A 60948-nucleotide genomic window follows, 5' to 3' on the forward strand; every position below is an offset into this window, starting at 1 on the left:
AAGAATTAAACAAGAGAAATCTGAAATACACTCTTAAAAATGATAAAAACGCCGCCGCCCGCGCCCCTCACCATTGTTACAAGGCTCGGAACGCGCTCGCAACAGAGCTGTGTTTCTAAAAAACTACGAATTGCATCATAATAATGAATAAAAATTGCAATTTAAATTTATTTAAATCTCATAAATACCTTTTTTTTTATCATGAACGTGTTCTAGTCATTGGATACATGAGCTGGGCTGCTTTTGTAAGACGACTAAAAAATCACGGTGTATATGTAGATGTGTGTCCCTCTATCACGCAATAACCACTGAATGGATTTAGTCAAAACTTTATATCCCGATTTTATGTTCCCGTGGGATCATTTTCGAGATCGTTTCCATTTTGGAAGGCCGCAACATCATTTGAATTATTTCTTGATGTGTTGTATATATCATTGCACCCACTTTTAACAAAGTCGGGTAAAAGAAGCCTGCCTATGTGTAAATTGACTGCATCATAGACGAGTGGTATAGGTCACCACGGCCGACCCACTGTGTCGTTCGTGTCCCCTCGTAGTACAAGCATTTGTGTGACCCACGAATGCTTGTTCTAAGTCTAGATGCTGTGCGCAAGTGATTTGAATGTTTGAAGGATTCAACTCCTTTGTGCGGCAGTCGTAAAAAATAAATAAATGTATTTTAAAAATTAAAAAGTAAGATGTCAGCTACCTTTCATTTCATAGACGTCGGTTGGGAGTGAAGAGATAACAAACATACACACATATACAAATACACTCAAATACTTTTGTATTTATAATATTTAAGTGATTCACGAATTCTTTACTTTGAGCGGTTTTAAATTATTACAATGTCTCCATCCATTTCAGTTAGATTATTAAATAAAGGTAAATAATCTTGGTGTGTCCTTTTCTCTCACGGTCTCTAACGAGACCACAGAGCACATGTAAAACGACAACAGTTACCAAATGAGGGCCCCAATTCTGTTATTTAAAATGATGCATTAGTGGAAATTGGATTAAATTTGACACTAACATTTGAAAAATGCTAAGGAGAATACGAATATTGTCATTTAAATCCACTTTCCTTTCATTCATCGGCCATCGTCAAAAACAGAATTATGGCCAAGATACACTTACTTATTACGACAGTTGCCTATTTGCTTTTAAGTGATTGTATGAAAATTTATAAAAGATTGCTTATCTTTCTATATTTCTATGCCCGATAGGTACAATCAGAACCCTAATTCTAATGCTCTACTGTCTGTTCGTATACCAGGGCACCGATTCCGATATTTACAATAGCTGGAGAATAAATGGCAATGCCGATACAATAATTGAACATACACCGTATTGACCGTGAGTTTTCCGCCCCATACCTACTTAATTTCCCTGAATGTATCTCGTAAGCCCTAAAGCTAGACGGCCGATATTTTCACAGATGTGTTTCGGTAGCCGCCATTACAACAATTGATAATGAAAATAAAAATTAAGCTAAAGTGACAGTATGAGGGCTCATAATCATAATAGTTGATTGTATTTGCTAGGTACGTACACTACGTACTTCAAACCGATTTGTTTTTCTTTAACTCCTTTAAATGGAATCTTCGGTGTCGCATGTTAGAAAGTAATAGAAAGTTTTAAATTTAAGTCGTCTCCAGGTATCGGTGGAGTATCTTGTAAAATAAAAAGTATAATAACCAAAAATGTTTAAAACTACCCCTAGTATTGCAATTTTATTCATGACGTAACGAATAATTTGTCCAAACGGTTTTCTAGTAAACGTTAATGGTAGAAAATTCTAGTCGAAGCCGTAGAAAGAACATTCTTCATCACAATGAGCCAGGGGTCACAGCTCACACACATACAGAAAAATTAAGTTCAGAGACAAAGACAGAATGTTATTGCTATCTCGCCTACGCCGGGCGATCGAAACACCTGGAGCGTGGAGACAGGATCAGAATGCTGTTGCCATCTCCCTCACGCTTAGCGGTCAACATGAGATAACCGAACTTGCTAGAAGCGTCGGGCATGCTCTAGATAAAACGATTGTTTTCGAAAATGTTGCCAGTGTACGTTTAAAATTTTCCCATGTTTACTACATTTCCTATTCACCCTTATAATATTTTCATGTACTATTTTATATTAGTTGTTTTTATGACATGTTCATATCTTACGAGATCCATGGGATATTACAATATTTGACACTATATAATTATATTTAATTATTAAATCTCTATGGGTTTAGAGTTATCTGTTCTCTAATAATTTACTATTTATTTAATTAGGAACTCATTCAGTATTAATTATTTTACGCGTAATGAGTCTTCACCGTACTTCATTGCTATATTAGAACGGTCCAGGATTCAAAATGCGGTCCGCTTAGGAAAGCTCAACAAATTAAGAAAGAACCGATAAAAAGTGTGCAAGTGAGCGCTTGATACCTGTCACTGAGAATAGACTGCCACATACTATTGAATATTATCATCATGGCATCATGTTGAAGCCATTTTTCACTATTGTTGTTATAGCTATCGCAATAATATATATGGGGCATATTATAGCAAAATATTCTTATTCATTCATGAAAAATAATGTAAAAAGATATAAAAAAACTATACTATAATTTTATTAATTTTACATTAGGCTCATTCGTGTACTAAAACTATTGAGTTTAAATACCCTTGTTTATATATTTTTTTATTTCGTTTTATGACTTGAGTGCATAGTGTGCATACTGACAGTGTTATTATTTATTATTCATCAGACTCCCTACAACTTCCGAGAGTCCCCACTTCACGGGAGAATCCCTAAAGCGACATCCCCAAAGTACGAAAAGAGACGGAATTATATGTCTCTCCCTTTTTTCAAGTGGTGCGCTCTCATTGGCTGTCCATACTTGACATTCTCGAAACTTCCATGGGTTATGGTCGCTGATTGGCTGTTTCGAAAGGTCCAGAAAATTCTCGAATCCAGTTGGTTCAATATATAAGCGGCGTCCGCTCGGCGCGAAAGCATAACAATTTGAAAAGCGATACAAAGCAGACGAAGTATTCGGAGCAATCCGGAGTTTACAAACTAACTAACAGCGAGTTAACGCAACTATCTGTGTTATTACAAGTTCTACGAGTGAATACAGTATTGAGAGAAGACAAAATGCCAGCTGTAGGAATTGATTTGGGAACGACGTACTCGTGCGTCGGCGTGTGGCAGCACGGGAATGTGGAGATCATCGCCAACGACCAGGGCAACCGCACCACGCCGTCGTATGTGGCGTTCACAGACACGGAGCGGCTCATCGGCGACGCGGCCAAGAACCAGGTGGCCCTGAACCCCAACAACACGGTGTTCGACGCCAAGCGACTGATCGGCAGGAAGTTCGACGACCACAAGATCCAGCAGGACATGAAGCACTGGCCTTTCAAAGTGATCAACGACTGCGGCAAGCCAAAGATCCAAGTGGAGTTCAAGGGAGAGACGAAGCGGTTCGCACCCGAGGAGATCAGCAGCATGGTGCTGACGAAGATGAAGGAGACGGCGGAAGCGTACCTCGGGGCGAGCGTGCGGGACGCGGTGATCACAGTGCCGGCGTACTTCAACGACTCGCAGCGGCAGGCCACCAAGGACGCGGGCGCCATCGCCGGGCTGAACGTGCTGCGCATCATCAACGAGCCCACAGCCGCCGCGCTCGCCTACGGGCTCGACAAGAACCTCAAGGGCGAGCGCAACGTGCTCATCTTCGACCTCGGCGGCGGCACTTTCGACGTGTCCATCCTTACCATCGACGAGGGCTCGCTGTTCGAGGTGCGCGCGACAGCCGGCGACACACACCTCGGCGGCGAGGACTTCGACAACCGGCTGGTGAACCACCTCACGGAGGAGTTCAAGCGCAAGTACAAGAAGGACTTGCGCGGCAACTCGCGCGCACTGCGCCGGCTGCGCACCGCCGCCGAGCGCGCCAAGCGCACGCTCTCGTCCAGCACCGAGGCCACCATCGAGATCGACGCGCTCTACGAGGGCATCGACTTCTACACGCGGGTGTCGCGCGCGCGCTTCGAGGAGCTGTGCGCCGACCTGTTCCGCGGCACGCTCGACCCCGTCGAGAAGGCTCTCAAGGACGCCAAGATGGACAAGAGCCAGATCCACGACGTGGTGCTCGTCGGCGGCTCCACCAGGATCCCCAAGGTGCAGGCGCTCCTGCAGAACCTGTTCTGCGGCAAGAAGCTGAACCTGTCCATCAACCCCGACGAGGCGGTGGCGTACGGCGCGGCCGTGCAAGCCGCCATCCTGAGCGGCGAGCAGGACGCCAAGATCCAGGACGTGCTGCTGGTGGACGTGTCCCCGCTGTCGCTCGGCATCGAGACCGCCGGCGGCGTCATGACCAAGATCATCGAGCGCAACTCCAAGATCCCCTGCAAGCAGTCGCAGACGTTCACCACGTACTCGGACAACCAGCCGGCGGTCACGATCCAGGTGTACGAGGGCGAGCGCGCCATGACCAAGGACAACAACCTGCTGGGCACGTTCGACCTGACCGGCATCCCGCCAGCGCCGCGCGGCGTGCCCAAGATCGACGTCACCTTCGACATGGACGCTAACGGCATTCTGAACGTGTCCGCCAAGGAGAACAGCACCGGGCGCAGCAAGAACATCGTGATCAAGAACGACCGCGGCCGGCTGTCGCAGAGCGAGATCGAGCGCATGCTGGCCGAGGCGGAGCGCTACAAGGACGAGGACGAGAAGCAGAGGAAGCGCGTGGCGGCGCGCAACCAGCTGGAGGCGTACGTGTTCAGCGTGAAGCAGGCGCTGGACGAGGCGGGCGACAAGCTGTCCGAGCAGGCCAAGGGCGCGGCGCGGGCCGCCTGCGAGGACGCGCTGCGCTGGCTGGACAACAACTCGCTGGCCGACACGGACGAGTACGAGCACAAGCTGCGTGAGCTCACGCAGCTCTGCTCGCCCATCATGACCAAGATTCACACGGGTGGAGCGGGCGCCGCGCCGGGAGGCGGTATGCCTGGGGGCTATCCGGGAGGAATGCCCGGAGGCATGCCCGGAGGAATGCCCGGAGGGATGCCCGGCGGCTACCAGCAGGGCGGCTACGGCGGACCCACCGTCGAGGAGGTCGACTGAACAGTCCCAGGTTCATGCACCGCTGAACCAAAGAGACCTGATTGTGATATTATTTCCTAACGATTAAGACTGATTCGATTTATGTTTCTAGATAGTAGATATTTGCTTTAAGTTTGTCCTCAGTAAGTGATCTTCTAGTTGGTTGTAAATAAAATCAATAATTTATTTCAAATATCTTGTTTCATTTAATGACCTAACTCAGATCATAATATTTTACCTATTCTATTATGGAATAAGTGAGTCAAGTCGATCACACCGATGTACTTAACATTATGTGCTATTTATTAATTCTGTTAACACAAATACAAGTCCAGTCATAAAATTTCTTATTTTACTAGGTGAGTAGCATTCTTTTGGAAAACCCGGTCCAAAAGCATTATCCAAATTTAGGGTTCTAATAAACGAAATAAATATGTTGTGATGGCTCAATACAAATGCACCGTAAAAAAAACATCTATCTTTTTATACGATTAATGCCTAAATTCAACCTCAAGTGGAAATTGCATGCAAGTGCCTGACAAAAATATAAGAGACGTTAGTCGTAATTCATCGTTTTATTATAACAGTCAGGCAATTCCACAAAAAACCATTGTGTACAATTTATGAATGAAGTTTATTATGGAACTTTGGTATTAGCTTTATAGATTTCAATGGCAGTATTTTTAATATAGTTAGTGAAACAGAAACGTGACGATGTCTGATACCTATAAGATTTCAAACTAACGGTGTTCCCGTACTTACCCTTTCGTTTTAAAAGGATCACCTCTTTCTCATGACGTTTTGAATTACCATTTAAAAGGCCTGTTAATGATCTTGATAACCCGATAACAGTTTATCTAAGTCTGGGGAGAACCAATAACGTGTTGAACATACGTTGGCGTGTATAATAATTAATAAAGATACTGACTATCGTACTTAGCAACAGATTTGCAAATATTTGCAATTCACGTTGTTTGACGTAGAAACCGATGAACCTTTACCTGTTAGCCTGACTTATGTATCATATGTATGTTGTTTACGATAGTAAAGATACTTTTGTAAGACTAAAGTCCTTTATTAGTAAGGCTAAGCAACTGAAAATTTTATTCAAAATGTACTTCTGGACTTCCTCTTATAAATGTGGAATTACGATCAATACAATACTTAAGAGTTAGTCTAACGATTCTTTATTGCATGAGACTTTAATGGCGAGTTAAGTAAATAATTTGGTGATAAAAAATCTGAGTCCACGCTCCTAACGCCTGCACATTGCCTGTAAAACACATTTATTTTAATAATCGCTTTAAGATCTAAACTTCTTGTTTTTAACTAAAAGATAGCATAATCCTCGCCCGGACCGCACCTCCTATATATTTATGACATTGAATCCCACAAATACACAAAATCTAGTGCTTAAGTATACTCGACAACACATGTTAAACAACTCAAAACATTCACAAGATCTTTATACCGTAGGTAATAAAGTTGGTTTTTGCTTATCTTTCGCACTGTAGGTCTTATCAGCAGCTTCTGTTCATATCTTTGGCTGATTTGATACACGTTTTCTGATAATAATTATTGTTGCATATTTAAATTTGAGGATTAGTAAGATTTTAATGTTATATCTAGTATTTCGAATGATGGTATCGTCTTTGTAAGGTGATTAAACCTTATTGCTTTTCTATTATTAATATATTCTATTATAATAGTTATTTATTATTCTAAGATTTGTCGAAACCCGAACGATAAAGTCCTTTCATTAATAACAGATGTATTTCTTAAATTGAATATTATTGAATACATATTATGAATCTAGGGTATACAATTTTACAGAGTTAAATATTTACAGTACAATCATTTGCTATATACAAAAAAAATAAAAACAAACAGTTAATAACAGATTGGATATATTCAATTTATTAAAACTAAGGTTTCTAAAGCCGGTACTTGCAAAACGTGGTGGAAAGACTTTATCCCTTCTAAAAAGATTGGAATGACATGTATCGGGCCAAGATACATCGGGGTAAAATAAAAGCCTACCTCACTAAAAAAATTGAGTATTGTGTCCCGTTGTGTTCCAGAAACATTCAAGTTACATGTACAAAGACAACAGGGAGAGTTTCAAGATTTCCCACAAGGGGATCGAACCCGCGACACATCGTGTACAGCATCCGATAGTTAAAACAACTTCACTTAGAACTCTGATTAATTGTTCTTATTAGTTTTATTATTTTACGAATTATACAATAAGTATGGGGTACCTACAACCTACATACCTAGAGCCTATGATGTCTGATTTAGGTTTACTATGACGGCTTCGTTAACGTACTTTCGAGAACTTGCAGACAAATGCATCGATGGTTGACGTGGATTGTTGTCAAGCCGATTTAACTTATCTTTTTTTTAAAGCTTAAGGATTTTAATAGTCGCTGTAAAATACTTCGATTGAATAAATTGATTAATTTTGTTGTGAACATGCTGTAATTTATAATCTTGTTATAAATGTGTCGTTAGCACTCGAGATTGTGTGCGGAATTCCCGAAACAGATGAATGAATAATGACACACAAGGCTATATACAGGTTTTGTCACCGTTTTCATATAAAATGGGTGGAAATAATTGTTTCTTTAGGACAGAAATCCTCTATTATGATAAGAAACCGTTTCGTCCAGACAGATTTTGATCAGCTGATGTCATTTTTGAATGACGACTCCAATTTAATTTGGAATATCGACTCATTTTTTTGAAAAAAATAAAGTTATTAAAGTACCTATGTGGTGTACTTGAATACTTACAGCTAAATATTTGCAAGAACGACCCTTAGCCAAGTAACGTTTAAAATGTCCGTTTGTCACCACAATCATCATGACTCATTTTTTTCTGATGGGAAATCTTCAAAACACTCCTCTACTGCTATGGGTTATGCGAAAGGGAGTGTCAGACATTAACTGACAAAATCTCATCCATTTCCTTCCTGTGTGTCCTTTGTGACTCTTCAAGACGATCCCGATGGACAGCATGATCCCCAAGGCTTTTCAAACATTTCTGTATGCGTTGATGTTAAATATAACTGTTACTATCTTCACTTTGCATAACTTCTTCCTAAAGTAACATTCTTTAATGAAACTCTCACGCCTTATAACTTTTTGTCAGTGCCCGGTAATGATTGTGACGTATTGTATGTATTCAATTAATGTTGTCATGGAACAAAACTGTAGTGTCCGCATAATCAATTCCAGTCACGATCTTTCATAGTCATTATAAATGCTGGACATCTAGTTTGTGATATTCCACACCGAAATAGCCTATGGAGCTCTGAACTGTTTGGAAGACGTAAAACCTTGGTCTTTTACTTAACATGAGGTACCCAGCATCTGACTGAGATAGTTAAAATACTCTACATATTATGAAATATGGCCGCATCTGGTAAAACTAAGAGCCAAATGCAGCATAGCTTTGAAATGCGTGGAAAATTCATTTCCGGCCTAGCCTTGTCTCGGTTCCAATTGAGTGTATCTACAAATAACAACAGCATTAACTGCTTTCCTGACCTCCAAAACCTTACTGGGATAACCAGCAGAGCTCTATCTTCCTAAAGACTTGGTTGACGACTGCCACTCAACGCATGGCACTAGGACTCTTAACCTCATTATCCTGAAAGGTTTATGTTGTACGTTTTACGAGAACATAGCACCTGTCTAATTACCTATCCAGCTCGATGTCACTCATGTGACAGCTAACGAGGATATTTAATCAGTTTAATCGTTTACGACACGAGAGTTATTTTTACGAGACACTCGGTCTTATCTGATGGGCCTTGATTATGTGAACAATATAACGTGTTGAGTGTCTATGAGTCAGAATCGCGAAAACAAAGGGTTGCATGAGTATTTTTTTCTCGACTTTTCCGTCTTTTTTCTCATATGAAAATCGTCAGTCATTCGTTTGTTTTTCAGACAAGTATGTTTGGACAACTAATTTGAATGTCAAAGTTTCTCAAGTCTCCAAAGGTATGAAAGAAATAGCCATTGGACGTTGGACGTGTAGGACGGATAGACGGACAGTGGTAGGAAGTCAGTCAACGGCTTACAGCACAGACGCATGTAGCAGTCTTGTTGATTATTTGATTTCTTCTAAGGCCGGCTGGAATTAATAGTTAAAAACTGTACAATGCAAGTTAATGCCTGGCATAAAAAATGAAATCATGTAGGTAGGTAGAATTTAATTAATGGCATGTGTATGCCATTAATTAAATTCTACCTACCTATCTACCTACCTATTGAAAATAGTGAATAATGAACGTGTAATGAATAAAGAACAATCGACAAGCGATCGAATTGATAGAAATATGATTGAACCGCTGAAAAGACAAACATGGCAAAAAAAAACATTCAATTTAATGACATTATGTAAATATACCCACTTTTTCACGCAGTCATTTCAAGAGACCTGTTCTCAGCAGGCTGATACAATAACATATATTCAGAACAATCAAAATATCTATTTATACTATCGATTACCTGTAACAAACTCCCAAACATCTATCACACTTAGGTACAAATAAATCCATACTTAGTAAGTGCCAGCTCACAGATGTATCGATAAAGTAGGTAGTAGGTACAACTCGTTTGACACCGCACAGAGAAATTAGTGCCTATCAGATCGCTAAGCACACCGGCCAAGTCAAGTGCTGCAAAACAATATATGTCGATTTAATCTACAAATATACTTATAGTGAACAATTAATCTAATCTGGGCCGAAAGATACCCACAGGCCTTAGTCAAACGGTTGTGGAGTGTCGCGAACGTGTCAACATGTACGGAGTGTATTAAATAGTTTTGTAAAGTTCTTAATTGTTATTAAAAATGGGTGAATTACAGAAGAGCGGGAAGAAGGGCTCGCCGTTTTTGAGACAGGTATGAGGTGTGATTCATTGTTTTCAGGTAGATATTAAAATATTTAAACTGTCTGTTGGAAATCCGGATTTTTTTATAATTTACCTTATATCATTTTTTCTTTTTTGAAACAATTTTAACTATATCTCTATTATTCTCTTTAATAAAATGTTTAATTGTTAGAACTTTTATTATTTAACGTCTTAAGAAAATTAATGTAATCTATAGGGTAGGTCTTCTGTAAAATTAAATACGATAAAAGTAATTTTAGATTGTCGTTTCAAATAAGTAAATTGTGGAAATATAAGAATCATCTGAGTATACAAGAGGCAATTAGCGGATAAGTGATAATTTAACTTTGAAGTACTAACTTTGAGGACGATTTGTGTAACACGTGTTAGCATGTAATCGTAATAATTACCCTAGGGACTGTAATAGTATCTACAATATTACTGTGGTATAGGGGTATGGTCTTTTCGCATTATTTTCTTATATACCCACATACCTTAAACCTTACTTTATTTTAAAGCTATTACTGCACATTATCTCAATCGCTTAATTAGGTAAGATTACGAATTAACGTCATTAGCGTGATGAAAACATCTTCAATCATTTAATCATTCGCAAACTCGCAGCTGAAAATAGATTTTGCTTTGTTAGTACCGTTATTAGGCAAAATTTGAACATCAGCAAAATATGGACATTTACTTATACTTTCAAGCGGATAATATAATTCGTATTACGGACAGCAAGAACTTTATACATATTAGTGAATAGAAAGGCAAAACTGACAAAATGATGGCTGTCATTTGTTATTGTTACTAGCGAGATATTAACATAATGAATACTATTACATTTTGTCTGAAAGAGTAGAAATACAGCAGCAAAAAATGCCATATCATCTATATTTATGGGTCCGTTCAAAATCTGAGTATCTAAGTCATGACACTCAGATTTTGAACTTACTGACTGATGGGTGTCTTTTTTTCAAAGACTCTTTGGGGATGTAACTTGAATGTTTGTGTAATCCTTCGCGACACAAGGATTAATTTGTTACATGCGGGAGTCGCTTATAAAAAAATACAACTCTTTAAGATCAGGATGATGATCTCTCCTGACTGCACTCATAGCTGAGTAGTTCAGGTCCCCGCGCCAAACCCACTGTGCATGACGTATTGCGGGTTCGATCGACGCATAGGACAAGCGTTTCGGAGCCATGAATGCTTGATCCGAGTCCGGGTGTCTTTGTGCGTGTGACGAGTCGTTTTGAAAAAAATAGATTGCAGATATACGCAGCCTACATATAAGGCAGTGGGATTTCTCTTGGACTCTGCAGAAATAATGTTGAAGATGGACCAAAACTTCAAAATGCAAATCATGGCTTATGACATGCGGATAGAGTTTGTTTCCTATTAGACACCTGTAGTGACGACTTATATTTTTATGCACAAGGAAATATTTGTGCAAAACCTAATTAGCATTTCTTTTGTAACAGCCAGACAAGATTCTTAAGTATAATGTTTAGCTTTGTGTTAAATATGCATAAGCATTACCGACAATAGATCTATTATGCGTCTAGTTGCAGACAAGTCACAGACAAAAACTAAGAAATATTGAACTCAATTCAAAAATAAAATTAGCAACAGCGCAGACTCTGTTAATGTTTCAAACAGATTTTCCATTGAAAAATATACTTTTAAAGACTAGATATTTAGTATTTTAAACTAAACAAAATCAATATACATATGTTAATTTATGTAACCAATCAGGTATTGTCTTTAAGTGATGTTTAGCAGATTTTGTAGCTCATTGTTAGACTGGAGATTAATGGGTAATCTGTATACAATATACATACGTGGGTACTTAGTTCTTGAGACAATGTCAATGTTTGTATATTATGTGTAGATGGATGTGTTTGCTGACGAATTGTTTACAATAACAATGGGGAAATTACCTGCATATCGATCTAGTGACATATTTAATTTGGAACTATGTATATGTACGTACAGTACTATTTCATATTCTGTGCTACGTGGTATTTTTATTTAACTTGTTTATTGAACCAATTTTTTGACTATGCAAAAATCCTAGTCAATATCCAGTCGGATCCGAGACACTGGTGGTTGGTAATAAGCTGAAAAAATACCCTTTTTTAATTTCAATGGTCACCTATCTTTGAGGCCATACCAACATTACCAACCGTAGCTAAGTTCTGATTTTGTTTCAACTGTCTTGCTATAACTTTTCACGAGATACAGCCTGGTAACAAAGAGACGGATAAACAGCGGAGCTTTAGTAATATAGGATTCTGTTTTATTGATTTTAACAGATTATTTCTTTGATTGTGCAGTTTGCATCCATGGATAGAAGACATTTTCAAAATATTTTGGGGGTCCATTGATACGCGGTGTTTGTATTTCCACGTGTAGTTTCAAAGTTTTAGATAACGTACTTATTTACTTTTCAGTTTGTTGCTGTTAGACCTTTAACTTTCTAACGAGCGATAATTATCTGATATCAATTAGTCTAGACCTCTGTAGACTGGATTATTATCTATAACGTAAACTACTAAGTATACATTTGACTCCGAGGTTAATTATAATGACCAGAAGCCATAAAGGCAGTTAAATTGAACCGTTTGAAAGTACATTGAAGCAGTTAACTCTGATCAACTTTTACGGAAGTGACGGAAGTACTTACTTTTAACGGTTTAGAATGTCCAACCATTTTAAATATGGTTCGGTAAATGTAGGTTTGTCAGGTGAAACCAGTTTGAACCTTGGTTTTTCTTTAGAAATAACACAATGCTAAATAACGATGATGTTAGATTGGTCATCATCAGTCTTGAAGTTTAATTGAGCGGAGATCTAAGTCTTCTGTATGAAGGCTTGCAACGCATTGCCCTACACTGACATAAAAGCGCCGATGACATAGCATTGCGGTTCAGGTTTAGTCAGTAAGAGTCGGACACTACAAGTTCCCCCCCCGAGGAAGCGGGTGTCCATGAGGATGAAAAGGGATCTAAGTCTTCGAATTCAGTAAGACTGTCTATTGGATATTTTGTCTATGGACTACTTTCCACAAGCATAAAACTCAGTGACAAAAATATTATTGATGTCAAAATTTCTTACCAGATACTCTCATAAACCTCAAAAGTAGTAGCAAGTACAAGCAAGTGTAGCCGTTACCACTACTTGAATAACGTGAAAAACACAGCTGTGAATACGATTCCTTAATTAAGAAATCTCATACATCACTCACTATCTCTGGGATAAGATAAAGAAATTTAATCGAAGTATTGCCATGCGGCTTATCTGGTACACTCAACCTTACAATAGCAACAAACACTTACCAAAATGAACCTTAAGTCATTGTAATAAGAGTGCTCTTTGTCTTGGTTGGCGTTTAACAGTATGTGACCAAGGTACAGGGTAAAGCGTAATTGTTTTAAATATCAAAGGTTACCAGCTGTCGCAGGGAAACGTGTTCATTATGATTATTGATTGATAAGTCTGCATTTATGTTTAGAGAGTTAAAGACCTACAATATTTTATGCAAAAATATTGTTTTTTAAATTCAAGAAAAGATACTAGTCTGAGAGTGTTGAGACGTCCATTGGTGGTCAAAGTTAAAGATCCAGTCCAGGCCAGACACCACATCTTTGCCCTTTTAACTTCGGACTGCCTTATGGAAGACAAAGTCTTATTACTTAATGCCAGGATTTAATTTTAAAAATACTTACGGTTTTAATTTATAAAAGTCACAACATTTGATTTTATATCATTGTAGCCTAGTCTGATGAAGTTAATAATTAATGGGGAGACCATTGTAGTTTTAACTGTCAATGAGATTATTATTTTTAAATTGAAACTGTCTGATGACTGTCTTAAATCCATTCTTTTTTCTGTCGCTGAAATAATTCCGGATGAGGCGCCATAATACATTGTAAATGCGTATATTATATTGCGGGTTGTAACGTTATCTTGTGTAAGGACAGGGAAACTAAGTCAAGGTGGAGTTTGTTCTAATCCTTATTGTGTTGTGGTAGGACAGGTTTCAGACTGCGTCGGACGAAAACTAGATCATAGATTTATTTTAAACGACTCCCGAATTAAGGAATTCAATTCATGTGTCGTGGGGTTTTCACTAACATTCAAGTCACATGCACCAAGACACCCAGGCTCAGGAAAAGCATTGGTACATCCCACAAAAGCTTGCCCTGTGTGGGAATCGATCTCGCGACACGTCGCGCACAGTGGGTGGTGTGGTGACTTCAGCTGGTCGGTTACCCTTGCAGTCTGTTGTGTACTAGGTTAACTTAACTATAGATACGTCAATCTAAATTAATGGACGACTTAATGTTGTAAAAAGGGACTTATTATCAGGGGATTATTTGAGGAAGGAGAGGAATAGAGCATAAACAAAGGAAGGTCTATATATAAAGTGATGATGATGATTAATAGGACAGAATAGAAGTTGTAGGTGGTAATTTAAAGCTAATAAGATATTTTTATTTATTCTAATTGGTTTTTTATCCTAAAACCATTAGATTGAAGGCTGCAATATATTTCCAAGAACCTGTTCGAGAGTTTTATGTTTACTTATCATTAGAAACCTTCGAATTCACGATAAGGATCGTCGACATTGCACAATAAACTGCAATAAACTCCAATACAGACGAGACTTGACGGTTATCGGTCACCAATCCTGATTCAATAAGTGGTTAGAAAGACAAAGAATGTTTATCTGTATCTTTGTTAGTCTTGCCGGGGATTGAACCCGTTTTGAGTGGACTTATTCGTTCGGTAGACAATTGTTTCTGATAATCTTGGAATGTAGGCTCAGGCTTAGTGACATCTACCTTTAGGCGTGTTTTTTTTTCTTTTTAATCTTGCCCACTGTTTCTCACTAATGGGTAAAGGCCTCCCACAAATCCTTCCACGATTGTCTATCCTGAGCTACATGTAAACAGCCCGTGGTGACCTTTGTCCGATTGAAATATGCCGGCTGATTTTATATACAATCTATGACGAGGGTTTCTGTCTAATTTGATGATTCATTTAGACAGCTAAAGAGATCGGAGGTGAGGTAACTTTAGCTCAGGATATTCGGATTTAACTCTTTCCCTTTTGTCTCCATTGTTACAAGTCCCGCCTTGTGCAGCTGATATTTTTCGGCATGTTGAATGTGATGTTTTTCACCGCGACACGATGGGTGGATTATCTTATAAAGAATATGATTTTGAGAAATGAGGAACGAAATATGAATTGCATATGTACATATATTCTGTAGTAAGTGTGTAGAACTCTGTAAGTTCCTTAATTGTTTTTAGTTTGCCAAAGCTGCGCCTCGAATACCTACGTCTGTCGTCCTAGGTCTTGAAAATACCGCATTACTAAAGTAATTATGCGTTAATTGTTTTAAGTTAAGCAGATTAAATATCTAATCGAAGTAATTATCATGTATCTATCTACGATCAATATGACGCCTTTGGATTTATTAATAATCCTATTTTAAAGTTAAGGTCGTACACGTTCCTGCGATGCGCATTGATGAATGTGTTGTGTCCCATTGATAGCATGCAGAAAGTTACCTGTGTATGGCACCAATTGGGGTGTTGATATTTGTTCAATGTCCATCATATACTCAGTTTAATGAATAATAATTGATAAGTGTTTTTCCTTCGTGAATGAAAAGGAAAGAAGTGAAAGTGAATTAAACCTTTACCTACATATGTTTTTTATTCTACATTGTTACGTCACAAAAAGCTCATAAAAATACGACTTGCTAATTGCTTTAATTATACAGACTAAAAATAGTTTTATTTTTCCCTATTGCAATTTTGCAACGATTTCCGTTTGTTGACAATGATTTCGTACAAATATTTTTCTTAATTCATTTCTTTTTGGTAGATCTTCTTGCCTGCAGCCTTTCTACCTATTAAAAACCTATCTTCTGATTGAACTTTAATTTTGCGATTGCTTTTTAAAATTAATATTATCCACAAAACACAAACCAAAAAGCAGGGTAATATGGCAGATGATTAATTTTTATTTTTCTGTATTAACGACTTATCACTTGTATTAATCCGTATACTTCCACGACTTATCAAATACGTTATAGCAGCACTTCACCTTTAGAAAGTCGGTTAAGGTTAATTAGATTTGATTTTCTACGATTGATCAATGTGAGGTAAAACATGATAAATATAAGTGGCGTATGTTATGTTATTTACGTACTACGCATGTGTATGATAAGTGTATGGAAACACTTATTTACAGTGGCTACGGTTATAAACTAGCCAAGACTGAATGAATAGTAACGTCACTCTACCTATTAGTAAAAACGTAACCCTGTTACTGAGGCTTGGCTTTCTGTCCATCCGTCTGTCCTCCCTTCCGTCTGCCCGTCACCAGGTTGTACAACATAAACCGTGATAGCTAAGCAGCAGTTTAATGTTTCACAAATGATGTATTTCTGTTGCTGATCTTACAATAATTTGTTTATCCATTTGTTCTTGGGCCACAAATAAATTTTAGGGTACTCAAAAATGCGGATAATAATCATTGTTCTTGCCTTTGCTGAGGATGAATCTTTAGTTTGTATATTTTGTGTGTCGTACTCTCTTACTGTTAGGCTATTTATGATGCAATTCTTTGTCCTCTTAAGCGTCGGTTTTTCATTCCTCTTCATATTATTATACGTATTTTTTTTACAATTTCCAGTTCTTCGTGACGGCGAGTGTGTCGACCAACATCATCGCTCACGGTTGCGTCATCGGGTTCTCCGCCATCCTACTGCCGAGCCTCCGCCTGCCGGAGTCACACATCAAGGCCACCGCCAGCGAGGAGTCATGGATCGGTAAGGTCTAAGCTACTAGTAGAATATACGTCTTCAAGAGGTTGACTTTTAGAGCTTGACCGCATTGTGTAGTGTAGTCTGACTGCATGGATAGCAGAGTGGTTGAGGTAACCACGCCTAAAACACGCTGTGTTTGATACACACCCAAATGCTTGTCCTACTCTAGAATTTGTGTGATCCACGAATGCTTGTTCTAAGTCTGGGTGTCTTCGTGCACGTGATTTGTATGTTTGTGATCTGCGACACCAGGGTTAGTTTATTACGGCGGGAGTCGTTTTATGTAATAAAAAGCTTCCTCTGATTATTATCATAATAACAAGCTTGAAAGTTTATAGAGGAATTATTTACATTAAATACTTCACTTAAAGTCCTGGCACTATTGAGTGTGCAGATCCGATTATACTGTGTGTATGGCGCTCAGTAAGCATATTAGAGTCAATATTAATTAATAATACAGATAGGATCATTGAAGTCTTTCACAACTATATAATCATATTTGATTGTGCGTGATTATTTGATTATATTAGACAAATCTAAAATAAGTTATTTGCTAATTTCAGTATCGATCGTGGGCTTCGCGCTTATCACCGGCAACATCATCATCACACCGCTCATGGACAGCATCGGGAGGAAGAGGTCTCACCTGATGACCATCCTGCCGGTGCTGGTGGGCTGGTTCCTGCTGCTGATGGTCAACAACGTGGCCGGGCTCATCGCGGCCCGGTACCTGCAGGGTATCGCCATGGGCATGCTCGGACCTCTAGGATCCATCATCATCGGTGAAATGACAGACCCCAGGAACAGAGGAGCCTTCCTAACCTGCGTGTCCCTATCATTAACCATTGGAGTCATGTTCTGCCATTCCTTGGGTTCGTTCTTCAGCTGGCAACAGAGCGCACTGATCTGCTCATTCATCACCTTCTTGAGTCTCCTCCTCATTATTTACAATCCCGAGTCACCGCCCTGGCTGCTTTCCAAAGGAAGAGTAGACGAAGCAAGAGAAATCTTCATCTGGCTCAGAGGAGACGATGACCAGCAACTAGATGAACTAGAAAAAATGATAGCTGCACAGAGAATGATTCGAAAGTCCAGCGTCGTCGATGAGAATATGTCTTTGGGTGCAAAAATATCAAGATTCTTTAGCTATCTGGGGAAGACTATAAAGAAGCCGGAATTTTACAAGCCCATCACGATCATGGTGTTCCTGTACGTGATGTTCCAGTTTGCTGGTATCAATGTGATCAGTTCTTACACCACCGATATCATCCACCAGGTGGTCGGTCCTGATGCTAATGCTAACGCCATCATGGTGGCTCTAGATATAGAACGATTAGTTTGCAACATTCTCGCCGTGTTCCTGATGAAGACCATGAAGAGAAGAACCTTATTGTTTAGCACCGGCTTAATCTGTATTCTATCGTACATCGGGAAAGGAGCATACGTGTACGCAAAACAGAACGATAAGTTACCATTCGACAACCAGTGGGTCCCAATAGGTCTGATAGGTATATACATGTTCTCATTAACTGTTGGTATATCTTCCATTCCGTTCGCGGTTTCCGGAGAGATCTTCCCGCTGGAGTACCGCGGGTTAGGCAGTGGTATTAGTATCCTAGGGTTATCTCTGAACTTCTTTGTGGCACTCAAGTGTTTCCCGGTGCTGACCGGTGCTATAGGACTATCAAATACGTACTACTTGTACGCGGGTGTTGTCACATTGTGTATGGCTGTTGTCTGGGTGATGTTGCCAGAGACGAAGGGCAAGACTCTTCAGGAGATCGAAGACAGCTTCCGAGGAATATCGCCAGCAGACAGCAAGAGCGCAGAGCCCTTAAACGGGAGGGCTAACGGAGAGATGATGCGTAGATGTAGTTCTGTTATTATTTATTAAATGTTATTGAAAATTTTAATTCATAGGTTGTATGAAGGAAGACATTGTATACTTAAGCTGCTCGATTTTTGTCGATGATTTCAGAGCAAATTTATATGAAAGCCTACACGGGGCTAATTGTGATACATAGTTATTTGGAATAACCATCTGTGTACTAAAAATGTATTAGATTTTTATATATGAGGTATATAATGTAAAGTCTTAATATCTACCAGACTAAATGTAAGTTATAAGATCAACAGTTTTCTGCCATCACCATGATGTTACGAAAATATACTTGATAAGATGAAGACCTGCTAAGTACTTAAGTTTCGTATCGTCCAAGCCGATCTATTGAGAAGCTGCAAACAAATACTATCAGAGTATCTTCACTCATTATCACTTGTTAAGACAACTTTAGTTAAGTTAACTATGTTTACGTAATTTATGAATTCTATTATTAAATCTCAGTTAAGTTCAAAATAAAACAATTTTTTATTCACATTTATTTATTTCTCTCTTAAATGTCTTTTAACATTTTCAGTGCCCCAGTTAAACTTTCGGTTCAAACTTAACTCTTCAGGTTTGCATTATCACTCTCATGTGTCCTTCAGTACGGACCTACTAAAAAGAACATTTTTTAACGAATTGGTATAAATTATAACTTCAGCACTCAGTGCTAGAGCACTGAATGTATTAAAAAATGCTACTCCCCTCAACTGCATCATAGCAGTAAAGCACATCCTGTAATCTCCCGTCCTTCTTCAACCACACTCCACTTTCTCGAACTCCAACATTTTCTCCCCCTCACGTAGCTCGATCTGTCCCGCGTCGTCCTTGATCCCCTTAAAGTGACACTCAATTTCATATAACGTCTTCCCCTTAGTTTCTGGTAGTAAGAAGTACAAGAACACGCCGCACACAGTCACACAAAATGCGTAAACGAGGAAGGTGCCGCTAACACCTATCTTATCGAAGGAGAATGGGGCAGTCTTGACAACAACGAAGAACATGATGGAAAGGAACATCCCAGAAATTCCACTTCCCAAGCTACGGAAAGCAAGGGGAAAGATTTCCCCAGCTATAGCCCACGGTATAGGTAAGATGCCCAGTGTTTTCCCAAAAATGTAAACAAGGGTAGGAATGACAGGTATCCATTTTAATTCTTCTGGTATGTAGTTGTAATCTCTTAAATAGAGTAGTGCGGAGGTGATGACAAGAGACACGACGCTGACAATGATTCCGATGAAAAGAACGGTTCGTCTGTTGAGTTTATTGACGACGAAGCAGGAGAGGACAGCTGTCACGAACCTCACCACGTCAACCATCAGCATGCTGACGTTGGCATCGATGGCTCCGGCGCTGACCTCCTCCATCATCGGCACCGTGTAGGACGGCACCACCGTCATCCCGGACACTTGGAACAGAACGAACATGAACATCATGATGATCGTTGGCTTGTAGAACTCCGGTAGTCTCACGATCTTCCTATACTCCTGCCATCTCGACCCTCTTCTAGTTCCCGTTACTTTCTTTTGACTGTTCAGTAGAATCTCTAGTTCCTTTTCAGCATTGGTATCGTGGCCTCTGAACCAGTGGAACGATTTTCTACACTGTTCGTTAAGTCCTCTTGAGGCAAGATATGGCGGTGTTTCTGGGGATAGTGTCACTAATATGAGAGACAAGGCGTATACACTTCCGCAGGCCAGTCCTGCTGACCTCCAGTAGAGGACTGTCCCGAAGATGTGCGCGATCAGCATCCCGGTGGCGAAGGAGAAGGCGATGGTGGCCAGGAAGGCGCCGCGGTGCTTGGGAGCCGAGTACTCGGCGATGGAGACTGGCGCGGCGGCGGCCTGGATGCCCATACCGAATCCCTGGAAATTTATAACAGAAAGTTATACTAGCTGTCTCATATTAATTATATTCGTTTTGAATTATCTATTATCCGCTTCCACGACCTCATGTGCTTACCAGAAGAGATCTGCTGACTAGTAGAGCGGTGGGTCCCTTGGCTGTGACGAGCAGCGCCCAGCCCCCCAGCGCGGGCAGTGAGCTCAGCTGATTGGTCAGCTTACGGCCCAGCTTCTGCAGGCTGAAGGGCGCCACGATGATGCCCGAGATCAACGCTAGGCCCAGGATTGATGCTGTAAAGTAAAAAAAATATAGTGAACGTGTGTATTTGAACCATTCCCAGGCCATGGGAATGTATTATAGTATGTAGTCTGGAGTGACATGGCTGCTACTGCTAAGAGCCCAAGGATAATACAAACCAAGATGGCTTTCAGCTATACAAAGTTGATGAAGATGATCTGCCCTATGTTTTCAGTAGTTGCATAGAATTTATAATATTGTCATTTTAAGTAGATAACATCGAAGTAAGAAAAAAGTACTTTATAGCCTGTTTAACTACTGCCACATAAGTTCCCGTTAAATTATTCAACAGTGGTACTGGTGGTAGGCCCCAGATATCTGATATAAACTATCACGATCTCTCAGTACAATTACATCTAATAGAGACCAGCAGGTCAATAGATCACTACAAGAATCGTGACTACACATAGACATTGCGAAACAACTACGTGATTATTTCTGCAGGTTTCCAACGTCACGTGCATAGGTACAGTCTGCAATTCTGCATCAAACGTTTATTAACACAAATAGATTCACATTTTTGTATAGCCCGTGTCAGATCCCAACAAGGCCATTGGCAAAAGGGTCTTTTCATCTAGACCTCTCCAAATCTCTATCTTCCGCTAATTTTGGCCACGTGAATCTCGTATTCAACGAGATTCTCATTACATAAGAGGATCAGAAACTGTAATATTTGTTAGAAGAAATTCAGATTTAATATAGCCTACAAATGTTAAACGTCTCAATCCTCGGATATCGGTAAAAGCATACTTGTAGGACATTACTATTTTAACATATTTTGTTAAACTGATTGTCGCAATGCACTTTGATGCTGACTGTACAAAGATCTATGGGTTGTAAACTTGTGACGGTAATTTAATGCTTGATGAAGGCATACAATATAAAAAACGTCGTGATTTTAGCCCTACAGATTTTTTTAGGAAGTTCACGTTATTCCCCGTATTCTTTTAGATATTATATACTTATTTATCACGCCATGAATTAAAAAAAAAAATAAGTATCATCACGTCTATAATTAAATTTACTTCAATTTAAGAAAACATGAACTTAATTGCAAGTATTTCATGAAATTAATTTTAATTTGAAGAGAGGTATATTCTTGTATGACACAGTTGACAGACGACAAGGAAGTTATCTTATACATATAGATAATGACTGCAATTTTCTCAATTGTGCGTGGAGGTTCTATTTTTATAGTAGTTACCTATGATGAAATGGCAACATGTGAGTTAACAATAGTAAAACATGATTTGCAAAAGGCAAAAAGGACGAGGCGATCAACATTAGCCCTCAAACTAAAGCGATCGTTCCAGAAACGATAGCAATATTATTTGTAAATCACTCAGACATTAATGCTATTAATTAAAGAGCCATCTGATTTGGACGTGTCACTGCTATATCTTTCTCTTTGAGTAAAAGCTCTTTAAATAGTACATTCTATACTACTAACTACACATACTGCTAAAGCGTAATAAGTATTTTAAGGGACATAATAGGTTGCCGTTTCTTCGTAGGTAACAACTGTTGATATAGAACCTCCACTCTAACTTATGAAAAAATTGCAGTTATTATCTATACCATATTGTTTCCTTGTTATTAAATATGCTTTATTCGAATGCATGTTGATTACTTGAAATAAATTCAAGTACAAGTTTATGTTTGTGTTAAAATGATATATTTGTGTCTGCTTCAAGCGTTACCTACACAAATCAAATAAAGCTTCATATTAGTATAAAAAGTTCATTAATATGATAAAAATTGCAAAATATCACAACTTAATAGTACTTAGTAGGTATCTACTTATAGTACCCATAGACATTTTTTTTAGCTTCAAAATTCTTCCCAGCTGAGATACAAAACTAGGTTTATCTATGAATGATAGTCTCAATTTCCGCTTCTACCTTTAGATAACAGAAACCAGATGCTCGCATCAGTCTTTGTGGACTAATTAAGAAAGCTTAACGACCTAATGCCGTCTATACTGCAGATAGATATTTTCTCTGCTAAGCGTAGTGATCGGTCTTTGTTTGGTGTAAATAAAATTTCAGTTACGTGTTAAGCATTTTTGAAATTAATCTCATTGTTTGGTGTGGTGGAAGTCACATGGTAAACCCACAACCCGCTGTCCCATACTGAATTTCCAATTTTTGTGCAAGAGAAATGCTTAGGAGAATGCGAAAAGTGTCACATTAAGCCAGTTTTCATTAATTCATCAGCCATTATAAAAAGAAGAATTGGGGCTGGACACAAGGATTAAATTCATTAGATCAAGTTTATTTTTCAAACCATAAAAACTTTAGCAATATAGTTAGTTAAAATGTTTCCTTTTATCCATATTCCGTTTAACGCAGACAACACAACACAATAATACCGCTATCAGATAATTATCGAACTGTACAATAACTTCTCACACACCAGTCTGATTTCAAACATCTTTTATTATCGGGTGCCTCCAGGTCTTACCTATCCAGGACTCGTGGTCCGGCGTGAGCCTGAGCGCGGAGTCCGGGGCCCGGAGCTGCTGCAGCAGCACGCCGGGGAAGGCGATGTTGGCTCCCGTGCCGATCATGTACAGCACCACGCCGCTCACTGCCAGCAGCTGGAATGGTAGCAGAATGTGATGTACTGACTAAATACATGTGTTAAATTATCACACAAGGCGCAAGACGAGTGTTTTGTTGAGAATGTTACAATATTTACCTACCTCAAAAAGAACTACTACATGTGTTGGGTTCGATTCGTAATAAATCAAATATGTTTTCACAATTTTCACACGAAACCATCTAGTCTCAAACTAAGCAAAGCTTTGTATCACGAGTACTAGACAACTGATAAACATACACATGGACAAATTAAACCCAAACACAGAAGAAATAATCGTACTTGTCACCCAAACATTTATCCTGAAAGGGAATCGAATCAGGGCCAGATTGTGTGAATAGTAGGCGAATCTGGGTCCTGTCCAAGGTAATTCGACGAGTCGTACGTCGAAAGTTATGAATCTCGTCGATTGATAGCATATCAACTTTTATAAATTGTACCACATAAAAACAGATAAATACAAACCTGTCTTAAAAAAGGTGACATTCTGTCGTAAGTTCCTTCCGTCATGACTCACGATCAATATTTGTCTCGGTCAAAAAGCAGCTATTAACATCTGGAAAAAGAAAAGGAAACAAAATTAACCTAACTGGTAATCTTGCTATTATTTCTTGACAAAATTGTATTGCCGTATTTGGAAAGGAAATAGTTTAATGGACTCTAAGTGTCATGTTAGCCAAACCATTTTCGAGTAATTTTCATAAACATGAAATTTGAAATTTCACACCTGATTTTGTATATGAAGTCACAAGCTAGTGTTTATAAAAAAGAATAAATATAATTTATCAACATAATTATAAATTTATAAGGCAGGTCTTGATTATTAAGGGCAGCAGACATAGTGTCTACTTTGAAAGTCTAAGCTAAAGAGAAAGTTAGATTTCAAATGAATGATTGAGACGGAAGGTTGTACCTACATGAGTGAGGGAGATAGCAATATAGCTTGATAGTACTTTTGCCTATAGGGAAAACTATATTCGGTTTCCGACTTATTTTTGTTAACAGGACTAAATCAATACTAATGGGAGAATCTATTAATTGGATAGTTCGATACTAGGTAGCTTTTATGCATACCTATAGACAAGAAAGAAGATTATGTTGAGTTTAACGTATGATATATGTGATAGCAGCCGAAGATAGATCTCGATGGCGTGCAATAGGGAAGGCCTGTGTGCAGCGGTGGATGAATATGGGCTGATGATGATGATGATGATACGACATATGATTTTGTACTAACACGAGTGAATTAACTTCTTCCTCCTACTTTAAGTTAAGTTTGTCCGTCGTAGTCTTCATGTAGGCAACACGAAATAACAGCATTAAAAATGGAAAACATCATTCAACACATCATCAATTGACGTCATTTTATATGAAATATATTCACATCACATGCTCAATAAACTAAAACTACAACAATTATTGACGTCCAATGATTTGTCTCCAATTGACATCTATTAACCCTGAATACACAACGTTTTATATTGAAATGATGCACAATAATATATTGACATTGCAAATAATTTTATGAGACTTTAATAAAAACCTGAATAAATAGGATCAGTTTCAACACGTGTATCGCGCTGGTTCAATGTCCGGATTCAAATATGGAAGGTTACAGGCTAATGCTTCTGAAAATCTTGCAACCTAAAAGACGACTGCTGGTTCGAAGTCAAAGTCTAAGTATTTTTTTTTAAGTCCGTCAAATAGATAAATGAAAAATATTAGGCATATTATATGTACCTTTACCACAACAATAATAATTGACAAAGATAAACTAATTTAAATGTCGAAAGGAGGATTGCGACGTAACGTCAGGGGTAAGTTCCATGCACAGTAATTTGATCCATCTACCATTATTATACATACTACCTGAAGGACTTTGGAAACAAATTTTTTATCTAGGGTTTGAGGAAACGTCGAGTGTAGAGAGAGTGTGAGTTTATGAGTGTTTCATCTACCTGCATGACTAGCAGTGAGACAAATTGGCCAATATTAATTTGCCTAAAAATGTTTAACAGTGGCTCAAAACACATTAATTATTCTTGAAAGAAACGCAATAAAATAATTAAAAAAAGGCTAGACAGAACAGGAATTATATATAAGAAGATAATAAATATTTTACATCCTAGAAACATTTAAAGTTGCTTCTCAAAAATATTATGACACCCTACACTATTATGACAGGCAAACTACACGTCATCGAAATAGAATGGATGTCAAAAGTGTTTCTCAATAATTATGTAACATGCTGTTCGCACATACTTTCGCCATCCGAGAAAGCGGAAGAAAACAATAACACACAGCTCATGTTAACATGACAAACCAAACTAAATTACAGAAACAATGCAAAAATAATGTAAATTATAGTTCTTTCTGCTTTTTTATACATATAATATTCAAATCAAAAGTTTTTATTCAAAATAGGCCGTTTCTCAGGCACTTTTAAAACGTTACATTACTGACTCTAGTTGCACGGTTCCAAAGTGTCATTCTTATGGAGAAGAACCGGCAAGAAACTTCATATTAATATGTATTTACTTTTATCTTCTTAAGCATATTTTTTTCAAATAGTCATTTTTGATCAATGTTTTTTTTAAAGCAGCTTTTAACCGTACTTTGTGCGTTTACGTAGCTTCAAACCCGACGTTTACAACTATAAAAACGCCTGGACCTACTTTGACAAAATTTGAATGGGGTGACATTTAAAAACATAGGTATTTTGATTGTTTAGGTCTATTATTTTTTTGTCTTTTGTTACTTGAAAACTAAGTCTAATATACCTGTCTAACTTATAGTCTTAATAGATCACTTTTCATACCCAGTTCCCTATTTCTTTTCCTCTCAGTTGCAGCAAGTTGCGTTAGTTTTACGGCCGGTATAAAGTATGAACAAAAGGTATATACTGGACTCGATAGCAGCACGTGAGCCTCAAACGTGCGCGTGCGCATAGGTTTACGGCTTGCCTACGATCGTAACGCATTCCGTTTTAATATTAATTGTATGCAGATTATTATGCTCTTTATGATGCAGATTTGTAACTAAATAGTTAGTTATATCTTTTTAAGTATTATTTCAAATGATGGTGATTAAGAAAAACGATGTGAATATATAAAAACAAGGCTAGAAAGGAATCAATTAAATTACTTTATCTCAATTTAAGGCAGACGTCAAAAATAAAGAAACTATTTCCGTTCGATTTCTAATTATTTTACTTACATTTGGACCATAGAAAAGTTGCGAAGTAAAAAGTAAAAGAAAATAGCATTTGGGTTTTTCTTGCTTAAGCAAAAAAAATAGTATTTTGAAAAGGATTTATTGTATTATTATTTAGTCAATGCATGATAATATTTATAGCTCAAGCTAAATCTAGTATTAAAAATAGTCCAAGTTTTGTAATAAGACGGAGAGTGTCAAAACCCAACTAACTGCATCATCCACAGGGAAATTAATTGGAGTAAGTAATTAGAAAAGTGGGAAAAGATACTGTGACAGTTTTATGGAAGATTTTTAAGTGATGCTAAAGATAATAAAGTGTCCACTTATTTTCTCTTCCAAGTAATAAACCTTTAATTTTCAATTTCGTTGAGGGCTTGAAGAAGGTTGGCATTTCCCTGGAGAATCCATTTTATTACTTCAGGTTAACATCAGGTAAACATAATTAAATCCTGGCAATAATACGAGTTCTAATATCAGTTTTGTTGTCTACTTGATAAGAAAACTTTCATCAGATATAACTGGGCAATTAAATATCTCTTAAATGTTTATTAAATTCAATTTGAGTCTTCCGCCAAAAACAAACGTTTTTGACATACCCTTTATTTGCGATATCATTAAGAAATCTGCAAAATCGCGTCATGCGTTTGCCAGTTACGATGCAAATGAGTAAAAGATAGCAAAAGTAAAAAACAGAGACAGATCAAATTCTAAGAAATATTTTATAACTGAATACTAACATACTTATAAATGTTTCTTGAATAAAAACATAAGGACCTATTTACGCATAACAGATTTTTTTCCATGATTCAAAACAATGACATTCCATAAAAGATGGAATATAAAAACAGTCACCAAATAAGTCGCTGCAGGATATAATATAATAATTACATACGTACATTATACCTACATACATATTGCCCATATCGTTCAACTTATAATTTCCTGAACAGAACAAGGATTTCCGATTGCTAATGTTTATTAGTTTTATTTCTAACCGACCTTATAACTATGAGGATTGCAACTCATAATGAAGCATTAACTTAATGATATTTATAAGAAACTAGATATTAGACTAGTCTAGAACTTTATGGAAAACAACAATAATACGATGAGGAATAAGTTGCAGGTTTAAGTGAAGGCCCCAATTCCGCTATTAACTACGTCTGATGAATGATGGCAAGTGTATATATAAATAGACACTATTCATATTCTCCTAAGCATGTTTTCAATAAAATATTTGAAACTTCAGTGCGGGGTGAAACACTCGCAGTCAATGCAATGAATTTACAATTTGGCAAAATGCTTTGGAGAAGACGCGTTCAATTTAGAGTAGGTTTGGTTGGCACCCGACAGTAGCGTTAATTCGTACAGAAGAGAACAGAAGTTCAAACCAAATTTCGACAATTGTCATGTGACGAGCTTTCGATTTCACGTCGTTAGAAGCAAAGAACTCATGAAATCCGAACCGGGCTTTAGAAATACGACCGCGGATTCGGAGGAGCATGTGGTAGATAATGAATATTCCTATACACAAGCAAAAATGTCATGTACTCGATGATCATGTTCATCACTTACCAAGTAAAGGAATACATCAAAGGCAGACTATTTGTTTCATGAGAAATTATTTTATACTTCTTAAGGCTACCCGCCCTCGTTGCCAGGCCAATATTCAAATGACAATTTGCGCGTTTGATAAACAGATCTCAATTAGATCTGAAGAAGACATTTCCGAGAATTTAATGCTTGACTTATTTCAATAAACGAAATGAAATTCCCAAGGAACTTTGATCCGTCGCCATCGAGAAAGGTTTTAATATACTTGATCATTGACAACAGTCCTTGGCATGACTATGTACAGTCAGCAACTAAAGTAAATAAGTTAATGAGATTTTGAAAGTACCAACAGTTTTTAGGGTGGAGGAGCTCGTAGCTAAGCTATAACCGCATAAGTGAATCGATCACAGGTTAAGCTACGCTTGAAGCGGTTAAGCGGTAGAAGGGTGACCATCTTTGTCATAACGAGTTCCTCCGTGTTTCGAAAGGCACGTTAAATTGTGGGCCCCGGCTGTTATTTCTACAGCTTTGACAATCGTTACAAGTAGTCAGAAGCTTGAAAGTCTGACAACCAGTCTAACCAAGGGGTATCGTGTTGCACAGGTAACTGGGTTGAGGAGGTCAGATAGGCAGTCGCTCCTTGTAAAACACTGGTACTCAGCTGAATCCAGTTATGGAAGCCGACCCCAACGTAGTTGGGAAAAGGCTAGGCCAATGATGAGTTTTTAGGGCGGTCTACCGGTGCAGTGGGCTTTCATGATCGTAATTTTTTTTATGGTGTGTATAAATTTTGTGTATTTTTTTAATGATTTATTAAAACGTACAGATGACGCAATGAGTATGGGTGTCTTCTACACTTCAATGTATGTGAAACCTCTGGCGACACAAGGGATTCCCTAGCAGTTGGAGTCATCAAAAAAAATGATTCAAATTAAATCTAAATCTAAAAAAATTGTTGCTGACCATACCATCCGTTTAATATTGTATTGAACAAAACCTCTCAAGGATCATGTTTAGAATAATGGTATTTCACTTTAATAGAAAACATTTATTGGGTATGCATGATATAGGAAACCCCGCCTTATAGCTTGGAAATACAGACTATTTTCATGTTAAAGCACCTTGTTATAATTACGGGGATCTGTAGCAACGGAGGTCAAACCTCTTATAGAGCAATATCGGATTTCAAGAAGATATGAAGTGCCATTATAGTATTTTATTATACCGAATACGAAACTAAGTGTTCCGTACAAATAGCGTAAAGGAAAACAAATCTTATTATTTGACAAATAAAGATGAGAGTGAGAACAAATAAATTTAGGCATGACCTTGCCAACGGCACCAACCTACTTAATAATTTGTGTTATAGCAACAACAGTAATAATATATCATGTGGCTATCACGGTTTTTGATATATAGACATACAGCAATGCGTCAATAATAGGGTTCCCTTCATCCCCTTGGAATGAAACCCTAAAACCAGAAAACCGAGTATGAGAAGACGCCAATTAAAAGCTACTTTATTATCAAGTAAGATAGGGTATATTTTGATCCAATTTTGACACAAGAACAGGAGCTATGCAGGTAAATCCGAGGGTTTCCACTAGTGACAAATATTTGAATATGAAACTACACTTATCATTAGGTCATCGGTGTGTCAAATGTCAGACATTACGATCTAATTCCCAACACGAAACTGCTGTATGATAATTAGGTACATAAATAACAATGTATGTATACCCAAACCAGTTTATTATATTGTTATCACTAAAAACCTACTCTTATCTCATGATTAATGATTCAGTTCAAATTTAATTTGATCATAAAAGCTAATTTTGCGAAGTGATTAATAGTTATAGAAGTTTATCCTAAGCAATCAATTAAAACAAATGGAGGAAAATCTTTACGATTTTCTTGTCATGAAACAATTTACAACGTGTTTTAATGGCCGGATTTTGCTTAAATTAAGTTTTTTCACTTAAATGGTAACTATTCTTCTCAGCATATGCTTGACTAACAACGTGGTGTCAGAGTTTTAACCGTAGGCCTCTCACATGACCTTAACATAGCTTTGAAAATATTCTCAAGTGTGCCAGTTTCTTCACGATGCATTTCTTCACCGTTCTTTTGGCTAGCGTTAATTACTTTGTACTTAATTGAGATTGCGCGGGTAAGCAAGACTTTCTTCAAAATCAATAATTGGACAAGCATTGAGAGATACGAGTTTGCCGAAATAAAATACCCATCAAGATATATTTCATATAGAAGATGGGTTTATCTTCGTGATTTTCATGGACGGAGGGTCCATTCAAGAAATTCCACAAACATTCAAGTTACGTGCTCGAAGACACCCAGACCCATTACACTCATTAGAAGTAAGACATAAGCGGGGATCGATCCCGCGACACGTCGCGCACGGAGGCATGTGACCTCAACCACTCGGCTGTCCGTGTAAAGGGCTATTTATGTATAGATATTGATTTGGGCTAAGCTACTACTAGGTTTGATATTATTCCATACCAAAAGTTCTAGTTATCAAATACTAAACTCTCCTAAAAACTAGGATCATGTAAATGGACTATTATGTTCTTTCAACCATTTTGGCGAGCGCCTTGTTGTTGACTTCCTAAAGGTCCTTATGTTACCGTAAGTACATAATATATTGTTATGGTTAGTGTTATATTTTTTATAGAGTAAGTAACGATAAGGCTAGCAACACTATATTTTAATATACTTCGAAAAAAAGCTGGTTTTAACACATGACAATAACCCTTTTTACATAGAGAAGTAACAAGTTAGATAAAATAATTAAATAAAACGTTTATTTTGTAGTTTTAACTCGTATTTAAGCTTTACAAATGTAGTTCTATTTTAATAGTATTTTACTGATTAGTTATTATCAGTTAGGAACTTTATCTTTTCTAAAACATACTATATAAATGTCAAAAGTTAACTTATTTTAATAGTTTAGAAGTATTTTTATATTGTATAATATTATCATTAAGAATATTGCAATTTATTTAATCTTTCATAAAAAAAAAACCTTCGAGAATATTTTAATGAAAGGAACTCTGACACAGTAGTTAAAAGTAAACACTTTAATTTCGCTATTCACTGTTGAGTTCCTGCTTGTATCAATTACTTTCACCGTTATCAGATGTCGTAAAATTTGTTTCCATTCCAAAATAACCATAGTTCAAAACTAAGAATCAATTATTAAACTCATCATGTTAAGTAAAACAATTAAAATATAACAACTTAAATAAATTAAAATAATAATTTATAAAGAAAGTAAAATCACAACAAGGTTCTCTCACATTCTTACACCAAACATTGGCCCTTTGGCCACACGTAAACATCCATTGCATTGTTAACAACGGAACACAATAAAACATAAGAAACGCATCAATGAACTTGAAAACTAAACCAACGTGGCCAACAACCACGTGTTACACCAATACCAACAAAAAAATAACAAATTTAAACTTTAAAAACACAGCAATAAATGTTACAATAATAAAATTAAGTCACTCACGTTTTATTCCCAACTGTATGTAATAATATTCATTTATAACTTCACTTTGAACTTCAGTTTCAGTCATACGAGTGACATTGGCGCTGGTCGGGCCAACACTGGCTCGAGTCTGGTCGCGCTAGACTGTATGCCTGCCATTGTAAACCCAGACCGGTCCGAAAACATCTTCCCTATACATGAAACTAAGAAAAAAGGACATAAAACACCATTTAAAACTTTTACATTTTAAAACGTATAACACGATAACAGAGTATACATTTTAAACTCATGTTTTATAACCTTGAAAACATATGATCCGATTAATATGGTAGAAGCGACTTTATTGCGTCATCGATACATAATATTATGCATATTTTTTGTTAACAAATCATTCGTAGTGTCCACAGTTTGATATGGCATTGGTTTTTTATTTAAGTTAATACTAAAACTATCTTTTAGCAAGTTAAATATTATGAATATAAAACAGAAATTAGAATGTATTTTATTTTGGTGTTATAGCTAAATTCTAAAATACATTCATCAGTAGAGACTAATTCAGACTTAAGATCATTTTAAAAGCTGTTAGAGATATGTGAGACAGTAATTTAAAATTCATTTTACTTATCATATTTATTCTTTAATAAAACTTTGACACAATATTACGTTATCTCTTGACCATACAAAATATAAGAGAAAAAAGTCGATACTCGTTTTTGAACAAAAGCAATTTATGTATATTTATTTATATTGATACACGTCTTAGGGAAATATACATATTGTATTACCATTTATCTGTAACGTACATTTCTAAAACGTTCCACAGAATACAATATAAACATTCACTATTATTCTTTAACCTACTAATTAAATATAACCGTTTCTAATGCAAATAAGTGATATGTAAATCAAGCAATTAGAAATACTAGCAACGCCTGACTTCGAGTCTGGGTTAACATGTATTTAATAACAATTTCATTGTGAATTTGTGAAAATAAATACTAACCTCTACTTGCAGAAATGAGCCTTGTCTCTTTATTTTATTTAGTGAATTAGGGTATCATTTTAGCTCATGGCTAAAATACATAAGTTGAACGATCACAAGTTAAGCTAAACTTGACACTGGCGGTCGTTGAATAGGTGCTCTATGTCATAACGAGTTCCTTTGGTAAAATAAATAAAACATAAACCATGAAATTCCATCTGTCTACTTTGCCAGGCTATGATGTAGTCGACTTTCGTCAAATTACCCCGAATTGCACAAAGAAACAAAAGTTTTTGCGTCAATTCTTCTATTTATTATTCAGTAAACGATATCTCAATACTCAAAGCAATTTAAGAACTAGACTTTTATAAGTCACTAGCTGTTGCCCGCGACTTCGTCGGCGTGGTTAGAAGATAAAGTTATGATTTATATCTGCCCTGTTCTTTTCACATTTTCCATTGTATCTTCGCTCCTACTAGTCGCACCGTGATGGTTTATCGCCTAAAGCCTTCCTTGACGAATGGTCTATTCAACACAAAAATATTTTTTCAATTTGGACCAGTAGTTCCTGAGATTAGCACGTTCAAACAAACAAACTCTTTAGCTTTATATATTAGTATATAGATATAGATTGGCAGACAAAAAAAAAATCCGAATTACCTTGCTCGCGTATGTTAACAAACACGGTCTCGGCTCCAATGTTATAATTATTAAGACTACATTTAACAAGTCACGAAATCACATAAGGTAAAGTTGTAACAAAAGACTAATTATGTCTTGACATAAAAACTGTTGTCAGACAAATAGTTAAGTCACTTCCTTTTAAAGTTACGTGGTCATGTTCTTTAGCTAACCTACCGAGGAAACCATGACAATTGACAACCAATCATCAATACTCAATACCAATTAATTAATCTCTCATATGTCTTGATATATTGCACTCGTTGCACTCGTTTTTTATACAAGTACAAGGATGGTAAAAACGAGCTAAAGATACAATATGGACAATTTCGGGCACGCAAGAGTTAGGAGAGAGGAAGAGGGCTGAATAGCAATTTCAAAGAAACTTATTACCAAGAACTGGATAAAAAGAAGGACTGATGAACAAGGACTTTTTCGCCTCTACTAAAACGAACAGACACCGGATAATTTCTTACCTACCTATTAACTCTACTAAGCCACCAGAATATTCTTCTTCCTTTCGTAAAACGCATACCACCGCACTATTCCTCGATACCACTTGATAAAGAAGTAATCTCTCTCGTGCTAAGGAATCTACATCACAGAAAATGAACGAGCGACCATTGATAATACCAGTAAGTATTGGTACTCAGGAGGTTTGCTGCGCTGTTTCTTCTCGCTAAGTTTTTGCTAATTGTTTATGTCTTTCAAAAAACTAAGTCCTATTGTAGAGTCGAGCCGTCGTATTTGCATCTCTGACGATAGAGATGATGTCAATACTTTCGTTCAATGTAAGTCTTGAATATTAATGAATAACAATGGGTACGCGTTTATTATTTTTCCCCGCAAACATAAAGAGATCAAATTCCAAAGAATGGAACTTAAGTGTGACGTCACTTCTGTGTAAATATTTTAGGGATATCGTTACGTCACCAGCCGTTCTCCTTAATTTTAAAGCAGTTTTTTGTGTGCAGCGTCTTTGTCCTTATTGTATAAATAAAAGCTAAAACATTATATTTTTTAATGTCTATCTGACAGACTGACAGATTTTTAGGACTGGGTGCATCATCCCTATTGCTAAACCGAAGTGGTACTTTAACAGCTGGTTTCAGGCCCTCTGATTTCGTTTACGTATCCACGTTTTCTCGAGAATTATTAACGAAGTATCTACATTATCTTCATTTCGTTATTGATTTGCTAAGCCATCACTACGACCTCATACTTATACCTAGCCAAACAAGGATAAGTCTGAGAGAAGGCCCCGTGGTGATCCACAGACTAGACAGATTCGCATAATACTGCAGTCTTCACTAAATCTTTTAACCTTGCCTTAGTTTAGTCTGACAAGAACTACAATTACTATCATAAGACTCCTATAACACTCAACCGTCATTGAATGTTTAGATAACAAAGAACGTCAATGTAACTCAATCAAACTGTTATCAACTCAATATTAAATATTTTACAAAGTCCGCGTATATTTAATTCGCCTAAATTGTGTTTCCTCAATACATTGGAATTTCATACATCATTTTCCTCCATTTAAATGTGCTATGAACGATATGAGTACGTCATAAGAGTATCCCAATTTTTTATATCAAATCTATATCTATACTAATATATAAAGCTGAAGAGTTTGTTTGTTTGTTTGTTTGTTTGAACGCGCTAATCTCAGGAACTACTGGTCCAAATTGAAAAAATCTTTTTGTGTTGAATAGACCATTCATCGAGGAAGGCTTTAGGCTATAAACCATCACGCTGGGACTAATAGGAGCTAAGATAAAATGGAAAATGTGAAAAAAAACAGGGCAGGTATAAATCATAACTTATATCTTCTACCCACGGGGACGAAGTCGCGGGCAACAGCTAGTATTAAATAAGAGTTTGTGTTAATTACGCTTTTGTGGCTTGACTTAATGGAAATATTCATTTTAAGCTTTTAAAAGCTGTCAGAGCTGCGAGCAAATGAAAATAGATCTCGATGGGGTGCAATTGGGGAGGCCTATGTCCAGCAGTGGGCGAGTATGGGCTGATGGTGATGATGAAGATGAAGCTTTTAACACGGCTTATAATGTAACTCCGTGTTTCAAAAGACGCGAGTAAAACCATGGGACAACGCTAGTAATAAAATAGATACACAACCGTTATAGCGTATCCATAGATACCCTGATTGATAAAATCAATAGAGTTAATAGAGAAATTCTGAAATGTTCGGATATTCTGTCAAACAAGTTAATCTCTAGATGCGTCAACAAGAAATCCAATTAATTCTCTTCGTAAATTCTATCTACAGGTTTAGGCTCTTGTAATACCAATATAAGTTATTAATTAATAAAACCATTATATCCAAGCAACGTTTAGTTAAATATTGTAGTTCAAAGTTTATAAACGAGATGTAGTCTGCAAGTAATCTATTCTGTATAAAAGTGCTAACAATAGTTGAGGTATAAACTTATGGATCAAGTATGTCACAATAGTTTAGTGACGTCCTTGATACTGTTACCTAAACATCCCTACTTCCCTACTAATATTATAAATGCGAATGTAACTCTGTCTGTCTGTCTGTTTGTTACGCTTTCACGTCTAAACTACTGAACTGATTTTTATGAAATTTGATACAGAGATAGAGTTGATCTTGAGATAGAACATAGGATAGTTTTTATCCCGGACTTTTGAAGAGTTCTCTTGGAAACGCGATATAACCGACATCGACGCGGGCGAAGCCGCGGATGTTAAGCTAGTAGCAATATATTTTTTCTTTTGTCTCTTTCATCCGTGTGGTTTCACTTTTGTGGCCAACATGGCGTTGACCATGTGATATTTCCTTCATTTACTCGACTAAGTAGATAAAAACCCAGTCACTTAGAAATGTATCAAATTCTGTAAAATGATAGAATAAAAGGGACTTTACAATAAATACTTTTATAATCTTCGAGGACTTTACAAATAACTTCATTTGATAAATCAATTGAGTAGACCCCAGTACAAAAGGTACATGCCCAGCCAATTTATCATATTTCTTACTATCCAACGTATCGGTAACGCATTTAAGTAGAGGTGAATACTCTTTTGTCAGAAATAATTTTTATTCTCACGATGAGATTAAAACAGAAACTACGTAAAGAAAAATATACACATATTATACAGTTTCCTGCAGACTGATTGAATCGTTTTTCCTATTTTCTTATAGTCACAGGGTAAGGGACGATTAGCAAACAGTCACTCATCCAGCTCTTGACCGCAATAGCGTAACTTAACCTCAGGCACGTAGACAAGGGCCCACTCAAACTATGTAACTTACTGATTAGTTAAAGTAGATTATCTAAACTTGAGGCAAACTATTATTTAAAGAGGTACTTATATTTGAGTTTAGGCTGTTTTTACGTGATATAAGTTGTTGCCCGCGGGTCCGCCCGCTACAAATGTCAATATAAAATGGGGATAAAAACTATCCTATGTGTGAATCCTGGTTTTAAACTATCTGTGTACCAAGGTTCGTCTACAAGTTCTTTTTTTTTCTTTAAGATCAACAAACATCCATACATATAAACTTTTACATATAATCTATTTTTCATGGAGTTACTGAAAAGAAGTAATTTATATGTAATTAGTCTTCTAATTCGATTTCGTGTTAATTTTGGCGATGTCGGTAAAACTATTCCGCTTATCAAATTATATCCTAATCTCAGGAGTGGTTTGTACCTAAAAGGGACTGAGGAGATTGTAGTTGAATTATTTTTGTTAATACATTAATCTATATACTAATATATAAAGCTGAAGAGTTTGTTTGTTTGAACGCGCTAATCTCAGGAACTACTAGTTCAAATTAAAAAAATATTTTTGTGTTGAATAGACCATTCATCGAGGAAGGCTTTAGGCTATAAACCATCACGCTGCGACTAATAGGAGCACAACAATGGAAAATGTGGACAAGTATAAATCATAACTTATAATATCTTCTAACCACGCGGACGAAGTCGCGGGCAACAGCTAGTTGTTTATAAAACTAGTTGTTAAGCGCAACGTTATCCAGGTGATTAATTATGAAGATATAAAGTTAGGACTTTTTTAATTGGTCTATAGTTTCAGCGTGCACGCATCATTTCAAGGTTCTTGTAACATTATTGGATTATTGTTCTGCTCCTATTAAGCAAAGTGTGATGGTAAATATCCTCATCATCGGCCTAGCCTTTTCCCAACTATGTTGGGGTCGGCTACCAGTCCAACCGGTTTCAGCTGAGTACCTGTGTTTTACAAGGAGCGACTGCCTATCTGACCTCCTCAACCCAGTTACCTGGGCAACACGACACCCCTTGGTTAGACTGGCTGTCAGACTTTTTCAAGCTTCTGACTACCTGTAACGACTGTCAAAGATTTAGGAATAACAGCCGGGACCCACAATTTAACGTGCCTTCCGAAACACGGAGGAACTCGCTATGACAAAGATGGTGACCCATCTACGGACCAACCGCGTCAAGCATAGCTTAACCTGTGATCGAATTACTTATGCGGTTATAGCACAGCCACGAGCTCCGTAAAGGTAAATATCCTATTCATCATAATTATCCCCTTCTCAATAAATAGGCCATCCAATTGTATAATATTTTTTCAAATCGGAGAAAGTCGAAATGAAAATCAGCTGTCGCTCCACATCATCTACGAGAGTTTGTATTGCTTAACCGGCGACGTGTAACCTTACAACATGACTGCCAGTCACGTGAGCATTACCTAAGTTATACCTCATAGCTTGTAAGACTTGATTCCTCTCCAATCCGTGACGTAATATCTCACATGAGTGAATGTTTTGATGTAGATATGTGAATAATATAATAATAATTATAGTATTGTCCTGTGCCCAAAAGTTATAAGCAGAACCACATTACTAAGGCTCCGCTGTCTTTTCATCCATCTGTATTTTATAATGTACTAGCTTTTCGACCGCGGCTTCGCCCGCGTCGATTTCGATTATATTGCGTTCTCAAAAGTCTTCAATAGTCCGGAATAAAAACTATCCTATGTTCTTTCTCAAGGTCAACTCTATGTCTGTACCAAATTTTATTAAAATCAGTTCAGTGGCTTAGACGTGAAAGCGTAACAGACAGACAGACAGAGATACAGTACAGACAGAGTTACTTTAGCATTTAGAATATTAGTAGGGATGTACTTTAGCCTTAACTTGCTGAAAACGAAACGAAAACTGACGAAAAGTAATCACAAAAATGTGTACGCAAATGTATCACAACCTTGAGTACAGTTTATAATGATACCATCACGGTTTACCAACATTATATAAATTGAACATTCTAAACTTTTTGCAGCCGTACTTTTTGTTTGTGATGTGCTCAAAATGTTGCTATTGTGTTTATATGTTTGGTGGTGAGCAAAAAAACAATGGCTGTTCTTAAGTTGACAATAAAAAAGCTATTAGTTCCAGTAAAGATACTTATGTAGCATATCCAGCAAACTGTGTTACTGTCTGATCTTTTTTAACTCATCTGTTATAGATAAAATTCTCGTGTCGCTACACTTGTTGTTTGTAAACTCGTCCTAAATTTCTTGACTGATTCTTATGAAATTTTGCATACTTACATATTCTTGGGTAGATCTGACATCTATTTTTCATCTGTTTAACGGCTATTTTTTTATTCGTATACATTGTTTTTTCTTCACCATGGCAAAACAAGGTTTTTTGGGTCAATAAGTTTCTATATGTATACAATTATGTTTTGAAAAATCCTACTAAAAAATAATTGAATTTCCTTTTTAAAAAGAAAATGCTATAAATCAAGTATCTAGTCTAGATATGACGCTAAAAGCATTAAGGCAAAGTAACTTCTCATGTTCTGATCAGTGTTAAAGGAAAACATTATTTATTTATCATTCACTCACATCAATCATTCCGGAGATATTATCTCTTCCCTATTTTTATCTGTCGTTAATATGATGATATAATTATGTTATCTGGAAATCCAGGAATTTTCTGTCAGACCTGCAGAGCCTTTTCCTAAGCTATGGTCTAAAGTTAGTATGTTAAGAACCAATACTGGACAATGTGAATATCTTCCGTAAGAAAAAATACATTTTATTTAATTTGTCCCACGCTTATTTCTCATGAATAATAAAAATTCAGCTTTTTCAAAGAATTTTGTGATCGATTTACAGAATTCTTCGTTTCTGAACTGTTTATTAGGCTGGTGTTTGACAGACAAAGCGGTAACTGATCTACGTAAACCAATGTTCCGTTTGATGAACTGAAATAAATGGTCACCATTGATTTTAAATACGATAGGGTCTATCACCACATTTGGAAGCAATTGTGGAAGACGCTATTAATAGGTGGTGCACCCGGCGTGGTAATATGCCAGTTCTTCTTAAATAATTTTCGCCTGCCTGCCCATATCTTCTGCCATCTCACTTAACGTGCGTACCGGCTGATGCTATAATTTCACCGTGTATACTTATTAGACCTAACTCCATTTGTAGAACATGTTTACTTGTGTGATTGACTAGGTTTCTTGTCGCCGAGATCTGTCCTAGGAACATATTTATCTAGACTAGATCTTTTAGGATATTCAAAGGAAATACTTGTTTTCTGATTTAGAAATGGGGTGTTTCAAAAATACATGTCGCAGTTATTTTAGGATTTGCTTATTTTTGCTGGTTATGAAGTTTTTGCCTTGTGCCTAGTGCAATGCTATGTTCCAGTTTACGAATGCGCATTCTTCTTAATAGTCCCAAATGAACTTTGAATACATAGACAGAAATATGAACATCATTTAAAGAAAGGTATCTTTGTTTTGGAATAGTCACAGTTGTAAATATTCCTTTTGATCACAGTACACAAATATTCACAAAATAAATAGTTTTATAAATAATACAAACGAAAGAGTTTTAATAGTACTTTATTGACCCTGGCACAGCACAGCACGACCACATCAAATAAATACACAACCCTCCATAAAAATAAGTTATTTTAATTACACTAACGTATTTCATAAATTACTGTAAATATATTTTTCTCGACTAGCAATATTAGTCCTTTTTTCGTTCAAAGTTTCTTGACAATGTCTCCTTGTTTTTTCTTTTTCCTTTATCTTTCCTCACGATATAAAACATTTCCTTACTATTTACAAAGATATGGTCTTTCTTTGTTTGTAAAATAATTTCCAAATATTTTGTAACAGTTTCTGTTTTTATCTATCAATGATGTTAAATACTACCTATTGCATTTGAAACTTACAAAACCCTACCTTTGATAAATTTGCCGGTATCAGATTATCATATATTTCCTCTAATTATTAAATTATCATTAGGTATATAAATAAGTACTTGCGACTCTGAATGTATAGATATGTTCCTATTTTACAAAAGTTTATATCTTTGGTTAGTTTACACTTAAGGCACATGAATTATTGTATTATTCATTTAAAAGTATTGACGGTTAACCTTAAAATGACTAGACCTCGACTGTTTGACATTACAATAGAAAACAATAATTATAAAACTATACGTAAATTAATAAAGATAGTTAAATTAAAATGCTTATTAAATAAGAAATAGTTCTCCACGGTGTCATTAATGTTATAATTTACAAGTTGCACGCACAGAGTGGAAATAATTTGTGCGTATAATATGTCGTAAAGGATGTAAATCTACGTCTATCTAAGTTTTTTCACATAAATTACGTATAACTCGCATGTAAGTTACTTAAAACGTATAACAAATAATTCCTAACAAAAAGTAAAACTAAAACAAAAATGACACGTATCATAACATACTCTTAAAATTATTTAACAAAGAAACGAGAAAAAGTTATTTCAAAAGTCAGTGTATTGCGGTGCGACACTAACGCCATCTAGTACGACGGGTCGGTAGTAGTCCTTCATTTCTCCCCAACCGCGCGGCGCTACATTGAAATTGGGGCCAGAAACAAGCGGCAAACGGGGGCTTTTAGGTGAAGCGTATACATCATTAAGCTTTGTAGGTGCAAGAGGAACGGGCAAGTCGTGGTTTTGCACAGAGATAGTCGGGGGAGATACTGGGAAAGGCTCCATTTTCGGCAGGTTGTTGGTGTGTTTGAGAGCTGATTTCGGGTAAGTTTTCTGGTTGCGTAAACTAGATGGCGGGCGGTACGGCGTGTCGTGGTTCGCTACGGGCGTCGGCGTGGAGCAGGCGTTCGATGTGTTTCGTCCTGGAAGCATAGGAAACAAGAGCATAAATACATGCGGCGCGTACATAGTATATCCTCCTACTTACTACTGCTATTATATCTCCTTTCCGTATTATTTTATAGAAAGGAATACTATCAAGCGTGTCAAGGGACTAATAAGTAGACCATCATCAACTTAAGCTGGGCATAGGACGCTCACGTATGCACTACATCTTTAAATCTTGCACCAATCTTATCCACCATCGATCAACGCAATTGTTAGATCCTTTGCTGGATTTAATCAAAACCAGTTATTAAAACAGAACTCTCGTTAAAACGAGCTAGAATCGAACAAAGCCCATCTATTCCGTGACGCCAATGCTTACACAACCAACTTTATATGTAATCTCGGTGTATTTTGCAGCCGTTTTCTATAAATAACGTGTTACAGAGCAGCGAGGGTCGCCAGTCTGGCTGTGGACCAATCTATGTGCCGGCTGTTCAAACATGTTCACTCCAAATAACTAATCTTGAGTATTTGGATAAGCAGTGATGGTTATTTTACGACATACTCATATGTGCATCTTGACCTGATCAGAAAATGCTTTCGTATTTTAAAAGACAGCTGAGATTACAGTTCTCAATGTTGATCAATTTTGTATAGTGCTTTTATATCTGGTAAATCGGTTCAAACAAATCGTTCAAAGCTAAAATAACCTAAGCCTACAAATCAGTTTCCTTCTTTTTACTCAACTTTTTCCACAGTGTTTTGTAAAGTTCGGCCAACGACAGGGATTGACGTCGAGGTAAATCCTCTACACGAGCTAATGAAGGATGGTATCCAAGGTAAATTTGAGGTCCAAAAAGAAGTACCTCAATAATAATGACCTAGGGTGTTTCTACAGTTCTCGTCTACATACCTCGTCCCTCATGCACCCACTTGACGGACCTCTTCTTCCTGTTGACGTACATGCTCTGTCCGCGGCTCATGTGGTTGCTGGAGTCGCTCAGGGACTTGGAGATGGCGCGCGCGAGGTCCATCTGCTCCTTGACGGTGGGGTGCACGCCCGGCACGTAGAATGCTGACGATGCGAATGTTTTCTCTGGAAATTCAGACATTTTTGGGGTTATATTTGGTCTGTTATACTTCAAAAATTTGAAACAGACCGCTATATAACTTATTTTGCTAGTTTTACAATCGTTAAGTTCCATACATCCAAGTACAACTGACTCCAAGAAGTAGCTGCTGTTTATTTATTTATTATTTCTGATTGTACATATATTCAAGCTATTATCCACGTAGGTACGTATTTATTCAGAATAAGGTTTTTTTTCTGCATAAAACTAACTTACTTCCTTGAATATCATTTAAAATCTAATATAATATTGAGCACAGGTTCTGAGAAAGGCTATATATATGTATAAAAAGAGTATCAAACTACTCCTCTTTCAATTATTTTTAGCAAAAATTTGGAGAATTAAATTTTGAAATGTCTGATGTTAAAATCCGTTCTGCCTGATCTATATTAACTAAAAGAAACAAGCAGCTCTAGTTCCACAGGCGTACTGTGAATCAATCATGACCGCTCCGTAAACAGCTGTCTATCCTAAACATGTCTTACTTTATTGCGATTTCTGGGAAGCCAAACTTTCCAGTATGCTTCAGAGTTGTTTTAAATCTATATGAGAGAGGGAAAATGGGCCAGATTTTCTTGCCTTGTCGGAAACCATGAAAAGAGAGAGTTTATTATATCAACACCTATCCCCAGCATAATTTTACATAAGACATTCTTACATCTGCCAGTATTTACAGCAACCAGATTTTTTTTTATAGTATCTATAGCTGGACCCGTATTCGGTGTGCTGATATTTCTTAAAACTTTTGTTAATTAATCAAAGCTTTGTCCAGTATTATTCTTTGGTTTTTTACTTCTCATATTTACACTACTCTAGCTAAAACATGTCAATTCACAACTAATGACCATTACCTATTGATATCATCGTAATTTTTAGTGTTTAGTACATTACTAGGTACCAGCTGCAATTAACTATGACAGCACCCAGTCATCCATGCGCATGGCGGAAGTAAAAGCGAGCTGTCGGCGCGCGCATAATTAATGATGAACTTTGCATCGATTAATTAGTACTGCATGTGTCATGCTAACCTTTTCGTGATTGGGTTGTGTTCCAGCGAAGTGTTTGCATGAAAATTTGGTAGCATTGTATATACATATATAGACTAGTAATATAATAATTATAGATGTGAAGCTTTGGATAAAGCGATGGATATTATAATGAATCCTTGGGCCTGACTAGTGGGGAACAGGGTCCAAATGAATCAATTGCCATTAAATTCATCGGCCATTGTAAATACCGGAATTGGGACCCTGGGGTTTACCGTTTCAGTTGTGGAAACTGAAAAACTCACCGTGGTGGAGCGAGGTTTTGCTTTCAAAACGACAGCCCAGTTAGCCCAGCTTAGTATAGAACAATATGACCAACTTCATTCCTGTCTGCTAGTCTATAAATGTCTATAAATATCTAGAAAAACAACAACTAACCAAACTTGCGATCCTTCTTAATGATATGCTCCTCAGCATCAGGCGCCGGCGTGAAGATCTTGTTGAGGTCCACCTCCTTGTCAGTGGAGATCATCGGCTTGTTCTCCAGGTCCTCCTACAAGCACCAGGTTTTAGTTAATACGATGGTATTAATGTACGAGGATAAGATAATGATGAAGGGATGCACAATGGATAGATCGGAAAAGAAGATGTAGGTTACATTTTTAATGGAATATACAAGGAAGAGTATACTTTTATGTATACTATAGTTACTAACAATATACTTTAACTGTTGTCAAAGCTTCTGAGAATCTGATTATTAGTGTTTTTTTATTGCTGGTTTCTATGAAAGTTTTTACTAATTTCTGATGATCTATTCAGTTTTAAACTATTTTTTTAATGTAACCCACTGCTAAGCAAAAGTCCTTTTGACGCTAGGCTGTTCTGTCCTGAACCACTCCACATTATTCTTTAACGATAATTCAATGCCAAGTGGAACTACCATCTGCTACAAGGTTTGTAATTTTCGGGAGGCTCATAGAACTCTACTTAAAGATTTTTGCAATAAAGTGACTCTTGGCTAAATGTATTCCTCATTTTAATTTGCCGACAATTAAGTCAAAGTATGGCAAGAGGTAAAACAGAATGATTGTAACAGGAAACAGAACAGAGTGTGCAATATTAACACGGTTTAATGATATACACCATTCTATACACTAGAAACACAGGACATTTACAACACAATGTCTGAAAGAAAAAAATTATCATGAAACCATGATTATGAATTTCCTTTTTTTTTAACTACTCCCGAACTAATTAATTGAATGCTTGATTTAATTTTACGAAAGGGAGTTCCGTTTACGAATATTTAAGTCACATGCAATGAGACCCAGACGAAACAACATTCGTGAATCATAACGCTTGTTCTACGCGGGGTTCGAACCCGTGAATTGGCTATACGAGCAGTTATTAAGAAAGCAATATTTTAGTCCGATAAAAAAACAATTGTCAATTTTGTACAGTAAGTAAGCCCATTTTTTTCCGTGTATTTACTTGAAATGAGTATAGAATATCCCAATGTATACAAATCGAAATTAACAATACGCCTTCACCTTCAACAAAACACGCTGTTAATTGATTTAATTAAAAAAAAACAGAATTCTTATAAATTAATCGATACTGGTTAAAATATAATCAAAAACTATTTAATGAACCACAAATAAAAGTAAGTTAGTAAATCATACAAATAAAAATAAGCGAAGCAATATACAGACCGTAGGAACAAGACAAACAAACAAAACTTACTAAAATATAATATTAATAAAAAAATGTGTTTCTATATTATTTTAATGTGTGGACACTATGTTGGTAGATACTATATTGTCCTAATGACCTTTTTACATATTTTTTCTATGAATATGAACCATATTTACATCGGTTTGAGAGACTAGTGTGACTATAATTTTTGTATATTTGCGGACAGTCTTACTCGGAGACTTGGTGGTGGCTCCAATATCTCAGGGTCACGGGAGAAGTCTCCATCATTCTGTAGTTAGCATAGATATGTCTATTAATTGTAATTTGTATGATTTCCTTGAAGTTTTGTTTTTTACTGAGAAGTAGGTAACTAGTAGTGTTGTAAGAAAAGCGTTTATTATCACTTGCATTTGAATTTTTGATTATTACTATTGTTACCATAAACCAACTAAAAAAATTATAGATTTTTCTTTGTTTTCAGCGGATACATTCGTATACAATACGCTCTTGTGTAAGTAATTCAATTAGATAAGTTTTTTTTTATAATGAATAAAATTAAATCTTGAAGCATTATTTAATTATTATTTTTTGTACGGGTAATAATTTTGTCGTAAATATTGATGACGTGACGTAGAAATACCGGCTAAGCATTTGTTGAACGTAGAAAACTTGCCAAAGACTGCCGTTAATGTGCCAAATTCGATTTTCTTAAAAATAAGATTAACTTAACTTAGGATAATTTAAATTGAGATTTTATACAGGACTAGCTGTTGCCAGCGACTTCGTCGCCGTGGGTAGAAGATATAAGTTATGATTTAGGTATACCTGCCCGGTTTTTTTCACACTTTCCATTATATCTTAGCTCCTATTAGTCGCAGCGTGATGGTTTATAGCCTAAAGCCTTCCTCGATAAATGGTCTATTCAACACAAAAAAAAAACAATTTGGACCAGTAGTTCCTGAGATTAGCGCGTTCAAACAAACAAACTCTTCAGCTTTATATATTAGTATAGATATATATAGATTTTGTCCCGATGCTAAGATGACAGTGAGTCTTAATCGTTTATTTTACACAGTTCGTTGATTGCATAATTTATTTCAAGAGGACTTTTAATCATGATTGTTCAAAACTAGACAAAAGCTCAACTAAAATTACAGATATTCATGGGTCAATCCATAAACATTCCTTAAAAATGTTATCACCGTTTCTAAAAATATTCAATAATTAACCCAAGATTCCCTGAAACGCTTATACATCAATTTTTCTTTTGTGCTAACTTTTAACGTAGTTTAAACACTTTAAACCTTGTACCATTGTTTTAAGGTATAAAATTGATTGCTTATGCATAGTTTTACATCAATTTTTCTTTTGTACTAACTTTTAATGTAATGTAAACCTTGCACCATTGTTTTAAGGTATAAAATCGATTGCTAATACCTAGTGACGTACAGTAGTCGGTAAGTGTAGTTGGCACGGCGCCCAGTTAGTGTTGGCAAATAGAACAGCTATGAAAATTTATAATAGACTGGGTTTTTCGAAGTATCGAGGCTACTTCACTATAGTGGCTAGTTAGAATATTAGTTTATTGATTGGTTGTAAGTTTATAGCCGGAACCAAGTGCTTCAGCTAGTCTAGTTATAGGTTAACAGTTATGATCCTGAATTCTGCGTAACGTGTGTAAACGCTGTATAGCTAAATGGACAGCTTGGCAATTTTCAATATATTTGTTTTGGGTACAAAATGTTTGATTGAAAGTTAAACAAATTTCTATCATTTGAAAAAGTTAACAATTTTTTTTGTATTGGGAAGTCCCCTTATTCAATTCGAGTTGTATAGATTTAAAAGTATTTACTTGGTCTGCGCACTATAGCTATAGAATTTCTAAATATTCCTCAAATTGATTTTCATGAAACAATTTTCCCGTGCGCGTCAATGTCGCCGTAATTTTAATACAAGGTCTTCATATAATAAATCATTACAATTTCTTCAGATACTACACAGACATATTTTTATTAAATGAACTAGTTTTTTTGTTTTAATCATGTCCGTTTCCTGGCATTGAAAAATATATAAAATAGTTTTAAATTCGTCAAATAGAAAATATATTTAACATCCCGAAAAATATTAATAAAATGTCGCTATAAAAAAGTTTAGAATACATTGTTTTAATGAAGCGTCGGACTTTAAAAGCTGGTCAATATAAAACTTCTATTTAAATATTTTCTGTTAATCTGCCTTCTCTTGTAAAAATCATAATTATCTATAAAAATAACTGTCCGTCTGTCCGTTAATCAAAGACAAGCACACGTTCGTCATAAATACTGCCAAGACAATGAAATGTCATGCATTTATAATTCTATAACAATTATAATTATTTGGCAACACTCCTTGTTAAGGCCAAGTCATATATCATCGGAATATACGAGTTGATTGATCCTAGACCTTAATTAAAATTAAAAATACACTGCACGCTTGATATAAGCTATGTTTAGGTCTCGCAATTTTACTCGCTGTAACACAATATTTTTTTTGGAAGTTAAATTAAAAGTATTGTATTAAACTTCCACTGGTATTTTCATAGATTAATAAGCTAACAGAAACAAACTTGTACGGTAGAAATTGACGAAAATACAAAATCCTTTGAAGTGAAAATTAACAAAATTAAGGCATTAAAAAAAACCGTTTTATGTCGCAATAAAACTGATCAATTAACTGTGGTTTAAGATTATTAGTTACTACTAACTCTCACTAAAAGTGTCGCGGTGATGTGCAAATGGGTTCTAAATAACGCAGAGGCCAAGACCAGAGGCGCGGAGTGACGCGGGGTCGATGCCCGGTTGAACACATTTGGATCAGGGCTATTAGCAACCGTTCCTATATATTATAGCCTTTTTCAAATTCAATTATTGAAGCTAAAAATAGTAAGAAAACTTATGAAGTGCATGAGAGTGGTATAGGCAACATGCCAACATTTAATGTGCGAGTTCGATCTCTGCGCGGAAGTTTTGTCTCATATATAGCTTTTTAGAACTATGGTAGAGTTCTTAGAATTTCTTGTCTCAACGACAGACAGACAGACTAAACATCCAGCTGAATATATTACATGGAACACTACCCATCTAACCGCAGTATCCTTAAATCAGTTGAACCCTGTAATCTTAGTTTCTACTGTGGGTGAATTTTCCCTCCAGTAAGTATTATAATTTATAATTAATGGATTTCAAAAATCTAGGAACCCACGTTTTTAAATGTCACGCCATTAAATTTTTAATTTTTTTATAGTTGTAATATGCATTCTCGTCGGATTTGAAGCTACTCTGCAAATTTCAGCCTGCTAGCTTATCGGGAAGTGCCTCAAAATTGAAGTACAAAAATCCAATTGGAACGACAAACAAACTAACAAGAAAAGTGAGTGTACAAACGTGGGAAAAGAAAAACTTCATTTAACTATATGTATAATAAATATTAGCTCTGTGCAAACGCAGGTCAACCAGCATAACAATACTTGGCCCTACTGAAGGTCAATATTTGCAGACTGATAGGAATTTTGGCGTTCATTGATGTATTATTTTTATAATTGTTATTATTAGACATCAATGAATGGGTATTTTAATGACTTATTTATAAGGTCTAAGGCCATCTCTTCTTATTAAAAATGAAAGTTCAGCCTGGCTATAGTTCCTTAATTACTGTCATTTTAAAACTGAGAATTTTTGTAACCTAGTAATGTATTTACCATCTAATAAGATTATAAAGTATAGTGCATTTAACACCACGATAACTGATGACTCTTGAAACTAATCGGGTGAGTCACACCGAACAACACTACTACACCTATTTTTTTCTATTTTCCATAAGAAATGATTTTAGTACTTTCTTTTTAAAATAACATATCAATCAAATTTGTTATGTTCTAAGCTTTTTCTTGTGACCTATTACTTGAAAAAATATATTTCAACAACTTTGAGACACACATCAAAACTAAATGACAAAACAACTCATTCGGATTATAGAAATTTGCAAGCTGAAATTTCCACAATGAAATTACGAAATTTACAGAAATCACACTTCTCGGAAATAACTCCTACCTCTCCATTCTCCTGTTCCTGATCGATTTGCTCATTTTCGGCATATTCGTTACTGAAATCCATGATAACCACACACTCACTATACTTTCAACTAGATACGACTCAATAGCCAGCCTCCTGATCACCCACTGCGCTAATTCTTAATCAATTTGATAAAAACTGTAGGAACTTGAGCGTATTGCCAGCCAGTTGCCAGAGGCCGGCTTTATATATAGCCGCAAACATCGGGAAACTAAAATATAGGTTAATCTGTTTGTCTGTCCGTCTACAAGCAGTCTTAAGCTTTTACTGTTGAGAAATTCTCGCCTTTGTTTTTTTTTTTATAATTGCTCTTTCTTGCAGTTTCGAAATTGATGGCTATTTTGAAATGAGAGAAGGTTTTCAAAATATTATATTACATCATTATATCATAAGAAAAGGAAGGGAAAAGGAGCTCGTTTCTGAAGTATTCGAAAATAATTTACTATTTATCTATTGAAAGCAAGTGGAAAACTTGCCATTTAAACAATTTCCTTTCCGATTTACATTCATTTTGCTATGATAAGTATTTTTTACAACTAGTAGCGTGTTGTTTGATAATACAAACTGTTTATAAATATCATATTATTAGGGATGTTTGCTGTATTGTAACATGAACTAGAATTTCGAGCTATAGACAAACAACAACTTACACATGTTCGGAATATACTTATTTAATCTGATCTGATATTAATTCTTGTGATCTATGTGATATTTGCTTCCTCATTTTAAACTTCATTGCGGCTGAAATATTTGTCGGTTATTGAACCTCATTAACATTCAGGGCAATACCCGTTTTCTTTTAAAACAAAATGTCGGACACTAACGTCAAAGAGTTAAAGAAAAACTAGTGTTTAAAAATATTTTCAAGTTTCTGCGAGAGTTTTAAACCGTTATTTTTTCGTAACCCTATTATATTTTCATATTATTGTATTTTTATTCATGAATATAAAATCGCATTTCTACACCGTTATTTTTTGTCTAAATAGTCTGATTAGTTGTAACTCATTTAAAAAGTGTGTTTGCTTTTCGTTCAATCCTTACAAAAAAGTTTTTTTTTGTAATTTTAAAGTTAGTGGCGTCAGTATTCTAACTACGAAAACAAAAAATATATAAAAATAGATAAATTTGATAATAAATCTATTTGAAATAATAACAAAATTGTTGATATATTCTATAGTAAATAAAAGAGTAATACTTTTATAGTTTTTAAATTACCAAATAGACGATAATAACCTTCGTATCGACTGCAAAAATATAATAAAAAAACACGGTTGTTACAACTATAGCTCTGGATACTACTACTTCTAGTAATGGACTTCGGAGTCACGGTAGTCCTCATTTATATAGTCAACATCTGAACCCAGGATACAACATGCTATTGGTCTGTGACGTGTACAAGAGACCACGCGGTCCTTTAAAGCTATTCATTTTTCAGCTCTAAAGAAATAACTTTATAGTAAGTACTAGATATCTAAAGTACTCATTCTATGTACTAATAGAATATTTCCACAATATATTGTATAAATTTAGGATATTTGTATGGTATTGTAGATGTATTAACGCTTCTGTTCGTTACTTTCGACTACTAGGTACTATAGCTCGACAGCGGGTGAAGCGATTTGGCTAATTTTGTATTCTTTGGAGAGTTCGAATACAAAAACCGCGGAACATAGCCCGTAACATATGTATTACCTAACTAGTCTACAATACCTTACAGTAGTATAAAATGAGCATCATACATGTTTTAGTAAATCATAATCAAAATCCATTTATTCAAAATAGGCTACAATGTAGCACTTATTGAATGTCAAATTTACACAGACAGCTCCCCGTATCGCCCACCCTTCACCGCTTCCTAAGTGCTCTAGCTGTGAAGGAGAAACGGCGCAAAAAACTCCACAACATAGCACATCATTTATTTTAATTACTTTTAAGACCTAGAACCTCAATCTAAAGTCGATAAAAAGTAGTTTCAAACTCTACTAAATAATTATATTAATATTTGAAGGTCTCATTTACATTTCAAGGTACCAATAAATTTAATTGATAGCTCTATTTATTCAATTTGAAATGTTTACTAAAACATGTAGAACAGCAATAAATAAATACTTAAAACATTACTGGAACGGTGTCCCATCCACTATGCGTGTGTTAGAAGCGGGAACACAGAATTGGACTGAATTCGACTCACCCAACTTACAGGGAACAACTTATAACTGAGGTTCGTGAGGAACTCCTTCTTCTGAGGGTCGAACATGTCTGAGGGCTTGAAGCCCCTCTTCGTGATGAGGGTGCTGTTGACGCTGGACGAGCTCTTCGTGTCGTCGAAGCTGTCCTTGTGGATGATCCTGTCGTTAAGCTTGTGAATACTCGACATTTTATTTGAGGAAAACTGACTTTCGCTAATTGTCATCATTTTTACTGGTTTTCTTTCACTTCACTGTCACTTAATCGTGTTATTCTTCGTCTTTCTCCTTCTAGAAGATGTCAAGATAGCTGGTTATGTCTAGTGTTCGTATCGCGCGGCTGTCTGTAGCAGCGTGTCCGTGCAGACTGAACAGTGGGGCCGAAAAGGAAATGAGGAAAATGCGTCACGAGAAAATACGAGTCAGGTTGTTGTGTAGACTATTTCGGAAGTATTTGGTATTGTTTTTGCTTGGTTTCTTATTCAAAACTTTTATCGATTTAATGAAATGAAATTATTTATTCTGCAAATAGGATATTTTTTATCACTTTTACATGTCTTTTTTGAGAACGATGGAGCCGACATTTCCTAGCTGACTACCCTAAGAAGAAATGTCGAAACAAACTCAGGGGTCGCAGTCTCTTTTAAAGTCCAGACAATTTTCAAATTCGGGTGTATAAACTAATGCAGAGTATTTCAATAAATTGATAATATACCTGCATAAGGTTTATACTTACAAAAAAAATGTATAAAAAAGATTTAAAAAATATACATATATTTTTTAACAAAATATTGAGTGTTTTTTTGGATATTTGCCGAAATATTTATATGTCGGTGATATGGGTTAAGAAATTAATTACAAAACTGTCAGATCTGCAACGTCTATAAGATAAATAAGCGTGATATTATTACGATACGCTTGTTGCTGCGTAATGTGCAATGTTTATATATTTTTATATATCATGGGAAAATGAGCTGTTTGATGTACGTCGCAAATAATGAATCATCTACCTTTCGGCATAAGAAAACCCAGAAACTAAGTCTGATGATGAATGTAACGCATGATGTTACTAATCCAGAAATTGTGCGATTTGCATTGCCAATAAATTTTCTGACATTAAGCATAACGATTTGACTATTTTACGGGATTATTTAACCCTGTTAAATAGTCCAAGTTTCTTGTTGTTCGATTGATTTAAAGTTGCTATATTGATTTGTTATTTTTTTAGTGATATTGAGATTGAAGCGAGACAAAGCCACCTAATAGTGCTGTTCTCAAAAACACACAATAAAAAGCTGATATTTTTTTCATTTTTATTACATACGAAAGCCTAATATCCGTTGCAAGAGTTAAACATGAAGAAATTCTAGGTGTTGTAAATTTATTTACGCAGATGCTATCCCACATAGAAACAAGACGAGCACTATAAAAAAATCAAGGTTTTAAACAGAAAATACATCCGATTCATCATTCCGTCGATGCAGAAACATTTCAACGAGTTATAAACACATAACCCACACTTTTCCAAGCAATAGTCGACTATATCAGCATTTCTTATTCCCAAGCCATAAGGTACGAATTGCTTTGACAAAATGCTGCTGACGTAGTGAACATGGTGCGTTACAGAAATAATTTGGGAATAAGTTTCTGTTGTCGGGCGCTTTGCTGAACTTTTTTTTCAGTATTTTTCTCGACAAAGTGCTTGTAATTGTTTTTCTGTTCATACATTCTCTGAATTTTTATTTGCGCCAGCTATTTGACAGTTTAGCGAGAAGTGTAATAAGGAATACAATTTTTTCCCTTCTCTTATAAAAGAGCATTTATTAGATTATATACCTATAAGAAAAAATATTCTGTTATTTTTTGCCAACATCAAAAAGCCTCAGTTTCTCTTTCTACAGCCTTTGGAAACCTGTGTCATATGTTCTTTAATGTACTAATGCTTGGCAAAACCTCTGCATTTCTCAAAAAGAATTTTCAGGATTTCCTTAACGGGAGGAATATATATATGAGTTGTTATTATTGACAAACAATGGAGACATTGCTTTAAAAAGCGGGGAAATGTGAGTAGACGACGTTTTAGGTGACAAACTGACGACAACTACGACTATAAACGAATTATAATCAATTCAGCAAATATAAATACCCGCCTGCATTAAAACAAGTACGTAATAGAAAATTACACTGAACTTTTTTATTTATTAAGTACGATAATGTTTATACATCTTTTTGAAATCCTTGTGTTCAGCCCCTTATAGCAGTTTTTGAAAAAAAAAGGTTTTTTTTGAATCGAATGGCCTAGTACAGCCTCCATGTTTGTATTTTCTACGTCACCAAAAAACTAGCTACCTCAATTATGTAAATGTACTATACCTATGTATTATGCACTTGTACCTACATACTAGGCAATGACACTTGAAAGACGTCCATTTCGTAAAGATTTAAACTGCTTTTGATACAAGCACGGTTAGTGGATCTCTTTCATCTAACAGTCCTCAATTATACGTAACCTATATCTTTACACGTCAGCGAAATATAATAACCTCATTTTTCACGATCGCATGGATGCAAACTTAATACAATTTTCAATGGGTCAATCTGTCTTACAACCTGTATATTATTCTTAAAAACAATCTAGCCGAGTTATCTAGTCTGAAAAACAGGCTACATTAAACATCTCGTGGATGTTCCTGACCTGAATCTGGTTCCAGTTTCATGAACCGTATAATTCAAATCTGTTGGCAAGTATCGTTAGTTTTAACCGTAGGAACGTTAAAGTAACTACTTTTTATGAAGATTATAAAACTAGTTATTAAAAGCCGACTATTACAAAATTATTTTAACAGTACGTTACTGTTTTTATAGAGAATGAGAATAATTGTTTTAAAGACAGAATAAAGATAGATGAATTATGTGATAGATGATATCGGAAAGAAATAGTAATAAATGCTTAAATAACAAGTTGAGAAAATAGCACATCTAATTAAACCTGATTATAAACAATTAAACAAAATCGAAACATTGGCAAACATTTAACTTGATAAATGCCTATCTAACAATGGTCTATAGATAGGTAAGTGAGAAAAAATATTTTTTAAGTTGATTTATTTCGTCCATAAAATTCAAATTACCATAAAATGAACATCAAATGCATACATGACACGAGGCCTAAATAAGGCCTCGTGTCATGTATGCATTATGGGGAATATTTTTACGACGTGACTATGCAGAATACTGGAGTTCTTTATTTACAGTTTCTCTTGTTGAATAACCAAACTGAACTCTTCTAAGAATCTACGATCTAGGTCACATTTAACTTATAGCAGAACACTTTAGCAAAACAACTGAATCTTTACAGTTAAAACATGAGTCGGTCTGATTCATCGCTAATTGGGATTTCGAAGATTTTAAACAGCGTGTACGATCAACACGTCCAAACCCAACGTGTCGCGGGTTCGATCCCCGCGTCGGACAAGCATTATAATATAGTGTGATCCACGAATGCTTTTTCGGAGTCTGGATGTCTTTGTGCATTTAACTTAAAAGTTCATGAAATACCCTCGACACAACCATAACCCTGACATGTTTTAAAAACCAAGCAAAAACAATCGTAGGTGGGTAGTTGAGAATCATACTCAACCATCTGCCGCCACAAAACTGCATGCGTTTTGTATAGGTCATTATTGGAGTTAAGAATTTAGCTGCCAAAGTAATCGACAATTTCATTTATTTAAAACATGAATTCAACTATCAAGTCTTAACATCTTTTTTGAAATCAATATCAATATACACGGTGATTTTTAGTCGTCTTACAAAAGCAGCCCAGTTCATGTATCCGACGTAAAATACCCCTAGGCGCGTTTTTTTTTAATCATCAACTAAGATAATAAGTACGAAGAAAATTAAACAAGAGAAATCCACCATTGTTACAAGGCTCGGGCCGCGCTCGCAACAGAGCTGTGTTTCTAAAAAACTACGAATTGCATCATAATATTGAATAAAAATTGCATTTTTTTTTCAAATCTCATAAATACCAATTTTTTTATCATGAACGTGTTCTAGTCATTGGATACATGAACTGGGCTGCTTTTGTAAGACGAATAAAAAATCACGGTGTATATATATATGGATACTGTTTGCAGTTTATTTTCAGTACTTATTTAAAAGAGAACTCGCTTCCATACATTTGAGCGAATTAAGACATCTTTCACCATTCAAAGAAATCTGATCACTCACACGTGTCTGATGTGTAAAAATTGAAAGTTCAATCAATCTTAGTTTCATTAATTAAAAGCGAAACTTCATAGGAACTCGTTTGGCAGCCAAACATTCAGAATGAGCGGTGGTTCTAGTAAGTCATTACTCTGAATGGCATGTCCGATGTGGCAATGAAAGAGGCAGGGTTGAGAGATCTGTGGTAAAGGAATCTTTAAATGCGATAGGGATGACTGGGGATGAAATATAAATTATTTGGCCTGTTATTTGGTTAAAAAACGGTGTAAGAAATATGTTTTGAACCCCTGACGAAAAAGGAGTGTTATATGGTTGACGACATCTGTTGGTCTGTCTGTCTGTGACATCACAGCTCTCGAACGGTTTGAGCGATTTCAATTTATTGTGTTTTGTATTGAAGATGAATTATGTCATGACATGTTTGATAAAAACGGTCATAATCGGTCACAATTTTTAGTGTCGGGTGTTTTTAATTTTATCTTGTTAACATTGTTACAAAATCATGACGTCAAAGTTATAATTTTGTAACATATTAAAAAAGTATTTTCTTTATAGTCTAACATTAAGTCGGGCATTAACAATTATTTTAGTAAGTCCGTTTCATGGGATTTCAGACTTATTTAATCAGAAAATTTGTTTTTGCATGGTTTTTTAGATTAAGATAAAAAAGGCACCAAAACATATAAATTAATTCATAAACAAACTACTGGTTGTAATAGTTTTTGTTCCATCATTGATTGGCATAAGAATCTTTTGTCTGTGCCTGTCCTGGCGTAACTTCACTAAATATAGAAGAAAGCCCACACTTTCTACACGTAACATTGTTTACGTATTTAATTGACGTCAATGATCTGCATCGACTTTGTATTGGAAAACACATTTAAAATTTTAAAATAAATGTTATTAAATGTTTTGAACGTTATTGTACGAAAATCTTGCGTTTCAATCAGTCGGTATTATTTCTTTTAAAGACATCAACCATTTCTGGTGTAAAATGCTAATTTATTAAAGTATCTCCTCTATCAATTAACGTAACAGCCGTTTGTTTACAGGAATCATTTTAATTAAACCTCTCAACAAAAAATCAACATTTAAATATCTAATGAACAAATAGGAAATGTTGTCTCCTTGTATTGCGAAGCTTATAAATAAATGCCTGTCAGTAATATGTGTCAGCCTGTCCGGAACAAAACCTACACGAAAACGACAAACAAAAACAATAAGGAAAAACCAAAATGGCGTCGCGCCACTCCACCCACGCTATCGGGAAATCGAAAATGCACTTAAAATTGCACTAACACTTTCAAACAATAATAAATCTTATTACTAATTAGTTAAAGACCGTATTTGTAAGTATTAGTAGCGCGATGTCTACCTCGCGCGATGATTTCTCACAAACTAAAATAAATTCTGAAACATCATTGCATAATACGCAGAAAAGCTCCAGTGTATGGCGGCCATGTTGGCAGGATTTTCACGGATAATCTCAAACCAATAGAACTAACAACCAACAATATTAGAGCACCCAGAATTGATATTTTCCTCGAATACCACAAAAACATAATAATGCCTATCTGTCCTAAAATGATAAAAATAGGAAAAGAATTATTATTAACGTTGTCTTAATAACTGACTGACGTTTCTGTTATCGGCCATGTAAATTCGATTTAACAAAGCAATCCCAGCCCAACTTTCCTTTAAAGGCATGGCTATAACGTTATAGAGGCAGATATTGACGTGTTACTGCCGACGTGACACTTTGCCTCACGTTCGCTATTGTTTATGGTAGAAACACTTTACTCTATGCATCTACTTCTTTTGTTTAAATTCTAAACTGAACTTGTTATCTGCACACGTGTTGCGCATGCGTCAGATTCGCCATTTTACGTTTTTATAAGGCATTGATATAGACATTCCCATTTATATTGAAACGCAAACCATTCGGGTCTAACCCAATTTTTGTTACAAATTAAATCCACACAGAACAAGAATGATTTTTAGTGTGCTTTTGATGTTGCTATCGACTATATCAATAAGATTCTCTGTCTCTCACTTTCTCTCCTACAGAACTGCAATAGATACAAAAACTATAATTTGTGGGGATAAGACAAGAATCAAGAGCAAAAAACTCGTGTGACAGAAGAAATGAAATGCACAGAGATGACTATAACATTCCCTAATAAGAAAGAGGATTTGAACTAGACGGTGTCATGTAGTTTCCTTTCTAAAACCATCTACCTTCCTTACCAACGGCTTTTCCCGAAAAGTCTTCACATCCAGTCAACTGAAGGTCGTCCCAGCCGAGGCAGGGAGCTGCCAGCATCTAATTTGGTCCGGCGGACGGCGCGCCGCAGTTTCGCCATCCAAACACACACACAACATTATTTACAATTCAAACATGAATCCAATTCATGCATCAACACTGAATCGGTTGTTTAATATTACAGGGATATCTGTCATGGTCGAAACAAAGGATTGTGTATGTGCTGTTATCACCAGCTTATAATTTCGCACTATTCCAATAGCACCTTCAATAAAGAAATGAATCTAGATTTTCCTTTGTTCCTGTACGCCTAGATGGTAAATGGAAATGTTCTACTCTTTGGTATTGCTTGAATAGCACTGAATATGAAGTGAAAGTAGAAGAAAATGTGTTGTTTCGAACACGTTTTACTGCTGTCTCTAAATTACTCTAGAGTCTAAATTTGCTTACTTGCATGCTATATCATTACTTACCTACGTTTTGGTTTATGCAATTTTTAAATACAGATCGCTTTATCTCTTCTCTCTATCTTCTCCTAGTAGGTCCTTACTTCTACCTTATTGCTGAGAATTCAAAAAATAAAATCATTTATAGATTCGTGGTCAAATAACAAAAAAATATTATCAGTAGATATCTAAGGTTATAACTGCCACTACTGCTCGCTATGAAACGGATGACCTTCGCAGTGTTTACGTCCGCCGTCGTATTCTACACTAACAGCTATTTCCAATCCCATTCCTTGACATGTGTTTACAAAGCAACACGATATAGGACAACCATGTTTTACTTGCATACTTCCAGATGTTTTTTTAATCCATATTTCTGTGTGAATTGAATGAAGGCTGCGAAGAATGAACAATAAGTAAATACATATACCTAGATTAAAAACGATTAGGCTCCGGATCGAAATAGCGAAACTGGCTGAAAATTGGGTACGTGTCTAGTTTAGGACCGTATCAATCGCTATTTAAGTTTAATTATTATAATTTATTGTTTCAGCGGCAACAAAAATACATCATCTGCAAACTCAGTCCTACCTATGAAAGTTTATAAAATACAGCTGTTAATAGAAAGACAGTCGAGTGTCAGTAATAAGGTATCGCATCACTATTTGCGTCGTTCACGATACCTCCAAAAAATCATCATGTGAGTAATACAAAACCGACTCTACTAGAACGAATGCCAGTCAAAAGCGTAATAAGTTCTAGGTTACCTACATTAGGTAGTTCTCAGTATTCTTACAACTGCTTTTCGCTGGAATTGTAACCACAATGACTGTAACGACTCTGTTTACCTACAGTTGACGTCCGGAGCAAGGTCACAACTGCGGACTATGCACCGAAAACATTCGGAAACACTAAAATGCTCGGTAGAGTCGGTAGGTTTCTTGAGAGAAATGCCTGCTGTTTCCCTTTAGAGATCTTATAATATTTCTTGTAGCAGTACTATCATCAGGGCTGGCTTGGCAGTCGCAATTGTATGATACGAAAGGTAATTTTATGATACGAAAGTTCTCTAAAACCGAAAATCCCTGGTTAGAAAATCAACATCTGAACCAGTCAAATAATTCATGGTAGGAACACACCTACCATGAATTATTTGACTGCGCAATACAGTTGTTACAAAATACACGATGTCTTCTACCATATCTGCCGAATTACTTCGTTTCACTGCTGCGCTCCACTATATCCGAATAGTGCTCTTATCAGTGAAAGGTAACCATTCGCTTCACAACTACAAGCTACTCCAAATCCTCAACTCCTCTGGGCTTAAATCTTATCAACCTGTCCTTATAAGGCTACTAAAACATTACTCACAAACCCCAGTAAACAGCTGAATAAGCTACAATAGAAAACAACGACAATGACTAATTAAGTGTATATAATTGGCGTTAGTCCTCGTTCCCGCTAAGAATAGGCCGTCTGTCTTACGTGGGTGGTGAAAGAAAGAGTTACATCAGGTTCCCGTATGCATCTGAGTGTTGTTTGTGTATTTTAGATATTTCTTATGATATTTACCACTGCGTATATATCTACTGATGAAAGACCTCTTTCCTCCTTATAGACAAGAAACCAACATGCTTTTATACTGGAGATGATTGCGGAGAATTTATTCTTTTTATAACCTCTAGTCTCCATTTCTTGCTGACATTGCATGTCACTTCCTGGTAAAGACGTAGCCTAAATCGTTCTGCTAATCTTCTAAATATATAAAATTCCCGTGTCACGTTGTTAGTTACCTCCGAAACGGCTCGAGCGATTTTTATGAAATTTTGTAAACATATTGGGTAGGTCTGAGAATAGAACAACATCTATTTTTCATACCCCTAAGTGTTAAGGGTTGTTCACACTAAAAAAATATATTTTATTTTTTGGATGTTTTTTTTTTTAATATGGCTTTAAAAATACATACAACTAGAAATAATTTATTAGGCAAAACAACGTTTGCTGGGTCAGCTAGTCATAGATATATTCCATGAACAAGGAACTAGAAACTTCCACCAAACGCCTCTGAAAGTAATTTTGTTCCAGCTCCTCAGCTTTCTCCCCAATGTTTTCCCTTATCCGGCTTCAAATGAATAAATAAAAAGACGGTGCTTGGGCCACTGGCATACTAGACTGGGTTCGAACCAGGAAATAAGTGTAAGTATGAAAATTCTCCACTTCAGATTTTTTTATGTTGAAGCCTTAATGATATTCGTAAAGGTATCTATAGTAGTCTATATCAAAATCGTATGTTTCGGTTTAACTGGAACACAA

The 60948-nt window shown here is 36.1% G+C and overlaps 4 protein-coding genes across 16 annotated transcripts; 2 read left to right on the top strand and 2 right to left on the bottom strand.

The window, feature by feature from the left end:
* The first annotated feature begins 3002 nt into the window (after positions 1 to 3002).
* LOC113495560 (heat shock protein 68-like) lies at positions 3003 to 5298 on the top strand. Its single transcript, XM_026874323.1, has one exon. The coding sequence runs from the start codon at positions 3153 to 3155 to the stop codon at positions 5124 to 5126; it is 1974 nt and encodes a 657-aa protein (XP_026730124.1). The 5' UTR covers positions 3003 to 3152; the 3' UTR covers positions 5127 to 5298.
* A 4489-nt stretch (positions 5299 to 9787) lies between these two features.
* Positions 9788 to 19236, top strand: LOC113495561 (facilitated trehalose transporter Tret1-like). Its single transcript, XM_026874324.1, has 3 exons — positions 9788 to 10022; positions 16727 to 16862; positions 17423 to 19236. The coding sequence occupies exons 1-3, from the start codon at positions 9972 to 9974 to the stop codon at positions 18751 to 18753; spliced, it is 1518 nt and encodes a 505-aa protein (XP_026730125.1). The 5' UTR covers positions 9788 to 9971; the 3' UTR covers positions 18754 to 19236.
* Positions 19237 to 19330: 94 nt separating this feature from the next.
* LOC113495562 (facilitated trehalose transporter Tret1-like) lies at positions 19331 to 31976 on the bottom strand. The gene is made up of 5 exons (XM_026874325.1): positions 31790 to 31976; positions 23950 to 24040; positions 23347 to 23482; positions 20704 to 20876; positions 19331 to 20606 (listed from the first exon to the last, which is right to left on the bottom strand). Exons 2-5 carry the CDS (start codon positions 23992 to 23994, stop codon positions 19497 to 19499), a joined length of 1464 nt encoding a protein of 487 aa, XP_026730126.1. The 5' UTR covers positions 23995 to 24040; positions 31790 to 31976; the 3' UTR covers positions 19331 to 19496.
* An 8340-nt stretch (positions 31977 to 40316) lies between these two features.
* On the bottom strand, positions 40317 to 57336 carry LOC113496054. Of its 13 annotated transcripts, none has more exons than XM_026875132.1 (6): positions 57226 to 57336; positions 51708 to 51984; positions 45631 to 45687; positions 44142 to 44256; positions 42501 to 42683; positions 40317 to 41622 (listed from the first exon to the last, which is right to left on the bottom strand). In XM_026875132.1, the coding sequence occupies exons 2-6, from the start codon at positions 51921 to 51923 to the stop codon at positions 41249 to 41251; spliced, it is 945 nt and encodes a 314-aa protein (XP_026730933.1). In that variant the 5' UTR covers positions 51924 to 51984; positions 57226 to 57336; the 3' UTR covers positions 40317 to 41248. The 13 variants fall into 13 exon arrangements, with proteins under 13 accessions (XP_026730933.1, XP_026730930.1, XP_026730929.1 ...); XM_026875129.1 differs by having other exon boundaries at positions 51708 to 52060; XM_026875128.1 differs by having other exon boundaries at positions 57186 to 57336.
* Positions 57337 to 60948: the final 3612 nt, after the last annotated feature.

The sequence above is a fragment of the Trichoplusia ni genome, chromosome 7 (assembly GCF_003590095.1).
Source record: "Trichoplusia ni isolate ovarian cell line Hi5 chromosome 7, tn1, whole genome shotgun sequence".
NCBI lineage: Eukaryota > Metazoa > Arthropoda > Insecta > Lepidoptera > Noctuidae > Trichoplusia > Trichoplusia ni.

Coding starts and splice junctions, on each gene's coding strand:
- LOC113496054 (XM_026875132.1), bottom strand. CDS start 51,923: ATGATGACAATTAGCGAAAGTCAGTTTTCCTCAAATAAAATGTCGAGT. Junction 44,257..45,630: donor AGCCACCACCAAGTCTCCGA/GTAAGACTGTCC, acceptor TGGTGCTTGTAG/GAGGACCTGGAGAACAAGCC. Junction 42,684..44,141: donor TAAGAAGGATCGCAAGTTTG/GTTAGTTGTTGT, acceptor CTGAATTTCCAG/AGAAAACATTCGCATCGTCA.
- LOC113495562 (XM_026874325.1), bottom strand. CDS start 23,994: ATGACGGAAGGAACTTACGACAGAATGTCACCTTTTTTAAGACAG. Junction 23,483..23,949: donor TGTCACCTTTTTTAAGACAG/GTTTGTATTTAT, acceptor CTACCATTCCAG/CTGCTGGCAGTGAGCGGCGT. Junction 20,877..23,346: donor GGACCACGAGTCCTGGATAG/GTAAGACCTGGA, acceptor TTTACTTTACAG/CATCAATCCTGGGCCTAGCG.
- LOC113495561 (XM_026874324.1), top strand. CDS start 9,972: ATGGGTGAATTACAGAAGAGCGGGAAGAAGGGCTCGCCGTTTTTGAGA. Junction 10,023..16,726: donor GCTCGCCGTTTTTGAGACAG/GTATGAGGTGTG, acceptor TACAATTTCCAG/TTCTTCGTGACGGCGAGTGT. Junction 16,863..17,422: donor CAGCGAGGAGTCATGGATCG/GTAAGGTCTAAG, acceptor TGCTAATTTCAG/TATCGATCGTGGGCTTCGCG.
- LOC113495560 (XM_026874323.1), top strand. CDS start 3,153: ATGCCAGCTGTAGGAATTGATTTGGGAACGACGTACTCGTGCGTCGGC.